Source organism: Mixophyes fleayi, chromosome 3 (genome assembly GCF_038048845.1).
Source record: "Mixophyes fleayi isolate aMixFle1 chromosome 3, aMixFle1.hap1, whole genome shotgun sequence".
In the NCBI taxonomy this organism is placed as follows: Eukaryota; Metazoa; Chordata; class Amphibia; order Anura; family Limnodynastidae; genus Mixophyes; species Mixophyes fleayi.
This window is the reverse complement of record NC_134404.1, coordinates 39,198,135-39,259,082: the sequence shown is the minus strand read 5'-3', so window position 1 is coordinate 39,259,082 and position 60,948 is coordinate 39,198,135. Positions and strand designations below refer to the sequence as shown.

The following is a 60,948-nucleotide window of genomic DNA, read 5'->3' as shown; positions in this document are numbered from 1 at the left end:
ATCTTTTATGGATAAGACAGTTGCATTTATGATTTGCTTTAAATTTGCATACAAGAATGGAGTCCTTTTTATCACTTTTTTCTTAATGTTTTTGCTGGAGCCCCTAGATGAGTTCTAGCTACCTTACAAGATAAATATTGGTTGCACTGGCACTTGAAAGCAAGAATTTTACTTTGCTTCGGAAAGTGTTGATGTTTATATTGTAAAGGTAGCAGGCTGGGATTTCAGCTTGATTATACTGGTTTTCCTAAGAGCTGATGCCTAGCTCATAAAATATAACGCATATTGTATGCGTTAAGGGCTTTTTAGACAATAGGCTATAAAATGTCCTATGTTTTATTATGTTCACGGAATTCTAAAATTGTTTGGACAATTTCTCTTTATATTCTTTTTAAGTAAGGGGAGGGGGTGACATTGAGTCAAGAGTTAGGGAGATTGCTGTGTGGTTTGGGGTCTTTAAGCACAGAAGTATGGCGGTCCTTTTCTGTTTTTTTTTATAGGAGGTAGAGCAAAAGGCATGTGTGAAGGTATTGTTAGTAAATCCCAGATTAGTGTGTAAAATGTGAGTGTGTTATAATAATAAAATATCTGCATTGTGACATTTGAAAAATTGCATAGCTATATAACGTATTTCTGGGGAGAATTAAGGCCGTTTATATTTAGTGATATAATTTTAAGGCTCACGGAGGATATGTATAGAATGGTAATCTTAGAGATATGACTAGAAAATTAACTCCACCTCGGAGCAGAGAGAGAGAAGGAAGGAGGGGTGAGAGATTACGGGGAGATTAATATGGGCCACAAATACTTGATAGCTTATTTGTACACTGAAATTTAAAGTTGATATTTGTGTGCTACATGAAAAAACAGTCAGTATTTAATTTATGTGTAAAACAGAATACTAATTTGCACCCCTTGCATTCTAACATGGTTTTGTCCTGGAGACTGAAATAAGAAGTTTCTTAAGTTAAGATCCTTAATGAATCAGGCCCCAGAGATTTGAGAACTGTCTAGAATATGGACACATCCTCGTCCAAACAACAACAGATCCAGAAACATTAATTAATATGTCTAAGTTAAAGGAGAATATATTGATAATAATGGAGACACTGAGATAATAAACTAATACTAACACCTACCTTATAACTTTGTAGCCCCTTATTAAACAGGAAAAAATTCCAACTCTTCCCACCTAGTCTTTCCAATTACATTGAGGGGGGAAATTCAATTGCTGGAGATGTGGCGCGCAGACATTGTGCCGGCAATTACGGTAGAAATCTCCGCTCATTTTTCCTCACACCTCCACGGGAAGCGAAGAAAAATAAACGGAGACTTTGCATGAAATCTCCGCCACGTAGATCTCACTAATGTTCCAGAGACACTTCTAAATATTCGGCCCAGCCAACAGACCCTATAAAGTTGAGCCAGATTTGACGGATGACAAATTGGGCCCCATGGAGTAATTTATAAGATAAGGGGGAACAGCCAATCCATTAAAACAATTTAACAGGCCAAAATAAATGAAGCATTGTCTGTATTCCTTCTAGTAGCAAGATTTCTAATCTAGTAGAAGCATTATGAAGCCAACGGAGGAGAGAATAACACAAACAATATAACCTAACAGTCTGTAGGTAAATAAGAGTCCTTCTTCAAGGCGAGGAAGGGTCCTCTCACACAGAGGATTTATACTTTGGACCAGTCCGGCATAGGAGTGTGGCACTCTCTGGGGCCGATAGGAGAAATAGTCACCTATGGTGTACATGCGATGCCAAGTTTGTTGAGAAGGGCTTGTTCCAGAGTTTTTACTGAGTGGGTTTTTCCCTCAAGGGTAACAAAAAGCTGAAACATGAGTTCCCAATTATATATTAATACTATAGTTCTGAAAGATTCCGTTTTATTTATTAAACCCGCCTTTTCTTAAAAATGGTTAGCATCAAGTTTTGAAATAATTGAAGCAAGTTACATGAGTACATTCCTGGATGCAGACATTATTTTTCTTTAATTTCAAATCTCGTTAGTCGCTGGAATATTTTTTATGCAGATATTACTCCATCTAAATTGATTTTACAGATCCCCCATATGTTCTGTAACAGACTCTACTTACTATTTGAGGTTAGTGAGTTCTCTTTCTGCCACTTCCTGGTATTTGCATTTAGCATCTGTTTTCTGTTTGGAGGACCCATGTAAATAGTTGGTCAAGGGTCTATTAAAATCACTTAGCACCTTTTATGAAGTGAGCTAATGGTTAATGACGTTTTCTGGGCACAGGTAACACAATGTAATTGTCATGATGATTTCATCTCCCAAAGATGATCTAGCCTCTGGAGATGTGGGAGCAAAGTCCAAGAATTTCATTTCATAGCTCCCTGAGGATACTGTAGGCAATGGTTCTGGTAATTGGCTGTTTTGATGTTATTTCCCTAGCAGGAGCCGCCATACGGGAATATAGTAGATGGGTGTAATAAGCCGCAACGCTGCTCACAACGGCTTCTCTTCCGTCCTGGCTGCATAGTGATCATATAATTGCAAATTATCTATATGCTAGCAGGTGGATCGTTCTTAGGGAGTAGTCCTGATTAGCCCTCCATCCTTTAAATACAAGAGAGGGTTTAGCCTCCCTGCCGGTTATAGCGTTGTGCTTGCACCTCATTTGCCAGCTGTTGCTGACTCCATATTGATTAACTACCTGTGCCTGACCTTCTGCCTGTTCCTGGTGATTTTTTTGTCTGCTACTCGTCTCAACCCTCTGGTTTTGTTTACCGGACGTCTCTTGCTCGCTGCCTGCCACGGCTTTGGCTTGTCTCTGTCCTTCTATGCTGCCAGCCTCGACCATTGAATTCCCTCCAGTTACCTCTTGTCTGCCTCCTCGTGGTCCTCCTTAGTTTGCGAGTCCCCACACACCTTCGCTACCTGGCATCTGCAATAAATTCTTACTACTCTGAGCTCAAGTCCTAGGGGCATCTGAGTACTTGTGAGAATATCGATCTCTACTGGAAAGACAGCTTACTATAGGAGTAGATATCTCTTGCTTGGTTCTAAGAATGTATCCGGCATCAGTGGGGTCCCTCTTGATGGCATCCAATGGGTTGATATAATGTGGGGAAAAGCTTTAAAAATCAGTGATGCTGGTGGGTAGCAGTCGGAGATCACCTCACCAGCCAGATCACATCCTGCCTCTCTTCAATTCATGCATTTACCTGTCGTGATCTTAGAAGTCACCTTAACGAAACCCTTTCAACAACCCTTCATGAAGTGTCTACAGCTAATCCTGCCTCTCAGCACTGACCACTACCTCAGCTGTGGTACACTAAAGAAATGCGCCGCCTTCAAAAACTTAAGTAGAAAGAAACTGGCAAAAGTTTATTACTTTTCAAGTTTTCCTCAAACATATTGAGGGAACTAAAACATAACAAATTGAGGACTACTGAAACATGCTCCCAATTTCTCATTTGCACTCAGGCTTCTAACCCCATAGACTTTTTCAGCCCTCCCAAACTAATCGATCTGAGCACCATCAATGCGTCACACTTCAAGGACAATGGTATGCTCTTCCCCATAACAACAATCTGTTCAATTCCTCTCCTGCACCCTCTCATTTTTGATCCCACAAATTAAGGTGTAGTGGCTACTCTCTTCTTCTCCTACCATCTAGTACCTATCCACTTGATCCAATACCCTCTAGAATCAGGTGATATCTGTCTCCTGTGCACATCCCAGCCTTATCTAACATCTGCAAACTCACTCTCTCCACTGGTAGCTTTCCGCTATTAATAAAGCATGTGGTTATTACTCCTATTGTGAAAAAAAGCTAATTGTTACCCAATCTTTCTCTCAGATTACTGGCTCATCTCTCAACTCCCATGTCCATCCAAGCTTCTTTTGAGTCTTGCATACGCTTGCCTCATATGATTTCGTTGTTCAAACAACTTATCAGACTCTCTTCAGTTTGGCTTTCATTCCCAACACTCCACTTATTAAGGTAGTCAATGATTTGACTGCTGCAAAATCTAAACCCACTACTCGCTTTTAATTCTATTGGATCTCTCTGCTACATTTAACACGGTTGACAATTCACTTTTCATAAATACACTGCATTCTCTAGGTTTGCAGGACACTGTTCTATGCTGAGGATGATGGGTCATGAGCCGCGGCGGTGCCTAAAGCCACTGTGACTCACCGCATACTTACCAGCCGCGTCCCGGCTGTCGTCATGTGGAACAGGATGTCACTTCCTATGATGTCGTCCCGAACATCTCCTAGGCACTGGTCGGGACGCTCCATTATGTTAAATAGCGCTGCGTCACGGCAAGAGTGGCAGCCGGGTATGCGCGCATTAGTTATGTCCAATTAACCTTCCACTGGGCTAATTATTTCCAGGTTGGCTGCCTGTTTTCCCATTGGCCATCTTTTGTATTTAAGGCAGGGAGGGCTTAGCATTCTGTGTTCTGCACGATTTGCTGACGAGCTTTCTGTCCCTAGGATATTAGCTCTTTGTGACCCATTCTCCTGTTGTGACCTTGGCTTGTTCTCTGGACCCTGGTTGTATGATTGTGCCCTTTTGACCTTTGCCTGTTTTCTGGATTTTCCGTGTTTGCAAAGTACCTGACCTTTGGCCTATAGCTTGACCTCCCTGCTTTCTACGGACCCATGTCCCAAGCCTGTCCCGGGTTTCTGCCTCCAATATTCTGGTTTCTCTACCCTGCGGTTTTTCTGATAAGTTTCAACTACCATAGAGTGAAGTCCTGAGGGCATCTGAGTACAGGGCTGGACTGGCCATCTGACACTTCTGGCAAACGCCAGAAGGGCCGATGGTCAGATGGGCCGGGTCCCGGGCAGTCAGTGCACGGTGAGTGCACCGACACTGACAGCCTGTCAGTGACAGACTTCCTGGTGGCTGACTCCTCCCCAGGAACCAGCCACCAGATCACATGTTTCCGCGAGCAGCGCTGCACTTTCAAACTGGGCAGGTCCTGCAAGGCAGCTGTCAGAGGAGCGGAAAGGAGAAGAAGGCAGAAGACAGACACAAGAAGAGAAAAGAATATGAGGACATAAGTTCACCAAACGGGGGAGGGACGGGGGTATGGAAGAGAAGGGATGCCACACAGAAAAAAGGGGGGGAGAAAATGGATGCCACACATAAAATGGGGGAGGGGATGCCACACGGGGGGAGAGAAAAAGGATGCCAAACGGGGGGGGGGGGAGGAGTGAAAGGATGCCACATGGAGGGGGGGAAAGATAAAGTATGCCACACAGGGTGGGGGGGGGGAGAAGAGAAGGGATACCACACAGGGGGGGGTGGGAGCAGAGAAAAGATGCCACACAGGGGAGAGAGAGGATGCTACACAGGGGGGAGGAAAGAGAAAGAATGCCACACAGGGGGGGGAGGAAGGATGCCACACAGGGTGGGGGGAGAGGAGGAAGGATGCCACACAGGGAGGGAGATAAAGGATGCCACACGGGGGGGAGAAGAGAGAGGATACCACACAGGGAGGGGAAGAGAAGAGAAACGATGCCACACAGGGGGAGAAGAGAAAGGATGCCACACAGGGGGAGGAGAAGAGAAAGGGTTTCACACAGGGGGGGGGAGAAGAGAAAGGATGCCACACAGAAAATGATGGGGGGGAGGAAGGATGCTGTATAGTCCTAACTCAGTTTATGCAAATATAATTTAGTGGTGTTAATATGTTCACTCTGTGGCATAATATGATTTTGGGGCACATCTGTATGGCATAATATGATTTGAAGCACTACTGTATGGCATAATATGCTTTGGGGGCACTACTGTATGGGCAGCACAGTGGCTCAGTGGATAGCACTTCTGCCTCACAGCACTGGGGTCATGCGTTCGATTCCCGACCATGGTATTATCTGTGTGGAGTTTGTATGTTCTCCCTGTGTTTGCGTGGGTTTCCTCCGGGTGCTCTGGTTTCCTCCCACACTCCAAAAACATACTGGTAGGTTAATTGGCTGCTATCAAAATTGACCCTAGTCTCTCCCTCTCTGTCTGTCTGTCTGTGTGAGTGTGTGTCTATATTAGGGGATTTGGACTGTAAGCTCCAATGGGGCAGGGACTGATGTAAATGACGATGACGATGATGATGATAATATGATTTGGTGGCACTATTGTGGCATAATATAATTTGTGGCACTACTGTATGGCGTAATATGATTTTGGGGCACTATTGTGGCATAATATGAACTAGGGCACTACTGTATGGTATAATTTGATTTTGAGGCACTACTGTATGGTATAATATGATTTGAGGACACTATTGTATGAACTGGGGCACTATTGTTTCATAATATGATTTGGGAGCACTACTGTGGCATAATGTGAACTGGGGCACTATTATGGCATAATATGATTTGGGGGCACAACTGTATGGTATAATATGATTTGTGCGCTCTATGGTGGCTGAATATCAATTGGGGGCACGTACTCAGGCATGAGGGAAGGGGGAGTGTGTTAATATAATGTGGGAAGTAGGCTATTAATTTAATGGTGGAGTTTAGGTGGGGGCTAATTATTTAATTGGTGCTATTTTATTTGTGGGGTGATATGGGTCAGTTTAATTTAATACTGGGACCTAGAAATTTAAGAAGGGGTGATTAGACCTTTAATTTAATGCTGAGGTGGTTTGGGGGCTATTAATTGAAAATGGGGCTGTTTGGGGAAAAAAATAACGTCTATTTATTAAATGTGAATATGAATTATTTAATGGCAGTGATGGTTGTGGGAAATAAATATATTTCTTAAACTTAAATGCTATTTAATTTATTGCGTGGAGGGAGGGAAATAGGTTTATTTATCAAATGTGAATACTAGTATTTCAATGTTGAAGCTGGAGGGAGGCCTAATTATAAAACATGGGTTGTATTGATTAAACACCAGAGCTGGTTGGAGTTTTCTAAATTACATGTACCCATTTTTTTTCCAAATAGGGCCTCCAACATTCCAGTATCCAGACAAGCAGCAACTATAGACACCAGCAGCCACAGGTGGTGAAAGTGACAAGAACAAGTTGGAGAGAGCAGGACAGTTTGCCAACTGTCCTGAATCTGGTGGGGAAGTCCCGAATTTTGGTGACTGTCTCGTTTAGTGATATTTGGTCCGACTACAAGGACAGTTGGGAGGTATGTCCCATTTCACACTGTACTGCTTATGAAAACAGAGCTGCGTGCAACTAACAGTAGTGCACACAGTATTGCCTGTGCATTTGTCTAAAATGATAACCAAGTTACATAATATGGGCCCCCCGAGCAATTAATCCAGCTCTGGTTAGCAGGAGGGAGCGGATAGCTGCTCCCAGTCCCTGGATAGGACACAGACTGCAGAGCAAGCCGAGTAGCTCTAAGTCTCACAAGATTTGGTAATCTCGTAAGACTAAGAGCTTCCCTGCTCACTCTACAGGAAGTTCCCACCCTGATGGATGTCAGCAGCACCAGAAGTATAGATAAGTACAATGGGCTGGGGGTGTCATAATGTGCCTGGGGGGGGGGGGGTGTCGTGATGTGGCTCGGAGGGCGTGATAAATGTAATGTATTATTATAATGTATGTATCAATGCCCCATGTTGGCCACACCCACAACACAATGTGGTCATGCCCTTTTCGGCGCTGCACAGTTTCTTTCCTGCTGGAACTAAGGTGGGCCTGTGTACTTTAAATGCCAGGGCTGATTTTTTAGTCCCAGTCCGGCCCTGTCTGAGGTGAAGACCTCTACTAGTCCGGTTCTAAAAGCTTATCAAATAGCCACGGCCCTATGCTGAAATGTATTTACCCTCTCCGAATCTTACGCCATCTGAATTAGCCCATGTAACTGAATGTCTTTTTGAATTTCCTGGATGTCCTCTTACCCTCTCAAGCTCAGTCTTTCAAAAAACAATGAGCTAATAATATTTTCGCACTACTTTATTTTCAGAGACTGTTACTCAGTATTAGAATTATATATTATTTGTAAATAATTTCGGATATCATAGTTGAAGTCAGTATTCATTAATTATCAAATTGCTGAGGTGCTACTTAACAAACTAGATTAGCTATTGGATCAGAGAAAATTAATTTGTTTAATTTAGTGCCCTGACAGTCTCGTAATAGTATTCTTATGACTGATGATTGTAAATCACAGCTGATTTAAAAAATTATCTTTTATAACTTATATTTAAAATTAAAATTATTGAAAAAACAAAGTGAAATTGTGAATTAGTGATATTAAAATCCTCTGAGTATACATTTTAATCACTCTATTTTCTGTTTATGTAATTCCTAATAAATATATCTTAGGTTGAACTATATTGCTGTCTAACTGCTTATTACAATTAGTTTATATCACAACATTCCATTTAGAGATGCTCAGGCTCGGTTTTCTGAAAGCCGAGTCCACCTGAACTTAGGGGATCCGAGTAGGCTCGCGAGCCGGCACGTTACATTTGCGCGTCCTCGGACCTGAATCGAGGCAAAACGTCATTGCTGCGTTGTCGTATCTCGCGAGTTTTGGATTCCATAAGTACCTCCCTCCCCACGAGATCCAGTGCCTGTGCACACACAGAAACAGGGGTAGCAGTGTTCTTGTCACTCTCCAATCTCCAATGACATTGCTCAGTTCCATTGCTCACACAGAAACAGGGGCAGCAGTGTTCTTGCCACTTGACTGGAAATGACTGGAAATTAATGTTATTGAGGTTAATAATAATGTAGGAACAAAAAAAGAGCCAAATTATGTTATTTTAGGAAAAAATAGGGATCCAAAACCAAAACCAAAACACACAAGGGTGGTTTTGCCAAAACCAAAACACGAAGTTAGTGCAGATCTAAAACCAAAAGCAAAATACGGGGGTCAGTGAACTACTTCCATGGTGTTCGCTCAGATCTAGGTTAAGATGTTATCTAGAATGGTCCAAGGACGAGGTCCAAGCTTCGGCCAGACAGCAGCAGAAAAGCGACAATATTCTAAACCAGTTGAATCACCAAGAGGGATCAAAGGCAATAATGTCACCAAAAATCTAAAAAGCAAACAAACATTGGCTCTTGCAGGTGGCTTCTTCTAGCCAAAACCCCTGCGGACCAGCCACTGCCAAGATGGTGTTGAGGTCCGCTTTCACAACAAGCTTCATATAATGAGGAGACTATTGTGTGAACCTGCCTCAATTATTCTTAAGGAAACCAAAAAGGAAATAGCAAACTCCTTAGTTCTCACTATAACTGAAATACAAGTTCAAGTTAAAGACTTAGTAAATAGATTGGAGTGAGCACCTAGAAGCTATATTCCAGGACCTTATGTGATCAAATCAACAATTACATCTGAAAACAGTTGACCTGAAGGGTCTCTCCCGCAAAACAATTTGCTCATAAGGGTTATAACCGAAAGTAATTCACAACTGCAGGTATGAGACATACCTGCAAAGACATCTGCAAATCCTGCTACTAATATGGGATCCGAGATACCTAGAGAAAATTCACTTCTTTACAGTGTAAGAAAAAAACTAGTCCTCAAAAATTCCAATAAATATCATACTACTTATCCAGAACTACATTGACGAGAAGGAGGTCATGTTCTATAATTATCTGAGTTTTCTGGAACTATCTAAACTATTACAAATTAGGTTTTTCAGTTATTGCTACAAAGAATGGTGAGCAGAACCTCATCTCAAGCCCAGAAGATCTATTCAGGCTCCTCAAACAGGAATCTTCATCCAAACGACTTTGCTTCCCTCCAGTGTATGCAGCCGGAATGGTCAATCCCGGAACACTCTGGATCCAAAACAGCTGATACCTGAAGAGTACGTCCTTCCTGCCAGTGACCTCTTCTTCCAATATAATACGTTCCACTCAGGAACATTTTATTACCTCTACAGACTGATCCATAGTTTGTCTCCAATGCCCAAACTAGAATATTATTCTCTATAATTAAGCCAAATAATCAAACTTTTTAGTTTCATTTATTGGTTCTAAGTATTTTGTATCAAGAGTCCCAATTGTATGCCTGTACTGTATCTGTTTCTGCTAGTTCTGTAGTTTATTTGTGGCATATTACTGCTATTGTACAAAAGAAACAGCAGATTTCTACTGATGTGTTTGCATCAGTCTATGCTACCAATAAAGAATATTTTGATATACATGACCTCTTGTTGATAACATGTATCTATAATTTACATTAAAATGCATTTGTACGTTTAGAGAATCACTGCTTGTTCTCAAGGTCATATCATGCCTTCAGTTTGTATACCATTTGTGTGTATAGTCTGAGCACCTTACAGAGAGTGGTTTGATATATCAGGGTGTCAGCTGCTTGCATAGCATGATGTTTGGTGTCTAAAGCTGTGACCCAGTCTTTCAGCATAATCCTTGGGACTTGCTGTTTACCTAGATCACTTAATGGATTAATGGGTCATAGTATGTAATAATGTTATTATTCCAACGTAGACAAGATCATATGAAGCCTTTACACCATATAGTTGTCCATCTTTCTCACCAGTTTAGCAAAACTACTAAGTGGTAGTATATTAACATTTATTATGTTTAGTACTCCCAAATGTATGTCTTTCACTGATCATAGTCAATATACCTCATACTTGCTAACTTTTTCTTGTTGGCTTCAGGGAGATCCAGGGGGAGGCGGGGAGGCGGGCCTGCGGGGGTGGGGCTTGACGAATCGCATCATTTTGGCCCCATCCCCTAAACAATTGTTACAATTTTGGCCAATTATAGCAGGGTGTGTGGCTAAGATAACACAATATTTGCACCATTAAGCCCCACCCACATCACTTATTGATTGTGGGGGCAAGAACCAGAAGGTTGCCCTGCTCTCGCTGGAGCCTAGGAGGTCTCCCAGCAATGCCGGAGTCTCCCGGACATTCCCGGAGAGAAGGCAACTATGCATTAAAGAAAAGCAGCTAATGAATCTCTAAAGACTGAAGTGTCTTTTACATTACTGTCTCCATTACTGAAGTCATGTTGTCTTACCTGTCAGTCTTTGATTAAATCTTGGTCTCCATGAAAATGGCCACCTCCATAGGCATCAATACATGGACATAGGACACAATTTCTGGACTATGTCATCATGCCACAGATGGAGAAGCCAACCACGTCTTGTACTGGCTCAGCATCAGGGAGAATGCCAGACTCTTCAGGGAGTGAGGTAGATCACCCCTATTTCAGGGAGTCTACCTGACATTCAGGGAGAGTTGGCAAGTATGATATACCTCAGCTGAATGTTTGAGACAAAAAAAAGATACTACTACTTTTATTTATGGTACAAATATTTCATATTGGTTAAATGCTGTTAGATAGGCTTGGAATCACACAGAGACATTACCATCATGTATTTAGGTTTCCTTTATTTGTATTATGGTCCATCAGATAGATTGCTTTTTAGGCTCTTTGTTATGGGGTTAGAACTCAATTTGATCATGGCAGCTTTTTGTTAGATTTATCTAACTCACCACTTTATATCAACGCTATCTGCTGTTTTGCTGATTTGAAGCCTCTGTTAGATCTAAAATTCTGACCCAAGTCTGCCTGTGGTGTCAAGTATATCTGGAAGCGCTTCAATCAGCTGGAGAGAATTGACACAGACCAAGTTCTGTATACAAGGAATATTCTCTAGTTTATTGATACAAAGATACAAGTTTTTATAGCCTACTGAATAAATGAATCCTACGTCACATGCATACAAGTCTATACCACTAGTCTATGGAAAGCGCTACTAATTAACTTTCTCACGTATTCTTGAGATGTTTACTTTCTCCCCCTTCTAAGGACAGATGAGCCTATTATTTTTATCTCAAGGGGAGCTGGAGGTATGCTATGTCCAACATCAGGGGCCGGCTCCCATACTACGAGCTGGATATGAAAATGCTCATTGTTTTATATCTCGATACATTTATTTTGGTGTTCTCTATGTCAAATAGGCCATGGGCTCACATCTTGTAAGACTGCAAATCAGCAGAAAAATGAATAATCTCTTCTAGCAAATAATATTTCTATGCAAGTTACAATAAAATGGCTGAACAAAGGCTTTATAAGGCCTTAACAAAAAAAATCATATTTAACACCTCTGTCCACTTTTCTTCGCCTATAGGTCTCCTTGGGAGATGCAAGTCACATTCTGGCCCTTACAGACCTTGTGTATGGTTGACCCATCCAGTTTATTTAAAAGGATACAGGGACACTGGAGATGAACAGGGAAGATCTATACTTCTTGGGTTTATTTTACTTACATATTCAATCTTGGATATATACCATCCCAATTCTCAAATTCATTTAAAAAAAAAACCAAAAAAAAAAACTGAAAAAACCAAAGACTGTAACCTTATCATTCTGGGTGATTTTAATATAGTGCTCAATCCTTTGCCAAAATCTCATCTAACCAAATCACCTGTCAAGCACACGCAGTACCCAGCACATTTTCCAGCTTATTAAAATAATATGATTTGCATGACGACTAGAGAGTACATCATCCAACTGACAGGGATAATTAAAAAAAAATTCCAGTGCACACAGAGCCAAAAATAAGTAGTGTGCAAAGCTGGTACAGGCTTACCCCAAAATACGCAACGCTGCCATTGCTGCAGAAGATGGTTCTGCTAAATATCATATAATAATAGCATTCACTACTTATAAAAGCAGCATAACATAACGTGACCATATTGCTGCGTTAGGACACAGCTTTAAGGTGACAGTTACTGCTGTCAGTGAAGTGTTCTGTGTATGATGTACCACTGATTCAGGAGTACTATATATAAGTCTACTAGTGCATAGACTTATATATCTTTGTATTACACGTGTGCACCATATGATGTCCCCCCACTGTACAGTGAGAGCTACACCCAGGGCCGTTACAAGGGACCCGTTAGTTCAGACAGCTGTGATGCTCTAATGCCGAGTGCTCCCATCTGATAAGATCAAATGACCTTCACTGTTGCCCAAACCCAAAACCAAACCAGACTCCAAACGTTTTCTAGAAAGATTTATTAAAGCACAATCTCATCACAGGTAAAAGGTGGGTTACATAAAGATTAAAGACATGCTTCAATGACCGCAAGCAAGTCCTAAATATTTCTGCATATGTATTCATTTAGGATATCAGCATGCTATAAAATAAAAAAACCAAAACCATAATCTAAATCTTGTTTCTACTTTTATTTTACTTAAGAAATGTTTTTTCCATTCATTCCCTCACTGCTGGGTGGATCACCAATGCATTCTCTGCAACATGCTCTCCACAAGTGACAGTGCTAAGGCGTGAGAAGACAACGGACACAAGAAACAAAATATCACCACAACAACAAAAAAAAAAAAAAAAATTATAAAAAAAAAAAAGAAAGAAAGTACCACTAAAATCGTTTAATTCCCCACATCCATTTCCCACGTAAACTTTAATCAGTAAGAGATTGTCATAAAGTGTAAGTCATCCTTATTGAAAGGTTAAGGCAATACAAGCATCAGGTTACATAAAAATAATGATTTCTTTAGAATGTGTTATTCTGCAAGATGAACAGGGACAATGGTAACAGCAGTATGAAAATAGAAATAAGAGAGGTTATACATCTTTATCGGTTGGGATGTAAGGTGGCGGAGGGTCCTTCTTCTCGGGCATCTTAATGGCCATCTCGTATGTTGGCAGGATGTACTGCAAGAGAAGGAAGCAATTAGTGCAACAGTCGCACAACAGAAATGACTGGTCATCATGTATCACATGTTCCGTTCTGAGGTTCAAAACGTAAAAGTTGGCATAAGAGGCCGCGCTGTCCATTCAGCCCTAACGCCAGACCTTACATATTGGGCCATACATGTAAATACAAATTTGTGGCCACATCCATAAAATCTCAACATTTGGAGATCAGGCAGAACCTGACTATTATCTATAGTAATTAGAGATGTTCACTGACCCCTGTGAACTGGTTTTGGATCTGGATTAGCTTTGTGCTTTGGTAAAACCACCCTCGTTGTTTTGGTTTTGGATTTTTTTAGAAAAAATCCTAAAATATGTCAATCATAATTTTCCTCTTTTTTTTGTTCCTACATTATTCTTAACTTGAATAACACTAATTTAAAGTTATTTGCAGTCAATTTTGACTACCTCACAGATCACAATATTATTTTCATACACTTTCGGACAAAGTCTGCAGCGACCTGGCTGGATGGTAAGCGACAGAGCAATGACACAAATACATAGCAGTTCCTAGCACATCTAGGACACATTGGCACACAGCAGTGGCAGAAAAGAAAAATGGTGCAAGATTGAAGTGTCTTTGGGCCTAACCTCCCTCCCACCCACCGTTATGTTAGATCTTAGAAAGGTATCCAAAAATTACGAGATCAGACAACGTAACAATTAAGTTTTGCCTCGTTTTCAAATCTGAAAAAGCGCGAAGGTACCGAGCTGGCTCGGTACTCGGATCTGCTAAGTTCGGGTATATTCTGTTCTCAGGAAACCGAGCCTGAGCATCTCTAATCATAATAACTATTATCGTGGTCAATGAACGCTAATACAGTAAGGTGCAGTCATCGGATGGATCCCAATCAGGATTGGTGATCTATTGTGCCATAGATGGAAGAATTTGCTGCCAATTAGGTCTACTTGGCTTTAACAGTCAGAGTGTACGATGACACCAACAGTGTTCTCTATGGGGAACCTCAATTGTTCTAAATATACTACTTCTTTCTCTCTTCCTACTGAAGTGGGATGGTGGGGGAAGGCTGAAAGTTGTGTGTTGCTATTTAAACTATGCACCCATTATGGTTAAACAAAACAATAAGGTGGGAAGGAAGGGGCAAGAGCAATTTGTACATCTTTACCCTGTTATAAGAAGCCTCTTACTGCTAGCTCCGAAATAATTCAGATAATAAGGAGGTATGACTTAGAAAGTGAAATGAGCAGACTAGATGGAGCAACTGGTCTTCATCTGCCATCAAAATTCATAATTTCGAATACACATTTCATAGACTTATAGACTGTAAGCTTGTGAGCAGGGCCCACTTACCTCTGTCTGTATTACCCACTATTGTTTTATTGCTATGTTTGTCCCCAATTGTAAAGCGCTACGGAATTTGCTGGCGCTATATAAATAAATGTTGATGATGATGGACTAGCAAAATGATGGTCAATTGTTAGCGCCTCAATGTTTTCAAATGAAATGCAAAGATATCTCCAGCACAGAAGGACGTGTATGAAACAGGACATCCTGTTATGCTGCGTTACCTGTGGAGGGGTTTCAAATCCTGGGTACACAGCGATCTCGGGCAGATTTCTGTTGCCGATGTATTTGTAACAGTTCCACACACAATTGATCAGGTAGGCCTGGTAGTAGAGAAAAAGTAAAAAAACAAAACATCTTAAAAAACACGTAGGGATGAAACCTATGATGGTCTTGATATACTTTTCATACATAGGTTTGTGATCTAGTCAGGTTTATACAGAGATCATTGAGCTCCTCCTCTTTCCACTGTGAGGAGCACAGCTAAACAGTTTAATGAGGGGAATAGCAGGTGTGATACGTGGAGAGGAAGAAAGCATTTTTAAACATAGTTCAGTATATTTTAGGCATAACGTTTCCATTTACTGAAAACCCGTTATCTGGAAAACTGTAAGTCCCATCTCCTCCAGATAGTAGATGACAAAGGAGTACAGGGCAGGACTTTTATGAACTAGTGAAAGCGTTGGAGCACCAGGGCAGTCACAGCTCATCAGCCCTCTCTGAGTGACGATGATGGGATACGGAACAGATAAAGCACATATACTGCTGGGTGTTTAGTTCTGTTATCAACCGCATAAACAAATCTGTCTGCCAGGGAGGTTATTTACAAACCAGAAACAAATGCCGAGACACAAAGCAAATTTTTGTGTATAAATGCCCCTAGCTATCCACTGTGTGAGAACACTCTGGTTTCTGAACTTCATGCTGAAAAACAGCTGTGACCTTATGGTCCAGGACGGATGCCAGCAGCAGGACACACATCAAAAGGAGTCGCTAGTTGTTATTAACATAGAAGGAACAGGAGTGTATTCCTCAGATGAATCACATACAAAGTAACTGAAGGATCTATCATAAATTTGCAATGTGCGGCATGGTCTCTTACACTGCCACAGGTAGAAGGGCAGCCTTGGGTGGCAAAGGGGGTGGAACACTGCTGGCCATGATGGGTATCCTAATTCTCAAAGATAAACAGTCTAATGAGATCGCAAATAACACTCAAGGAAACAGGGAAAACATTAAGGAAAAGTAACACAAATTAGGGGGAATCTACTAAACACCGACTCAGTTCACTAGATTTACATTTATCAGTGTGTGCACGACTTGTAAAACTTCAATGAAACCAATGGACTAGTTTTGAGTGTAAAACCAGAGGGACTGAACCAGCAAATCATCAACGACTTCTACACTTATCCCTGCACATGTTGGCGATTCTGCATTGTCTGGTGTTTTTCCAGAGATTTGTAAAACTAGAGACTCAAGTTCACGACACTGGTAAAAACCAAACATTTTATGAAAATAGGAAACCTGAAATGTAAAACTATCCCGAGTATCTGTACATTACACAAGGATTCCGCACCTTTCTGGATAACATATGAACTTATAGTAAGTATTGTACACTAAAAACTGCCACGAAAACATTCCAGATGTGGTCTATAGGGAACGAGATTCCTCAGAGGGTCACCCACCCCCATCCAACCTTACTTATCTCTCTCAGCCGCACTTTTTTGTTATTAATCCTTCCCCCTATTTTTCTACTTCTACATTTTATTTTAGAATACTGTAAACACAACCTGTGTCACGAGATGGTACAGTGACTGCCTGAATACTGATACTATTATAAATGTACATTGTGGGCATGTTTTGTTTTCTAATCTCGAAATAGAAACTACGGTTTAAAAAAAAAAAGTTGCAAGCGTGCACATGTATCAACACTTACATGGGTTTGTGCTCACAAAACCACAAGCGTGCAAAATAGGCAAATTACACTAGTGACTCATTTAACTCTACAATTATCACCATAATTATTTGGAAATGTCATATACGTATGTACTTATACACAAAATGTGCTCTTTAAATTCAATCTATGCATGTGTGGGGACAGAAATTTAGTACATCATTCAGCATCCACGGGTTTTTTTTTGTTTGTTTGTTTAAAAACCTTTTTTTCTTTTCAGATTCATTTTTCTCCTTTATAATGGGGCCAACAGTTTCTTTGTTTTTTTAACTTTCAATGTCCTTTTTCGCACGGTCTATCACCCATTGGACAAGTGTATGCAACCTCTATTTGACTAATAGAATGATCAGATGACCTGAGGTTTTGTCTGTGGCACCTCAAGCGAAGCCGTTTCTAGGGCTAATTTGAACATTTGCCGTTTCGGGTCATTTACAAAATTGGATCGGTATCCTAGCCGCAGCTCAGCCAATATGTGTGACATCACTTCCAAACTATCTTTATAAAACCTCCATAGTTATAAGTGTATAAAAAAAATAGTTCTTAAAATCTTACTTTTTTGGGAAACTGACTACCTACTAAGTTTCTTTTTAATCAAACTGTTCTGTGCACTGGATCAAAGTCTTGTTAACAGTCATTAACAGGAGTTGTCCATTTTCAACTTATATGCAGCAAAAATCTATCAATGTTCCCCACCCACAACGGATTCCTCCCCTCTCACTGGCTATGACATTGCTAGTTTCTACATATCATTTTCACTATTCTCAGTAGCTGTCCCTCACTAGCGGTTATCATACAAACGTGGATCCCTGGTAGAGGTGCAAGTCCAGCAGCCGACATCATCGGGCTCTGCGGGACACATCCAAGAAGCACGGTGACCCACACGCTCTTGTGCCCATTTCCAAACGCAAAGCTTACATTTAACGTCCTGGAGGTGCTGTGATGTTAGAGTGACAACACATAGATCTATGATGCAACAGGTAAGGGTGGGCTCAGTACACGGCAGAGGAGCACTGGCAATGAAACTAAAGGCGCCTAAGGGAAAAACGGTTGACGGCCGCAGTACAGGTAACAGATAGGACAAGGCTAGCCTGGAGCACTAAATCTGACACTTGTATATAAGTGGACAATCTCTCTAACATATGGAATTCCTGCACCCTCACTCTACAGGTTAGTTTCTGTTACTACTATTTATTTATTATCTTATAGGATCTGTGCTCAGCCAGCTGCCTTAATGACCTTTTCTTTTTGGGCTGTAAACAGCCAGGCTTCTCTCTTCTTGTATGAGTGTAAAGCACTATATTGTGCATTGCTGCTTTATAAAACACTAAATCTGCTATTGCAGGCTTTTAAAAGAACAATACGGGCAGAAAAATTGCAGAAATACACAACAACCATTTAGTTCCTTGTATCCAAGTGTGTTATCCCTTCCCTGTGAGTGACTGGAAGCATTCTTCTAAGACACACTACAAAACGTGAGTTAACTGTATGAGCCTTACATCACTACTCTGTGCTGTTGGGGAACCTTGCTCCTTCCACTATCTAGCTTCCAGTCTGTGGCTTCCTGTTCCCCCACCCCTCCAACTCACATAACAGACACTGTACTGTGCCTGTTACATAGCCCAGCCCTCATATAATAACAGGAGTGCTCAGGTCACTGCCTTAAACTCATCTCCTAAACTTCTTCTGCTGTTATGAATATTCCGATAACCTGATTGGCTAAAAAAAAATACTAGGGACATTGAAAAAGACAGCATCTAACCGTACAAAAGGCATAAGGATCAGGGAAGAGCAAAAAGGCAATTCTTGAATTTAGTTAATCACTCATAAAATGTAAAAAAAGAATAAAAACACCAGTCACTAGATTATATATAATTTTCAGGCTGAAAGCTACTTCATTTTATTGAAATAACGTGCAGAACTTACCTTCAGGATGATGATGAATGCACCCACAACTAGGACAATGAACAGCAGGCAGCTGGAGTCCATTGCAAGCAAGTCATCTTTATAGGGGAAGTCAGGCTGGAAGAGCAAGAATCTATTAGAAAATGATCCTATCTAGCAATATACTACAGGAAGATATATAAGTCACTATGTCTAATGGAAACATTGCTTCGAATTGCTATTCTATTAGAATGTTCAATAGCATAAGTACCAGGTGCCATACTGTGGAAAGTTCTAGGAGAAAAACAATGCACAGCAAACATCATGTGACACATAACAACCAATCAGATATGTTTTTCCTCGTATGGCTTAGAAAATGAGAGCAAATATGGAATTGGTTGCTGTGGGTTACAGCGGCTTTTTGGATGTGCTCACAATTTTTGAAAAATCCCCCTAGCAGCCAGGAGGATGTTGCCCCTTTGTTATTTATAATGATGTATTCACCCCAAAATTATCACAAACTTAATCCTTTGTAACCGTCAATGTAAAATAATTCTGCTGCTCGGGCCGGGATAACACTAACTGAAGCCAGGCCTGAATGTTTACAGACCGTGCCTGACATTTGTCTCTCAGCTCTACAGGCCCTCTTCATACACGGGGCACTTTTGTGTTCATATCTTCCTATGTGCTGGTGAATTTTACAGACATTATTTGTGATAACATTGTTTTTATCACCCCACCTCCCAAATCTGCTTCTGACAATTTCCCCTATTTATATTCAGTAGACTAAAACTTAGGAAGGGTCTGTAGGGAATATTAGGGTGACCATAAGTTAGACATTGATGCAGGATTCCTAGAAGGTTTATATCTGGATGTGAGGAGGGAACAGGTAATTATTATGACAAGCTGAATGCTAGATCTGCCAGGGTGTGTCCTGCGTCCTAGATCATGTTTACGGCGGCCGTCTGAATGATAGAGGCACCTATCCTATACTTATCCCTGACAAGCTATTGTACTGTGTTCATAAAGAAAGGATCATTAACACATTGTAGTCAAAACAAAACATGTCACAATGATTATCTTACCAACTGCTCTAAATAATCCTTAATTCCTGGCAGGTATGTGATGGAGCTGATAGCCAGGAGGCACGTCAGGGCAAAGTCAAACAACTGGTAGCAGAGGAAGGGGATCAGCCAACCACCTCGGTGCTACGGGAACAGCAGAAGACAGCGGTTATCTCTAATCACATGGTGCTCGGACAGTATATTTAGTAGGCAGAGATTAATACGGAACACTGAAATGGAAACGAGTCCCCCCTTTCTTATTTTTGGGTAATATTAAAATTTGCACAGTGACAACAAAAGGATTATTTTGACGGGTGTTGAGGTGGAGATCAATACAATAATCCATTACCAAATGATCTATGTACAATGTGGCTACAATAAAGGTGTGATGTCACCTCTGTATTAATGTCTGCGCTCTGTGTTTATTACTTCACTTGTTTTATGGATTTCTTTAACCACTGTCTAATGTTTTATTTCTATCCCCAAATCAGCAGATATCATAACCACAAAGATGTTGCAGAGATGATATGTAATGACAGTCACAGTGATATAGAAAGTCTGCCCTCTCTTATACTCGTATTGGGAGTAGTGTGAAGCAGGCTACAGGATCGGTGTGGGAGCACCCCAGCAAAGTGCAAATAGAAATATATAAGTGTATATGAATAAAATGTTTTATCGACAATTATCCTTCATCTTTTATTCTTTAAATCAGCTCTCTTCCTATGCACAATAGGCCTAGTGCTCTCTCTTATAACCAGTATTGAACATTTTTGCAAAATTCAAAAATATATCAAATAAATGACACCACCAAGATCCAGTTTAAAAACGGTTCATAAAAACAAAATCCTATTTGTTAGGCATAGATGGTCCCTCATGAACCATGTTGACTTATGTAATTATACTCTACAATATACAGGTAACGGACAAAAACAATGGCAACAACTGGGAAAATGAGGGGCACCAAGCATATTGAAAGCAGCAGCTTTCACAAAGGTTTGGTTAATTAAGGAAAGATCCTATGTATAAAACCGCTGGACCTCCCTAGATGTCTATAATTATGACTAGTATGGCTGCAGGAGGAGACCCGACTATGTTGGGGTGTGTATGGCAGAAACTTCAGTAACCAATACTGCTCCACTTGCTAATGTTTCACAAGTCACCGAACCAAAGGTGATGCCAGCATGGAACTCTGAAGAAAAAGCATCATCAGCCAAGATCAACAGTGGGCATAGTCCAGAAAGTGATATGATCAGATAAATCATCCTTCACCATGTTCTCGACAAATGGACAAGTGACGCCAACCTGAAGTATTCAACAGTCGAGTCCAACAGTGAAGGATTCTGGTGGCTCCATAATGCATTGGGGCACGTTTTCCTGGCAGTCATTCCCTTACAAGACAAGGTCAATGATAATTCCTACTGCGATAATGTTCACCCCCTGATGAAGATTGGGATTGCACTGAGCATATGACAACAATGGTATGCAAGAAGACTGATGTAATACATACGGCATTGTCTTCTCAGTCACCAGATCTGAACCCAATCAAGCACTTATGGCGATAGTCTGGAAAAAAGCTAGAGACAACATTTTCCACCACCTTCAACCAGGTGTCAGTTGAGTGGCAGAATGGTGCAGATCTCTCCTCAACAATTTCAGACTTTGGTAGGCTTAATGCCATGGTGCGTACTAGCCACACTGTTTGCCAGTGGTGGCCCGGCTCTCTATAAAGTGACTTTATATTAGTGTTTGTATTTTTTCTGTCCGCTACCTTTATTTCGGAATTGCATCCATCAGAATCCCTTCACCCACAACAGAAGTCAGGCTCACAGGTCTAGTTTCCCATTTAAAAGGTTTGGTACCACATCCGCTTTCCTCCAACCTTGCGGCACCGACCCAGTTTAGAGCGAGTCCATAAATAAAAGAAACAGTGGTCCATCAATTACTGAACGGAGTTCCTTTAGAACCCATAGGTGCACGTCTTCTGCTTTTTTGGTCTCAATCTTAGACATAACTGTCTAACACAGGAGTCAGGTTCAGGTAACATTTATTGGTGTGCATAGGTTACTGCATGGGAATTGCTGTAATGAACCTTGCTTGGCTCAGTAGAATTGCTTTATAGATGAACAATCCCCCACAGTTAACACACAGTCCAGACACAAGGAGCTTTGGGTGTGCTGTACTCACTGTGATTGCGCCGTAGACCATCATTGCACTCATGGTGAACATTAGCAGGGAGATGGCAAACAGGACACAGGCGTTTTCTGCAAAACAACAAAACCAGCACGAGATTTAACAAACATTCTCACCGCTTCATATCACAAGTATCAAGGTTTTAGCACTATGATTACACATGCCACCACATCTGCTCTTCAAGAGAAAACAGAAGGCCACTACGGTGGGGTTTCACTATGAGCTACCTCTACCCGCAGCTGCTTCATGTTGCCTGTAAGTAAGGGGAAACTTACCTCCCCCCAAAAACAAAAACGGATATTAAAAAGGTGATTCAAGAGTTCTCTATTCATGCATGTGAAGCGGACAAACACTTATACCACCTCTATCATTTTACTGACGTGAGGGCAGCCATGGCGAGTTATATGGAAGTGCTATAATGTTCTACATACCATGGCAAAGGTATAATTAATGATAACAAAGCTTTGATAGAGACGTTTAATACTATAGTATGCATGCTATGTAAACAGATAAAGGCAATCTAAAACCTAAATAATAAATAAACAGCTTAATAGAGAATAAGAACAAATAGGAATATTGGTTAGTCTAAATTCCGAAAGCAGTTAATCCAGAATTATCCTGAGAATGAGTAATTCATATAGCTCATCTTTACAATGCTTGAGGCACTACAGCCCATTCATAAAAATGTTACCACCCACAGACAGAGTGTGTTATACCAAGACTCTTATTGTAGTCCTATCGAATGATGAGCACTTCATCCCTGACAAAGCTCTAAGACGTCAGCGAAATGTTTAAGCTGTGAAATTATTGGCCAGTATTTCCCACATGTGGATCGGAGACCTGTTGTATATGCAGCATCCCCAACGATGTACCATTGTGGCCTATTCTACTGAAACAGGCCCTTTAAGAAATGTAATTTCGTGGGTGGACTAGAATATATGCGTAGAATATATATATATTGAACTCAACTGTATAATACTGGCTGCATTTCTATAAATGTGTATATTTTATATTGGGGTTTATGGAACATTACCTCCTGGCTATTCTTACCATATTATTCAATTGGATTTACTTTGTTGACAGTGCTTAAATGAATGTAACTGTTATGCCAGATCGCTATGCATTGTACAATCACTTAATTTATCACTCCCGATTCCTTAGCTGGTATCAGCATTTGTTTTTGCTGCACTTAATCTGACCACTTTTGAGACTTTAAAAAATAAAATAAAATAGTTTGGTACTATCCGTGACTTACCACATATTACATTTGATTAGATTTATTGTATATTTAGTAACTTGGTGATTATTTTTGAGTCCTATATCCATTTTCATGTATTTGAACATATCTAGTTTATTTATAGATGTCATGGAACCGAATAAATATTGTGGGACAGGATTTCAGTTAAATATTGCAGAATCTAGTGAGTAACTTCTGAATCATATTCAGAATTCCCACATCAGAAAGACTTTTATTTTTAAAGTCTCTATTAAAAAAATATACCTTATCAATTGATACATATAGGATTCAAAAGGATTCAGTAAATTAGTCTATTTTGTTTTTCTAAACACTAATTAATTCAACACTGGAAACTACAGCAGCAAATGAAGTGGGAGGTTCAGGAGCAGCGCGTTATGTATCAGGGTGGGAGAGGTCACACTAACTGGGCTGTCACTAATGACCAACATGCAACTTCCATCCAACAGTCAATCTGTCTAGTAGAAGTCCCAACTACATCATCAATAAAGTTTTTATTGCTCTGAAATAAATGGAATGTGTTGGATGCAACAATCTGAATTCTATACTGAAAAGAGAGAACGGAGACATTGTCGGGCAGCGGCTACCTTTCTTGGCTAGCAGATGGAAAAACTTGCACACACGGCCAGTAACCAGTCTAAAGCACATTTTACTGAAGTCTCTGCAGATTGCACTTGATATCATATCGGAGACTTACCAGCCACCTTCTCTGAAGCATAGTAGTTTCCAATAACTTCATACTGGATGTCAACGGTCGGCACAGTGTCAGGATGGGTGACTTTCACCGTCAGGAGAATGCCCATTAGCAAGTTCACCACCTGGGGGAGAATACAGTTAATAAACACATGGGATACAACAGGACAAGGAGATGCGCTATACTGTGCCATTTGGATATTCTACCTCGAGCTGTGGCAATGTGAGGAGTAAGGGATAAAGCCAGACTGGAGGAATTGGGTGAAGCCAAAAGGCCAAGTTAAACTGTTATGCCTGGTATTTACTAATCCACTTCCCAGGGTTGAGTACAAGTGAGGCAGCCACATTGCCTAAAAGGAAAAGGTTCTTACAAGTGTTCCAGTGTTTACCTATGGAAAGGTTTATTCTCTGCCATGAATGGGCTAACAGGAATAGTGGGAAGAGCCCATTATCTGACTCACAAGAAGTCCTGCTTATTCCAGAGAGATAATCAGGACAGAACCATACGATTGACATAATTATTTATACAGCGCCTTTCTCCCAAAGCATTTACATGGCGGCAGAGGGCGAGGCGGCCATCCTGGTAGCGCTTAGCTTCTATTCTATGGAATCATTCACATCAGTCTCAGCCCCACTGGAGCTAATTAACCTGCCAGTATGTTTTGTAGGGTGGGAGTAAGCCCACGCAAACAAACATACAAACTCCACATATATAAGGCCAGGGTAGGAATTGAAACCAATGACCCCAGTGCTGTGAGGCAGCAATGCTAACCACTGTGCTGCCCCCTTCATGCTAAAATAAGTACACCATAGCTCCTTTTACACACGTATTTGATCTATGAGCTGCAATGCTTGGAACCTGGGGTTTTCTGGATAAGAGTTATTTCTGTCATTTGGAGCAGTATGCTGAAAATCTATTAAAAGACATTTAGGAATTACCCTTGTGTCTCCTCACACCTCACCTGGTATTCCCCTCCTCAATAAATTGTTTAACAAGAGCTCCTGATAGGAACTGTAGGAAGAAACGTTGGGTAATCACGTCTGTGTGACAAAATCACCCAACAGCATCATTTTACTTTTGCTCCATCTCTGGTTTTCAGGGCTTTCTGGATAACAGATTTCCAGATAAGAGATCCCATGACTGTATTCTTTTTATACTTGTTTCCAAGCAGTGATCTCTTATCAGTAACAAAACAAATCTCATACAAGATGGGAAACAGGTTCACAACTCATTCCACAGCAACAAAACCCAAAATACAATAATACAGAACTTTTTCTATCCCACATTGCAAAGAACCCGATATAAACCAACGCTCCTCCTCAGACAGGGATTACTGAAATATGGGTGTTTAGTATCTGAACATAACGTCCCTTTATAGTGACCCCTGTAATGCCAGGAGTCTGATATATAAGGGGTTTTCTACCCTATGACTAATTGGCTTATACACAACATCTTATACGCTACTAAAATACATATCCTATTCTTTCTGGCTCCATGTTGTGCTTTTAAGTCATGTATTTATATCATTGGGCAGCATTATTCTTGTTTTGTTGCACTGCAGGCAAATGTACCCATAGACCAGCTTTGTGTCCCTGGGCAGGAAATATAAACAACTCCGATGATGGAAAGATTTGGCCGAAAAGCAAGCTAGAAAGAAAAAGCTATGTACTTCATTAAAGTAGCAAGAGAGCAAGTAGACACCAATAAGAAAGGATGATTCCACCTTTACATTGAACATTTGAGAAGCCCCAACCCCTTTGCCTGATATATGGGGGGGTGGGGAGTCACTCCTCTTGGGACCCTCTCCTCTGCACTGCTGAGGACCATGCTCACATGCAGACGTTCAAGGCCCAGTAGCCAACAGCTCTCACACTGGGACAAGTGAAACGGAGATGGTAAGAGCAGAGTAGAGCTTGTGGTCTAGTAGGGAATTGGGCCCTACAATATAGTCAGACTCCAACAGATGGGTGTCTCAGGGGAGAGAGAAACATAATTCAGGTAAGGGGGACAAGAGGGTGTGAGGCTACCCTTGCTCTGTACACAAACATAGAAAAGTCTTCTTGGGCAGACAGAATGACAAGGTTACAAACACCTTGGCTGTACTGGGTTTTATAAAGAGACTCCACTGCAGAGTGGAGATGTCATCACATTGGTAACACTGCAGCATTCAATATACTTTCATGTAAATGAACAGTGTCAAAGTGCAAGGCCAGTCTGTCAATGTAGCGGTCTGTGGCCAGATCAGATTATTTATACACAGCCGCAGCGATCATAAAGGGCACTGCAGGCAGTCAACAAAAGAAGGTCTAACTGCTGTACATGCATTCACTAACCTAACTCTTTGTTAGCAAATAGTTATAAATGGCAGACAATGTAGTGGCCTAATGTACAGGCCATGCATTTTTGATAAATCTAAAAGTACAGACTGAATAAGAACTTAACTGCGATGTGCAGAGTTCTTTATCGAAATACCAAAATGTGTCATTCTTCATGGTGAGTGCTACAAGTCAACTAAGAAACAGCTTCAGAGAAATCTGGTAATGCTCTATAGGAAGCATATTATACACTCATCTTTATTTCCATTAGACAAAGATGGCAAAATACAGGGTTAGAGTACCCTTTATGAATTCATGCAGGCAGAGGTTAGACAAGCTCAATAGGGGTGTGTGTGTGTGTGTGTGTGTGTGTGTGTGTGTGTGTGTGTGTGTGTGTGTGTGTGTGTGTGTGTGTGTGTGTGTGTGTGTGTGTGTGTGTGTGTGTTAGGACTCGTACACAAGGCTGTTTCCTTCTTACAAATAGGATTCGGTGAATACTACTAATAAAGAAAGCTGAAATATATGGATGCAGCTTGTCTTACTGCCACACGTCCACGTTCTATACAGCGTCCGCAGTCAATGCCAGGGTGTGCGGTCAGTGCTTGAACCCTATTCGCGGTTTCCAGTTGAGCCGCTTTTACCCGGCAAACATACCACAGGGGCAGGGAAAGCACCCATGTGTACAAGTCTTAGTGGATGGATGAGCATTGATGTGAAACGGTTTCTCGGTTGCTTATTCTGGATTTTATTTAATTTTTACAAATTGGTTTCATGCTCCTTGGCAGTTGTAAAACGCGCTCTTGATCACTCAAACAATGAATTTTCTGTTTTGTTTTGAAAGTCTGAGGCTATGATGCCCATAAGTAGAAGTATATATCGGTCTCCCTGCCCATTTTCAAAAGCACCAGATTAGTGTCTATTATAGCTGTTATTTATATTGCATGTTTTCATACAATAGCAGTTAATTGGCAATGTTATGATAACGTATGGTGTGGGATACAGAGGCCAGTCGGCTTGAAACTTGTAGAGAGGTCATTGCTGAGGCAGAGTCTTCCCCCATAAATCCCAGTACAGCCATCTACTGCTGGAGTTATCCATGACCTGTTCACTTGTAGGAGACGCTGAGCAGATGATTAACCTTATCTCCTATTTTTACATTGTATGTGTGATGCCTTTTTCTTTTCCTCATGAAGACACTGCTCTAGTTTCATCAAGTCACTGGTTAAATATTATAACAAGTAACACAATGATGGTATATTGACAGAGCAGTTCTGCTTGAGAACCGGTTCTCCCGGATGTCCTTGCAATGCATTTTATTTTAGAGAAACAAACTAGTCTAATGTTTCATAACTCACAGAGAAAATCAATCGTATCTATATAAAAAGATAAATGGGTCTAATTATTAAAGTCCCTGTAGCCTCAGATCCCCTGGAAATGGCAGTTTTGGGGGGAGAACCGCTTTTTTTTTTTTAAGTATGGTAGTTAATTAGAACTATAGGATGCCACTATTATCGTACGCTAAAGCAATCCTCATGAGGACTGCTATTTTGTGCGATTTAAGATTTTCGGAACTTGTCTGCAATAACCAATGCATTAGCCATTGAAGCCTAAAGGGAGATCATTGTGGTAGAAGGGTCCTTGATCCCTCACCAAAGCTTTCCTGCTCTTCCCTCTGGTCCCTATCACAAGTATGCGTCTGTGCACGCGTAACCGGAGAGGAGAGCCAGACAACGGGACTTTTAAGGTAAGGACAGCCTCCTATTGGATGCACTGTCCCAAGATGATTTTTTAATAAATGGGTCATTGTTGCAATGACATTAACAGGGTTTTGCCCCATTATCATCTATGCCCCAAAGAATCCACAGTATCTACATGATCACAAAACACTATATGGAACAACTCAATTTCACAAGTCAACAGCTGCCCATACGTACAATGATATGGATGTCCAATTTGCTCATTTTAGACAATATGTGTAATAAATTGTGGAGGTGTGCCTTTGACCTATGACTGATATCTTCCAGTGTGTGCAGACATCCTTCACTAACTGGGCAGCAATGTAATCCAATCACACGGCTCCTTGTCGAGAGACCGTCCATGTCCAATTTTGTCACACGTGGGTGAACAGATTGTTACACCACTTTGGTCACTAGGTGCTCAGACGGAGCAACAGCATGTGCCTGTGCAAAATGGTCCCTAAAGCGTCTACTTTGCATATACAACCATTATCCTTATCCTATGTGCTATTGTTTTCTAAGCACACTCTATAATGTATCCAGCACTCATCATTCCTGCAGACTCTGAGTGATCATTTAGACACTGGTGCATCACAAACCCAACATTAACAGCTTTTTAAAAGTATATATTCTTAGAAAATTTAGGTGCATCTAACAGAAAATACATGTTTTCCTTTTTACATAAGAAAACTATCTGCTGAGAAGCACTTGTGTAAGAAGAACGGTCCAGATTCCATGTATTAGTGATATCAGTACGCGGCATTGCTTGGCTGATGTGAATGAGTTCTCTGTACAGCGCTGCGGAATTAGTGGCGCTATATAAATAAATGATGATGATGATGGGTAACAGGATGCATGTGGGTGTACATTCCGCTTTACAACACTTGCTCAGAAAACCAGAGTTAAAGAGAAAAAAAAACAAAAAACACACTGACAATTTATGCTGAAATCAACATATCTGGCAATTGCTGTTATCTGCAAGTGCAGAGACTGTAGTAAGTAACTGTGAGGAGCCATTTGCTTGGTATTTGTAAAGTTATGTATGAATTGGTAACATATGTCCCAGAGTAAAATACAAAAGCAGCCAAATTATTTAAATGGTACACAGCAAACAAACGGTAGGTTTAACAAGTCTCACTAAAAACAAAAACCTGTGTCTGTGTAATTGGTGGGTCATGGCCCAATATCGCTACGTGTGCTCCCGAAATTAGCCAAATGCTCGATAATAAAATCATAATCGATCAAATCATAGTTTCCCATGTCTGTAACTCACATTGGTAGCTGACCTCTATCTGCCAGCCCACAGTATGATTCACATGCTCTACCTCGGCACAGGACAGTACAATATGACCAATATTAACTTGTGTGGCCACAATTGGAGAGTGATCCTGTTGCTCGATGCACCGACCAAGGGGGAATCAACCCGTAGTGTGCGGATTACAAACATGGCTTTGAAAAAAGAAAAGAAAAAAAAAAGAAAGAAAAGAAAAGCAAAATAGAGTTGCACAAGAGTTGCAGAATTGCTCACAAAAAATAAATATCAATACTATTTTGCACACAAAGAAAGCACAATGTTCATAATATGACTGGAAACTAAGATGTGTCTTACTGACAATATTAAATAAATGACCTTGTTATTAGAGAGCCATCTCTGAACTACATGAATGGCATCACAGCCTTGAGCCTTATCTCAAGCTCAAGGCTACTCACACGGGGGGAGCAAGCACACTCGGCTTGGTGCTTAGACCAGGGTAGATCGCAACCTCTGCAGCTTAGACTGGTTAATGTATCACATGATGCTGGGGAATTACTAACAACTTATATAATCACTGGCTGTAACCACTATATTCTTCTTCCAATCTGCTCTGAACATGAGTTATAAAGAGGGCTGTACATTCAGGAAACCTGTATTAGCTTACAGAATAACGTCATAGAATGTGTGTTGTGGATTGCACAATGTTAACTCAGTTAGAGGAAGTTCTTCCTTTCTGTGGTAATGACCATTAATGACTGCATGCATAGGTTTCAGAAACTAAGGATGCATTGCTGCAAACAACAACTTTGATGAGAAAAAGAAGTTATACACCAGCACCCCCTCCTCTGTGGAATTTATTTAATGATCAGAAGCAGGAACTCTTGTGACTGGTCTCATGTGATCATTTGGAGCCAATGAAGGTAAAGATGATGTCACAGAATGTTTCTCGAGAGCACAGTGAGCATGCTCCTGCCAGTACCTGGGCTGTCCTCACTTATTAATATTCATATCAGGACTGTCCCAGAAATAAGACAGGCCTGTTAAGAAGCTATGCATCTTCCCTTTATGATTCTAAGCTCTCATAAGCAGGGCGGATCTCTACTATTTATACTGTAAATGTAAGTTAGACTGTATGTGTGTCACCATCTGTAATCTCTATTGTACAGCAATGTGGAGTTGGATTTTATAAATAAATTCAGATAAGAAAAACTGAAGCCTGAGTTCAGGGGGAGGAAGATATATGTTTCTAAGCATACTAGGCTCTCTGTTAGGGGGAATTCTTTTAGTAAAGCTACAGTGGAACTAATCAGACTGGGAGTAAAAGCTGCTGACCATACTGACCTGTTGGCGGTCACTGACTGGTACATGGACCTCTCAGGATGTGTGTGTTTAACCTGCTCACCTGATCTGCCCAGCTTGGCTGTGTGACCAATGCTAGCTGTTCACACGACAGCCTTTGGTGGTCCGGTGAGAGAGAGCTCAGAGGCCAATATGATAATGATGAAGGGGAACATTGCCTGTGCAATGCTTATTGAAAACAGTATAAACAACTTAAATACCATGCATTCTGTCACTGTATGGGACCTTTTACATACCGTATAGGCTTATATACAGCTTAGAACACACAGCCTCAGTTAAATGACAATGCACTAAAACACATTTATAATGCCAAGCATAAAAATATAAAATATTCAGGATCTCCAGCTTTTACTGTAGCTTGGTAAAAAAAATGTAATGGATTACTCCCTCCCACTTCCATCATAACCCATTGAAAGACACAGCGATCACATAAAGGTCAAAAGGATGCCAATACTGACTAAAAAAACATAAGACTCGTGGTTTCCTCCTACTATCCAATGAATCTACCAATACGAATAGATCATTTTGGCTACTAACTATATAACTGCAATCACATCACTTACACCCCGCAGTGTCCCAGAGAGAGACACCCCGCAGTGTCCCAGAGAGAGACACCCCGCAGTGTCCCAGAGAGAGACACCCCGCAGTGTCCCAGAGAGAGACACCCCGCAGTGTCCCAGAGAGAGACACCCCGCAGTGTCCCAGAGAGAGACACCCCAGAGCTTTTAAACATTTCACTTGCGGAAAGTGATGAAACAGATAGCTATAATCACTTCATATAATACATACATAAAGTAATTTTTCCTATGTGATATTGGTACCCTCAACACATCTTACTTTTTCTTTCGCTGCTCTACTTCTGACTTCGTCCCCTACAGAATACAGTTCAAACACCTCACCTACACAGCCACTCCTCTCCATTAACCATCTCCAAAATCATTTCCATCCATACTCCTCACCCACTGTGCCAACGACTGCGCCGTATCTTCCCACTGATGGCATCTTCCCATTCCCACCTCCAAAACTTCTCCTGCACTGCTCCCCCCACCTGTTGGGAGCACTGCTTGACCTAATAAACCTATCAACTAGTCTCCAAGGCTTCAAATGCCCCCTTATCACCCCTGCTACTCACTCAGTGTCACCATCTTTGTGTCTGCCCCTCCCCTCTAGATTGTAAGTGTTCCCACCTACTCTTCCCTTTTTACTTCTGCACCATTGAGACGCACTTTTAGCCCCTCTCTAAGGCTAAGAGCGTCTCTGGCCTGGCTTCTTGCGCACACATTCTCGGCACTGGCTGGCTCCTGGCTTGGTCGTCTTTCCTTCTCTGCACTAAATTCCCCCATAAGTCGGCTTCTCATTGTCATTCAGCCAATTGTCTAATATGTACCCATCCTCCACAACTTTTAATTTTGTTTCCCTTTGCTTATTACAAACACCTTGTGGCGCCTTATAAATATTAATAACATGCTATTAATGGCCAATAGTAAATGTACTTGCTGCTTTCTCTTCTGAACGTGAATTTGTGTATACTAATTCTCCCATTTCTAGCTTGTACAATAGCAAACAATGCACTGCATGTGAACTAATGAAGACAAATAGAAAGTTGTAAGAGAAACATTGTTCTAACTTCCTGTGGGCTTGCGTAAACAGGCTATTTTTAGTCAAAGATCTCAAGAGATTAATCTCATAAGAGATTGCTCATTTTGCAACAAATTGTTTCCTTTTTCCTATGTGCGTTATTTTTTTTATCAAGTGCTTTGGACACTTGTTTTCAGCAGTTTAAAAACTGTTCAAGTGCTCAGTTGACGTCCTTTTCTCCGTTTTACTCATAAAAATGAATGATTTCTATCGGGAGCAAAACAATCCGCCACAGTGCTCTAAACCTGTAGTGAAAAGCACATGTAACAGCCTCCTAAGGCCACATATCTACTGGCCTTTAGATATGATTATAAATGCTAGGGAAAACTGTTCTCAAACTCAAAACTCATTAGCTGCACATTTGATGCATTTTTCTTAGTGTTTGTAAGATTCCCAATCTGTAGAAACGCAAAGATGGAAGAAGCAGCTTTCTGGAAAACAAAGCAGAAGGCAACACAAGTAAAAACGCCAATGGGTATGGCAACACCAGAAACAAGGATTTCTAACATCAGACTCGTTTACATGATTTTTTTAAAACATTAAAAATGCACTTAAATGCATTTAAAAAGTACCAGAGGGTACATGGAAATAAGATTTACTGTCAGTGACATACAGATAAATTCAGTAAAGGGTTACATTTGATTCTTTGTTGTTAACATTCCCGGCTTGCTTACAGCTCACATAAAAGCAATCTGCATGCTAAACCCTGTTGATATGAGTAATCAGTGTGCATCAGTTTATTTCAATGATTAGCTATAGCCTCAGGAAGGCATCATAGCTTGTAATTAACACACACAGTAATTGAAGCACGTGAAGCAATTGCTCTAAACTGGAGCCAGTTACATCAATCAGAACAGGCTCTAATGAGAGTAAACGAGCATTTGACTCTATTTTAGTGTCGAGCAGTAAGTGGCATGAACCTACAAATCTCAACAATGTGCCAAATACCATCAGTGAATAAGGTCAAAGAGCCTTTTTGTAGTCAATCATCTCCTGCTTGTCCGCATGTACCCAGTTTTGAAGTGGGCGAGGGAAAGAACAACCCGCAGCCAATCAGATTGTCAGAATATTGCAGGAGATGCATGTGCAGATCTTGTGGGAAGCAGCGACCTGGTCACTGGTGTGATTATGTTGGTGAGACAGAGGGGCTTAAAGTGACGGGTAGTGGTGGAAACCCACAGGCATCCCAAACTGGTGTGGGAAGTCTGCAGTGTCAGACGCACCTGTGTATAAAATGAACTTCATACATCCAATTTGCTCTTGTTATCAGCTGACTGTGAAAAGTCTACCTGCGACACCAACAGACGTTTTACTGATCAACTAAAATTTGTGAGTGATTGGAGCTACATTCCAGGCCTTTAGCTACCAGTATTTACCATAGCAAAATAAACAACGTTCACAAGCATTGCTTTCTACCAGTTTACAGACTGATGCAGATGTGTTCAAAAAAAGAGAAATAAAAGTTACATATGTCAGCTATAAGTCACTCCTAGTTACCACCTCTTTCTACTGCTTCAGAAAAATAAGGAACTGCTCAAATAACAGACTTGGTGAAAAGAACTGTAAAAGAAATTTTAGCATGAAATAAAATATATAAATAGCCTTTTATAGAACACTGTAGGAAAATTACAAGCATTAAAAAAAAAAAAAAGTTGCTTTAAAAAGGCCCATTAAACCTAAAATGTAAGTAGCATTACATATAAGGAGAATTCATAATAATCACACATATATATGGACATGTTGCCTTTAGTTGACATAATAGGAGATAATTCACATTGTATTTACATTTGCTGTGTAACAGAGTGCAGGCTGTTATCAGCCTGATAACAGAGAAAACATCTGCTTGGACTACAGGGAGGAGGCAACTTAGAAAAATTGTTCGCTAGGCAACTTTAAGTTAAATCTGCTATGAAATTGTACAACGCAGTTTCATTAATTAGCTATTGGTATTCCTGTGACACAGATCACAACTCATCCAGATCATGGAGAATATCATGGGATGTAAAAAGAAAACTACATAGCTATAACACAATATATGTATGTTTAGTTATACCTGACAGGCTTTCTATAAAGGACACAATGAGGAGTACAAGAATCTTTAGCAAATAAAAATAACATTTACAAATAAAGTATGGGACAACTGAATGTATTGGAGATAAAGGTGTGCCAGACTGAGTGATTAAAGAACTGCCTTGGTACTATGCAAAACACTTTAAATATAAATCATTTTAATCCTTCAATGATATGGTGCCAACTGTACAGTCTGAGACTGTTTAATCATTCACATAAATCCCTGCTCCAGGGAAACTTACAATTTTATTTCCCTACAACAGGCACACGAACTAGAGCCAATTTGACATATGAGCTATTTAAATCATCATTATTAGACTGTGGAAGGAACCCACATGAACACTGGGAGGAAAAACTTTTAAGCAAATAGGGCCTTGGGTTTGATTGCAATTGGTGCTAACACCGCAAAACAGTAATGCTAACCACACTGTGCCACTATACCACATCATATCAGGAAATTATTAACAGTGCACATGGGAAACCCATTAACAGCTGCTAGAATACACCTCTTTTGGTAGTGGGGATAAAAAATAATAAAAAAAAAACATCCATAAGGAACAATAAATAGCTCCATATTTAATCACAGGCTATAAACCACTTATTGATATAAGAATACTCAGCTCTAGATCATCAGATCAGGGTCATGGGAAATCTCCATAATCAATTATTTACAGCGGTAAGTCACAGCCAATGTAACCATGGCAATAGGCACAGGTAACTATGCAAAAAAGCGGATTTTCAGGGTAATCCAGAAATGTGAAATCTCTGAGCAAAAGTCTACAGTCATCTCCTACATTGTATTGTCATATATCATCATCATCATCATTTATTTATATAGCGCCAACATATTCCGTAGCGCTTTACAATTGGGGACAAACGTAATAAACTAATAAACAAACTGGGTAAAACAGACAAAGAGGTGAGAAGGCCCTGCTCGCAAGCTTACAATCTATGGGACAATGGGAGATTGACACATGAGGTTAAGTATACATTTTGCATCTTGGCCCAGCCAGACTGCAAAGGTAAAAGTGACTCATAAGCTAAATGATCCCGTCACACAACAATGTTGGTCCGGGGGTAGTTGTCTTGTGTGAAATTGTGTAACAGGCTAAAGGTAGTGAGGTTAAGATGGTGGTTGAGGAATATTATAAGCTTGTCTGAATAGGTAGGTTTTCAGAGAACGCTTGAAAGTTTGTAGAACAGAGGAGAGTCTTATTGTGCGAGGGAGAGAGTTCCATAGAGTGGGTGCAGCCCGAAAAAAGTCCTGTAACCGGGAATGGGAGGATGTAATGAGGGTGGATGAGAGACGCAGATCTTTTGCAGAACGGAGTTGCCGAGTTGGGAGATATTTTGAGACAAGAGAGGAGATGTATGTTGGTGCAGCTTTGTTGATGGCCTTGTAGGTTAGTAAAAGTATTTTATATTGGATTCGGTAGAAGACAGGCAGCCAGTGTAGAGACATACAGAGTGATTCAACAGAGGAATAGCTATTTGCAAGGAAAATCAGTCTTGCCGAAGCATGCAAAATAGATTTTAGGGGTTTGAGTCTGTTTTTGGGAAGACCAGTAAGGAGGGAATTGCAATAGTCAATGCGGGAGATGATTAGTGCATGAATTAAGGTTTTAGCAGTGTCTTGTGTGAGATATGTGCGGATTCTGGAAATGTTCTTTAGATGTATGTAACATGATTTAGATATAGAGTCAATGTGGGGAACAAAGGATAGGCGTGAATCAAGGATTACACCTAGGCAGCGAGCTTGTGGGGTGGGATTTATGGTCATGTTATCAACAGAGATAGAAATGTCAGGTATGCTCTTGTTGGCGGGTGGGAATATTATTAACTCTGTTTTAGAAAGATTAAGTTTGAGTTGACGAGAGGACATCCAAGATGAAATGGCAGAAAGACAGTCAGTTACACGGGACAACACAGATGTCGAGATATCAGGAGAGGATAGATAGATTTGGGTATCATCCGCATAGAGATGATGCTGAAAGCCAAAGGAACTTATTAGATTTCCAAGAGAAGCGGTATAGATAGAGAACAGCAGAGGACCTAGCACCGAGCCTTGTGGTACTCCAACTGATAGGGGAAGCGGAGCAGATGTGGCTCCAGAGAAATTAACAGTGAAAGAGCGATTAGAGAGGTAAGATGAGAACCAGGATAGAACTGTGTCTTGAAGACCTAGGGATTGCAGCGTTTGTATGAGAAGAGAGTGGTCAACGGTGTCAAATGCAGCCGAGAGATCAAGGAGAATTAGGAGAGAGTAATGGCGTTCAGTCTTAGCAGTGATCAGATCATTAACAACCTTGGTCAGCGCAGTCTCTGTGGAGTGTTGAGAACGAAAGCCAGACTGAAGAGGATCCAACAGGTTGTTTGCGGAAAGAAAGCGTGTGAGGCGAGTGTAGGCAAGTCTCTCTAGAAGCTTGGAGGGGCAAGGGAGCTGAGAGATGGGACGGTAATTTGAGAGAGAGTTTGGGTCGGAGTTTTGTTTTTTTAGAATAGGAGTAATCACTGCATGCTTGTATAGTGATGGAAAGATGCCAGTAGAGAGTGAGAGATTACAGATTTGAGTTAGAGGTGAAATGAGCACAGAAGACAGGGATCTACCAATTTGCGAGGGAATAGGATCAAGAGGACAGGAGGTAGAGTAGGAAGATAAGAAGAGCGTAGAAATTTCCTATATCAATGAAGGATATTGTTTTGAAAGGTAAGAGTGACCAGATGGCGGCCATGTGACCATCGTAGAGCCCCTCAAACCGCATAAACTTATAGTATTGGCAGGAAATCCCTAGTTTCTATTTTAGAAGATCAAGTCAGCAGGTGACTTACTGACACATTCCCAGAAGACAAGTCTATCTAACTAGATAAACCTGCCACAGACTTACAGTGAACATATTACAGCAATGTAACTGAAGTCTACGCCTGGTATATCACCATGTGCGCCCTCATGCAGTTTTATCCTTCAAAACAGAACCTGCGCATTATCAATAACGTCTACTCTGCAGTAAGTGTTCCTCAATACTTTGTAGCACCCACCAACTTGGCAGGACCATGTAGTAACTGTCTCTCTCACACCACACTCGTTATAGTGCTCATTTTCCAACCATCACACAAACACCCATTTCCGGAGCCCCCCCCAGACCCTCTAGTATCCACCTGCATACCCCTCCATGCACCCTCTAGTGCCCCTCTCCAGCAACCCCCTTCACCCGGCTGGCAGTACCCCTCTCCAGCAACCCCCTTCACCCGGCTGGCAGTGCCCCTCTCCAGCAACCCCCTTCACCCGGCTGGCAGTGCCCTTCTCCAGCAACCCCCTTCACCCGGCTGGCAGTGCCCCCTCCACCCGGATGGCAGTGCCCCTGACACACACACACACACACCTGGCAGTGCCCCTCACACACACCTGGCAGTGCCAATCACACACACACACCTGGCAGTGCCCCTCACACACACACACCTGGCAGTGCCCCTCACACACACACCTGGCAGTGCACCCCACACACACCTGGCAGTGCCCCACACACACACACACCTGGCAGTGCCCCTCACACAGACACACACCTGGCAGTGCCCCTCACACAGACACACACCTGGCAGTGCCCCACACACACACACCTGGCAGTGCCCCTCACACACACACCTGGCAGTGCCCCTCACACACACACACACACACAGACCTGGCAGTGCCCCACACACACACCTGGCAGTGCCCCACACACACACACACACCTGGCAGTGCCCCACACACACACACACACACCTGGCAGTGCCCCACACACACACACCTGGCAGTGCCCCTCACACACACACACACCTGGCAGAGCCCCACACACACACACCTGGCAGAGCCCCACACACACACACCTGGCAGTGCCCCTCACACACACCTGGCAGTGCCCCCCACACACACACACACACACACACCTGGCAGTGCCCCACACACACACCTGGCAGTGCCCCTCACACACACACACACCTGGCAGTGCCCCTCACACACACACACCTGGCAGTGCCCCTCACACACACACCTGGCAGTGCCCCTATCCTGCCTCTATACCACAGGCATGTAGTCCCCATTCCATACCCGCCTCCAGGACCGGACAGACTTGGTGTACTATGAATACGTCCCTCAGTTTCTCCCCCTGTCACCTCACTGCCCCAACTGTCACCCGTCACCCCGCACTCACCATGTACTTAGTGCCCAGGATGATGGTACCGGTACGGACATGGCAGCAGCCGCAGCAGCGAGTGCTGTACAGCCGGTCACGGCTCCGCTTCAAGTTCATGGTGAGACTGTCACTGCGGCGGCCTCGTCCTGTCCTCTTCTCCGCTTCTTCGTCACCGACCACAATGACGTCACACGTAGCGAGCGGCGCCACAGCTGTGAGGGCGGGGCCTGTGGACGTCGGCCTCATCTGCGAAGATGGCAAATAATACGTTAGAAGCACCAGCAGCCATTTTGGAGAAGGGCAGAATAACGACACTCTCTCTCCCTTTATCGAGTCTGAGATTTATTTATTTATGATGACCATACTTGCCAACTCTCCCGGAATGTCCGGGAGACTCCCGCATTTTGCGAGAGTCTCCCGGACTCCCGGGCGAGTGTGGCAATCTCCCGAATTCTGCCCACTTCACTAGGAAGTGCCCACTTCCTAGTGAAGTGGGCAGAATTAGATCCCAAACGCCGCGATTCCCGATGAATCGCGGCGTTTAGCCCCGCCCCCCGCTGTCAAATGACGCAATTTGCGTCATGACGTCACAGGGGGCGGGGCCGAAATGACGCGATTTTGGCCGCCCCGCCCCCTCACGCCCCCCTCCACTGGCTGGCTCCCGGAAGAGAGCTGAAGAAAGTAGGTAAGTATGATGATGACTTTGCTCCCTATCTACAAATACATCATAAATGAAGTATTATAAAGTATATATAAAGAAAGGTCATTCACTGGAAGATACATTGGCAAGTACTGCTTAACATATTACTGGCTTAGACCTTACATTTGATTGAAGGTCTTTGAGCCTGTGAAGAGGAAAGAAGTAACAGCATACTTTGCAACTCTCCCTGAATGTCAGGGAGACTCCCTGAAATAGGGGTGATCTCCCTCACTCCCTGAAGAGTCTGGAATTGTCCCTGATGCTGAGCCAGTACAAGACGTGGTTGGCTTCACCATCTGTAGTATGATGACACACTGCAGAAATTGTGTCCTATGTCCATGTATTGACATAGGACTCTGTTTTGTAGCTCTAGATAGAGTGGTGATGAGGAATGCCTATAAACAGTCTTGTGTGTTTATATGGTAGGTGATTGACGCGTTTCGTCCTTAGACTTCCTCAGCACGCGTTGGAACCGATAACACCCCACAGAGACACTCTTGGAAAACTCAGCCGAACTCCCAAGTTACTGAACGCCACAGAAAACACCACCGAACACTGCCACAAAAAGAAGGCAGCGGAGAGGGAAGAGATTCAGCCACTCTGCAGTGGAACGCACACACGCTGTGCGCTCCACCAACCCCGGAAGTTCGGGACCGACACACGCAGGCGCAGAAGGTGACGTCAAGAGTACCCGGCCAGCCAGAGGTAGCGGACCGCTCGGCAAAAGCTACAAACAATCCCACCAACCACCGCTACCCAACTATTAGCCTCTGCGGCTAAATACAAGGAAGAGCACCGTCCAGACATAACTGCTCTTCTAAGAGCATTTTGAGCAAAAGCAATTTGCACGCACCTGTACATCTACACGCAACTACACCAGTACTAAACACAAGACACACACACATCTGCTAAATACACATAGCCAACAGACAGAGAGCTATAAACCACCACGAAGAGACCATTAATACAGGTCAATCACCTACCACATAAACACACAAGACTGTTTATAGGCAGTCCTCATCACCACTCTAGAGCTACAAAACAGAGGTAACAAAGAGCTATAGACACCCCTGCCCACATATTATAGCATTGCTATAAACCAGGGCTATAAACATTACCCATACTTGCCAACATTTTTTTTTTTTCTTCCGGGAGATGCCGGCTGGGACGTGGGCGTGCAGGGGGCGGGGCTGCGAAATCGCGTCATTTTGGCCCCGCCCCCGTGACGGAATGACGCAAATCGCGTCATTTTACAGTGGGGGCGGGGCTAAACGCCGCGATTCCGGGTGAATCGCGGCGTTTAAACTAAATTTTTCCCCCTTCCTATCAGGGAGATTGCCACACTCGTCCGGGAGACTCTCGCAAAATGCGGGAGTCTCCCGGACAATGCGGGAGAGTTGGCAAGTATGACATTACCCACACACAGACGGTACCACCACACCAATATACACTGCATTAGAGCTGTGAACAGGGCAAAAGAGCTATAGACCAACAACAGCAAAAAGAGCTATAATCTACTGCTTACACCAATAAGCATCCACGTATATTGCAGGTACCACTGTGTCTGTGTTCTCCTATCTACCCTCCCTACCCCTCTTTTTCCCACCCCAGGCTGCGCCACGGCAAAGAAAACAAAACAAGCAACGAGCGCGGGAACTGGAACACCCGAAAATTCCGTAACGGCAGCACCAACCACAAAAACACTCCCTCCAAGCGCAGACGTCCAAGGTAAGCTCCCTCAAAAGAGCCCCTACCACCCACTCCAATGTTAAAGTATAGGCTGGATGCGAACCCTCAGCTGAAAAAGCTATTCAATTGTTTTTTAACGCTGTGGGTGAAACAGGCAAATCTGCTGTTTTCATCTTGCACCTCCTTGGTCTGCTCAAAGAAAAAAAAATTTTTTAAGTTAAGAAAAATATAAATTAAACTGAAAAAATAATTGTAAAAGTTCATTAAAATAACCTGAAAACTGAAAAGTACTATTTTTTTTAAAAAAATAACAGTGTAATAATTAATAATTTTTTTCAAAGTTCCCCATTTAAAAAAATCCATTAATGGTGCATGTATTTAAACTTTTGTGCCTGACCTCAGTCAGCTCTCAAAATTGTGAAAAGTAGCATGTTATTTATTTATTTATTAAAACCAAAAGCGTTTGCTCCCCACTCTATACTTTAGTCTTAACCCTAGTGCTGGCAGACTATTGCTGTGTGTGTTTAAATCTTTGAAAATTTTTGCGTAGGGTTCCCCCTATTTTAATTGTACCAGCACTAGGCAAACCATCCAGGGTGATAGGCACTATAGCAGGGGGGGGGGGGGAGAGACGCAGTTTGGGTCCCACGGCCATAATGACTAAACACCCACAGACTGTTCAGCGCTGGCCTGGATTCCCTAGGGAGTGTGGTCCGCTGAAAAATGTAAGTGGGCCACCCCCCTAGGGACACCCAGCCCAGTGCCGATAGCACTAGGGCTCTTCCTACTATCCCTGGGCTGTGGGTAGTAGGGTAATAAATGGGGATTTTGTATGAAAAAAAAACACAATTTTAATTTGTGGAACTACATGTCCCAGCCAGCCATGTTGGCCTAAATAGTGTGGGCATGCTGCTACTTGTCTAACTACAAGCACCAGCGTACCCATGGCACCCAGGGCATGTTGGCACTTGTAGAACCACAAGTGCCAACATGCTCTTACACCCACGGCTGGCTGTGATCTGTAGTTCCACAAAGCAAAATGTTAAATAAAAGCACAACACCCTCATTCCAACCACAAATCTTTATTAAAAATACTAAAACCCCAAGAAATACAGTAAACACCCTCATGTACACCATAGATTTTTATTAAAAACAAAAAAAACAAAAATACTCACCATAGACGAAATCCTCAGTTTTCTGATGCTTTACCTACACACACTCATTTACGCAAAGTCCCAACAAATATTTGTACCTTCCAAATGTCCAGCTTGCCCACTGTCCCATAAATATTTGTTCCTTCCAAATGTCCGGCTTGCCCACTGTCCCACAAATATTTGTACCTTCCAAATGTCCGGCTTGCCCACTGTCCCACAAATATTTGTACCTTCCAAATGTCCATGCTTGGCCAGTGTTCAAGAAATGTTTGTAAATGGAAATTTTTTTCCTGCTTGTAAAACATTTAAATCTGCTGTCCAGGGGGGAGGGGGGGGGGGCATTGTTGCTTGCAGTGCTGGGGCCCTTCTTGATTGCAGTGTAGGGGCCCAATCTCCTTTGCAGTGCTGGGGCCCTTCTTGATTGCAGTGTGGGGGCCCATTCTCTTGTGCAGTGCCGGGGCCCTTCTTGATTGCAGTGTAGGGGCCCAATCTCATTTGCAGTGCTGGGGCCCTTCTTGATTGCATTAATTTGCATTCATTTTTTATACTAAAATGACTGCCTTAACCACTCCTCATTTCAAACTCGCTAGGACCAATAGTAGAGCGCGAGGGGGTGGATGCAATGTTAACAATTGAATTGAGCGTTTTTTTTTTAAAACGAGCGCTCGAACAGGAAAAAACAAGCGCAGGATTTTTTTTTTTTTCGAGCGCTGGATTTTCACCCGTCTCGCTAACAATTGAATATGCCCCTTGATATCTGTTTCCCCATCTGCCAATTGTGAATTGTGTCTGTAAACTAGTGCACCACACCTAGTGGTAGTAATGTTATAGCTTCTGATCACATAGTTAGTTGTTAGGATCAGAGCGCTGCTTTGTTGTTACTATAGATATCGGTAGTGTGGGAGAAACATCGTAGATGGTAGATAGCTCTGGGGGGTGGTTGTGGTTTGTCGCCCTATTCCTAGGTGCCATCAAGAGGAGGCGACCATTCCTCGGTGAGTACCACGTTTCAGTTTCGCCTCCCTGTCGGTGGGGCCCTCACCCGTTCAACCGTGAGTAAGATATTCGGGCGGGATTCTTCCCTGTCCTAAACATCCGTAGTCCCACGCCCCGGCAATTGGGGTAGAGTGAATTATCTCTGCTCCCTGCCGTCGCCTCAGACACCCCCTCTCCTCCCATCCAGTATTCCTGCCCTTCAGTAATCTGTTTTTTTTTCCTGGACTGGTGTACAGTGGGGTCCGTCCGACGAGTTTGGACCAAGAAGCTCTTAGTGAGGTACATACTGTCTTTCCCATAGTCATCCAAAAGGTTGGGGTAAGTACCTGGGGTGCAGGGGAGGGATTTTCCGGTAGTCTTGTCCTTTTCCCAACAGCACTCATTACAGCATAATACACAGATATTACATTATGCAAAGAAGTCTCTGACCCCCAACTTCTGTCCACTGCAACGTTTCAGTCTCCTCTTTTTCTCAGCCCTCTTCTGATTCTCTCTCCCTTTCCCCTCGCCGGTTCTCTCTCGCTCCCCCTTCTCTGTACCCTGCGGTGATGTCTGCTACCTTCCATTCTCCTGCAGATCATCTCTCTTATCTTTATTGCATCACGTGACAACCACAATGGCAGTATAGTGCATACTCATGTACCACAAACTGACTATCACCTTACTGCCTCGGTCCTTTTTGCAACAAAAAACTATGTTATTAGCCCTTTAATAACTACACTTGGAGTATTCGTGGGAATAGTGCTTAACATACAGATGGCAATGAGATCCAGTACTTATAACCTCTATTTTCAGAAAGCCATGCATGCTCCCAATGTACATTTTTTTTTCATGTTTTGAAGATATATAAATGAGTCATACTGCTAACCGCAACATTCTGTTTGAAGTTCCTTTTTTTTTCTGGCCTAATTTCCTCTGCCACCTGATGCTGGTTTGGGCTTACCACTTCATTTATACTCTGAAAAGAACAGCAATGAATCTCACCCAGGTTTCATTTTTCCAAGAGGTCATCTGCAGCGTTATAAATCAGCAGACCTCTATTCTCCTGAGTGACATCAGCGCAATAAATTCCTCAAGACCAGAGCTGAGAAAAAAAGGAGCCGAGAGTACAGATGCCCCAATAAGGAAACCAAGAGATTAATGTCTAGATCTGCACGGCCTGAAACGTTAGGTTCTAATTACAGTTCTCGAGGCGGAGAAGCCAAGGAAAATACATATAAAGGGATGTTAGAAAGGAAGTTAGGGGAGACCTCTCACCTGTTCCTTATTATACAACGCACTAGACATTTTACAGCCATCTTTACTGCCCCGTTCAATGTTCCTAAAAGCTGACTTATTTCTCAATATAACAAGAAATGTGCTTTTCATTTTCTGCCTGTCAGGCCCACCTCGCCTCCAGTCAACTTCTGAGCCTGGGAATAGGAAGCAGGCGGCAATAAGGCAAGGGTTGTCTTGAGCCCACTCATTGCCACTCAGCACCCTTTTAGCCTGCCATGGCCACCATGAATATATAGGGTATAAATTACAAAATAGGTACCCGGTAGGCTCAGCAGGTCATATATCTTATGTCCCCTGCTGGGTTTTTTGGTAAATGATAAAAGATAATGAGAAAACAAGTTCTGCTGAACTCTAAACGATTTACTCTTTCTAAAACCTTTTATTATTAATTTTTTTTTTTTTGTTAGTAGGGTCATTAAGTGTCAGTGAGCTATTGTTCTGTTACCACAATAGAATGTATTGCAGAATGTACTGCATATGTCACAGTCATGGGACCCCAAAAACAGATTATTGGACCTCACTTGGGGTCCCAGGACACAGGTTGCGCAGCTCTGCTCTAACCAGCATTTACGTAGGATGGGGCTACATGATGCCCTTCGACTGCTGTGGTTTTCCAGACAGAAAAACTGCCCATTCTGAAGTTTGACATGTTAAGGATATGTATGGGAAAATGTAATACTCAATCATACCCCGAAATTCTACTGTATGTTACAAAACAAAGTGAAAAGATTCATCCTCGAGTCAGTAGAACTGATAAAGCGCTAACAAATGTTACCTCGTTTAAGAAGCATATTACTATGCTGCAAAAGCACCAAAGACAGCTGATGGTCAAAGTAGAGGATCTTGAAAAGAGGTCCAAAAAATATCATCTGAACAGGTGTAGGTCTTTAGGTCTTCCATGACATTTGTTTCTATGGAATTACCAAGCCCTCTAAATACTGCAGAGGTTCTCTGGCTCATTATTGTGGAGAGACTGGATCCTCCACAAGATAAAGACAAAGACAGATCACTGGTAGTTGTATTTAGGTGCTTAAAGCTGTACTACCACCTAGGTAGGTAGGGAGCGGAGCATTGTAGCTTCTCTCCCGGGCCCATAGCTTGGGAAGCAGGCGCTTTTCCCTGCCTCCCTGGTTACTCTGATAGCCCCAGCTGAAAACTGCCCGTTTTCATAACCGCCAAAGGGTGTGGCCACACCAGGTTGTTGGCTCCACCCACTGTACAGGCAGGCCCCAGCCCCCGTACTTTGTACCTGCACCACCCCATCCCCCTCTCGAGACCCCTGCCCATTTCACAGGCCGATGAGTGGCCTTCAGAGAGAATTACCTGCTCCCCTGGTAGACCAGGAGATCTCCCAATAATCCAGGAGTCTCCTGGACATTTTATGGCCGAAGCCGGCTTGCAGGCCGACAGAGGGGCCATGACTTGTCATCTTTGTGGTGTATCCACACCACAATGTGCATGGGACACGTCCTCTGGGAGGTGTATCTAGCACTTCTGAAGTTCCAGGCCTCTCACAGCCCCTTGAAAACACCATTGTATTGTCTCGTGCACCAAGTGCAGTTTTCACCTAGCAGTACAGCTGTACATTCGGGTCGTAAAAGGTATCTTGTTTTGCTCATTATTTTGTAAATAAACCCAAAATAATTCTCTTGACGCTAATGGAAACTTCTGGCATTTAGGATACATTTCTCAGAGTTTGGCAGGTATTTGAGATAAGGCAGCATACCCCTCTTGATTCAGATGTAAAGTTATAAGGTATTCTTTGCATTGCGGTGGCTTAGTGGTTAGCACTTTTGCCTCTCAGCACTGGGGTCATGAGTTCGATTCCCGACCATGACCTTATCTGTGTGGAGTTTGTATGTTCTCCCCGTGTTTGCGTGGGTTTCCTCCAGGTGCTCCGGTTTCCTCCCACATTCCAAAAACATACTGGTAGGTTAGTTGGCTGCTATTAGATTGCTCTTTGTCTCTCTCAGTCTGTGTGTGTGTGTATGTTAGGAGATTTAGATTGTAAACTCTAATGGGGCAGACACTGATGTGAGTGAGTTCTCTGTACAGCGCTGCGGAATTAGTGGCGCTATATAAATAAATAGATGATGATGATTAATAGGATGCTCGGTCTGAAATCTACTCCATGGAATGTAGAAAGCATTCATTCACCAGCTAAACTGAAAACAATCATTTCATATCAACAAACTTAAGTCTGATGTGACCTTTTTTACAGGAAACTCATTTAATCCCTATAGAGCATGAGACATTATCTGTGCAAAACAAGTGAATGTGACTTATGCCTCTTATAGTTCTATGTCAGGAGTGGATGCAATTTTAGTCATAAAAAAATCTTATGTCACATGTTCATTCCAGAAAAGCTGATCAAACTGTCAGATATATAATTGTTGACCTAACTAAACATATATTCAGATTTTCACTATGTAACTTGTATGTGTAGAAAATCTACAATACGGATTTCTTACTTTTATTCATGCTAAATTGTATTCCATTGCCGACACCAAATGCCAATAAAAGATTGATTTCAAATATGGCTACTAAAGTTAGTGCAGCAAGTATAAAGCCTATAGTTACTTTCTGCCCGCCGCCTCTCCTCCACTCTGATCACCTCTTCCCATTCCAGAATCCAGGACTTTTCCCGTGCAGCCCCCCCTTCACTGGAATGACCTCCCTCGCTCCATCCGCCTCTCTCCTACTCTGTGCTCCTTCAAACGTGCACTCAAAACTCACCTCTTTCTCAAAGCCTACCAACCATCCACCTACCATCTCCTCCACTCATTCTCCCCTCTCTCCCACTCCCTCAACTGGCTCCTCTTGTGCCTGGTCTGTTTAACCCTCCCTTAGGATGTAAGCTCGCTTGAGCAGGGCCCTCTTCCCTCCTGTCTCCTTACCCGTTCTTCTGCTCCGTGTCTATTGCATCTGCCTGCCTGGAGTTTCTGAAGTATTGGTACTTTTGTTTATTGTTCTGTACTGTTATACCCTGTATAGTCTACTGTTTGTACTATGTGCGGCGCTGCGGAAACCTTGTGGAGCCTAACAAATAAATGATAATAATAATAATAATAATAATAATACTTTAGATCACGCCCTGGTTTGATGTTGAGAGGATGGAGGATGAGGGTTATAATCAATGAAGATTCCCTGCTTACTTCAAACTGCAAATTCACATTTCTTTCAGGATGTGCTAAACAATACTTTGCAGAGCTATGTGCTGAATAACCAAGAATACTTGGACTGCCTTTTAGTTTTTTTGGCAAGCAGCAAAAGCTATTATTAGAGATGAAGTAAACTCTTTTGTCAGTAAATAAAAAAACAAAACACAGTTCTAAAATCTGAAAATTTGTTGGAATTTCTCAATTTTTTTGGTCGGTTATTGAGAAAGTTGAACATGTTGGCGTCTGTTCGAGCTGGTTCGCAACCATTCTAGTTAAATTTGAATAATTTGAATAATTTTAGTGGTTTTCTTAATGCGCACCTGGAACGAAAACTACAAACACAGAAGTGCTTGCAGTACAATTTAAGTTAACATGTTACTTTATAGCAATTATACTAATTTATTTGTGTTTAAAATGAATAAAAACACAAATTTTAATGCAAATAGGCAATGTGTGCTGTGGGCTCTGTGGGTATCAGGGTAATAACCTTGATACCTTTTTGGATCAATGTATCCATTTGGATTTCCAGATAGATGTGTGCAAAATCTAACGGTCTATTCTACACCCAGTGTCAGTCAGACTGGGACAATGCAATGGTAGGGGCCCATGAAAAAGCGTGCGGTGGCCGATGCTATGTGACGGCGCACCACTAATGGAGCATGGCCAGCCACCAGAGACAAGCAGCTAAAGGGGGGGGGATTAAAGTTTCTTTTGGAACACTGTAACTCCTCTGCGCTGCGCTCCTTCTACTTGAACCGTTTTTCCAAATCCTCTGTTGCAACCTCAAGTCAGTGAGTAAGTCATCGCGTCAGCCAGGCAGTGGAAGGTTTGAAAACAGCAGCTCTAGTGTAAGTAGCGGCAAAGCGCTGGCCAACTACAGTGGTGTTCATATAGTTAATAACTGCCCCCAAAAATAAAATTTACTTTATTCAATTAAATATTTTAAAAAAGATGTTTTTATATATTATCGATATTTTAAATATTTTGCACCTGAAAAGCTATTTAATCCTCCAAAAACAACTATATATATATATATATATATATATATATATATATATATATGCATGCACTTACCAAGATCAAAGTGTGGCAGATGGGGTGCCTGGAAGCAGGGAAGGGAAGTGTGGCAGATGGGATGCCTGGAAGCAGGGAAGGGAAGTGTGGCAGATGGGGTGCCTGGAAGCAGGGAAGGGAAGTGTGGCAGATGGGATGCCTGGAAGCAGGGAAGGGAAGTGTGGCAGATGGGGTGCCTGGAAGCAGGGAGGGGGAGTGTGGCAGATGGGGTGCCTGGAAGCAGGGAAGGGAAGTGTGGCAGATGGGGTGCCTGGAAGCAGGGAAGGGAAGTGTGGCAGATGGGGTGCCTGGAAGCAGGGAAGGGAAGTGTGGCAGATGGGGTGCCTGGAAGCAGGGAAGGGGAGTGTGACAGATGGGGTGCCTGGAAGCAGGGAGGGGGAGTGTGACAGATGGGGTGCCTGGAAGCAGGGAAGAGGGAGTGTGACAGATGGGGTGCCTGGAAGCAGGGAAGGGAAGTGTGGCAGATGGGGTGCCTGGAAGCAGGGAGGGGGAGTGTGACAGATGGGGTGCCTGGAAGCAGGGAAGAGGGAGTGTGACAGATGGGGTGCCTGGAAGCAGGGAAGAGGGAGTGTGACAGATGGGGTGCCTGGAAGCAGGGAAGAGGGAGCGTGGCGGATGGGGTGCCCAGATGCATGGAAGGAAAGTGTGGTAAATGGGGTGCCTGGGCGCAGGGATGGAGGAGTGTGGCAGACGAAGCTCCGCCCCCTCCTACAGGAACATGGAAGAGGAGTAATTTCCTCTTTCTTTAAGGCCTGCCCTGGAAGTCCATTACAGGACCAGCCTGAGAAGGAATACACCTCACCCCCTGGTGCACAGTCATGGCCATGCCCCCGTACAGAAAGGAGGCGGGGCCTTCCACCCTGATATCCCGGTGGGCCAGTCCGACACTGTCTACACCCATGTTAATAACTAGCAGCTTCTTACAAATGGGTAAAGGTACAAGACCGGGATGTCCAATGTCATCAATGCTTTTTGCTCCTGCTCTGGAATCTTACTCTCTCCTTACCAGAAAAATGAGATGCTATAGAGCTCTTAAGTTAATTTTCTGGATACAAAATGAATCTTAGTGAGTTGGAGCTTCTGTCACTTACTGATTCAGGGTTCATATCCAGAAGCTCCAATCTAACCTCTGTCTTTAAATTGGCTACAAGTAAAATAACATTTTTGGAAATGTATGTTTCGACTTCCCGAAGAGACGTATACGACATTCATTTTATCACAGTATTAGGGAGCATCTAAAAACTCTTGAAATATGGAGCTTGTTAAACCTTTGTGGGGTCTAGGTTCATATGAAAATGATGGAAAAGTTATCCTATTACTTAGGGCCTTAAGCCATAATCAGAAACTAAGCTAATCAGAAATAAAGTTTTAAGCTACTATCAAATATAATGCTGTGTATGCTTCAATACACACAATGTTTTTGTCAGATCAATTTAAAATGGTTTATTTCTTTAAATCTAATTCAGATATTTTGTGTTGATATCCTGTCTGGAATAAAGTAGACAACTGTAAAACATCTGCTACAGCGAAATTTTGCATAATCAAGAAGTATGCCAGCCTCAAGAAATCCGAATTAAAGAATTAATAAGGAACTTGACGAATATTTAGCAATCTCAAAAAGTACCAAGATTAACTGCTACCCGGTTCTCATACCTATTCTTATGATACAGAAACTTGCAACATGTTTGATAATATTTACACTGATGTAATTCATTTTTTCCACTGACGTGATTGATTATGACGTGATTCTGTTATAAAATATGAGCTATTTCAATTAGTAAAGCTAGTTCAATTTGGACACCAGACACTTCGTGTGATATCTTATTTCTGAGCTCTGATCGATCAATACATCAACACTGCTAATACAGCATCTGATATATACTAACATTGACTTGTCAGTTGCAGGTAAATATACATCTGTATAGCAATACAGGAGGTAACCCTAACACCTTTCACTGCTAGGCTGTAACTGAGGTCTTAAATCAATTATATTTCTTAAACGTTCTTATTCTATTACCCATCCAGCTTAGGAAATGATATACCCAGGAATGCTATTAAATATTTTTACGATAAAGTGGAGAAAAAAATCTAGTAACTGACTGGCTGGCAAACCAAGGAAATTATATAAAGCACATGAATATCAACTATTTTATCAATATTGTTTGGCAGCCTTGTGACGCTCAGCATAATCTGATATCTCAACCCCCTCTCGATAGGCTATCTAATATATAAATGCTTAGTGGCGTCTGTGTGTGTGTGGAAAAAAAAACCCAAGTTGCAGCGCCACCTGCTGGGCAGAGTTATACACTGACCTACTAAATTCTTAGTGTGTGTGGGAAAAAAATTTCAAAAAGGGCTGAAATTTGGTAGGGCTCAAACTCATTTTCGTGAGGTAATTTTACCTCATGAACACACATGTGTAGAGGCGTGCGTTAGTGTGTGTGTGTGGAAAAAACTATTTTCTCAGAAAGGGCTCATCCAATTGACCTGAAATTTGGTATACTGACATTATTTGACAAAAAAATTAGAATAGTCAAGTCAGTTAACTTCCATCACCCCCCCTTCCCCCGTGGGAGGGGTAGTAAAGGCTAAATTTACGAGTAGAGGGCTCAAACTCATTTTCGTGAGATAATTTTACCTCATGAACACACATTAAAAAGGGCGCTTGCGTCGGGAAGTAACGCTCTTCCCCTGAGGCTAGGCCCAAATGCATGACAAGAACCTTTTTAAGACCTTAAGTAGCTTGATTTGACTAGAATGCATGAGTATCATGCACGGGTTAACTTGTCTAATATATTACTTAAAGTCACCTAAAAAATGTGGGTTTATATATCAAAAAGGTTTAAAAAAGACTCATCATCATCATTTATCTATATAGCGCCAGAAAATTCTGTAGCACTTTACAATTGGGGACAAACATTAATAAGACAATACTGGGTAATACATACAGACAGAGAGGTAAGAGAACCCTGCTCACAAGCTTACAATCGATAGGACAATGGGAGTTAGAAACACAAGGGCATGTGCTACATCATATTGCACACTGGACCAGCTAGAATGCAAAGGTAAAAGTATTGAGTGGACTGTGTGTATGACAATGTTGATCAAAGGGTTGTTGTCTTGTGTTAGCTGTGTAGAGGGTGGTAATAGGGTAACCTAGCGAGATTAAGATGGTGGTTGAGGAATATCATAAGCTTGTCTGAATAGGAGGGTTTTCAGAGAACGCTTGAAGGTTTGAAGACTAGAGGAAAGTCTTACTGTATATATAAATACATTGCATCTTGTGGTAACCCTAATTTTATTCCAGGTCCTCTCAACCAGTAGTTCATAAATTGGCTATCCAAGATATTTTAATCTTTAAGACAGATATTGAGGTAGATTTATCCAACCTTCTAAAAAGGAAAGATGGAGATGTTGCCCACAGCAGCCAATCAGATTCTAGCTTTGCAGGTATCTATCATTTATCTAGAATGTACTAGATAAATGAAAGCTAGAATCCGATTGGTTGCTATGGACAACACCTCCACTTTGCTTTTTATAAGGTTTGAAAACTTAACGGTGATGGATGTAGAGAGCCAACGTCTCCCGCTTTATGTGGAGCTCTTGAAAAACTAAACAACATTCTGGGATAAGTGTCTTATGTTCATAAATATTTATTTTAAAGCTCAGTTACAAAAGGACCACTTATCCCTCCTTTTCTGCACGTTTGACAGTTGTAAAGCTGTCTTATTATTTTAAGATATTAGACCGCCTTTGATGTTGTATTGACCAAACATGTATTGTGAGAAAAAAACTCCCTCACAAGTCTTACTTGTAAGATGATATTTTTGAAATCATATATTTTGACGGAGGAACAGCTGTCTCAGTTATAGAAAAATATCTTGTTATATTTAGCTCAAAATAGGATCTATACCTTGAAGCGTGGGAAGAACAGTGATTCAATTCTCTATTCAGATTCATTGAGTGAGTCCATGACAATAGTTTAAGCAGAGGTTTACACTAATTGTGATCCTATAATCTCTATAATTCCTATATCTTGCAGTAACTATAGAGATTATATTTAATTAACACTGGTTCTTTGTCATTTTTCCACATTGTACATTTTGTTTATAATAAAAAATGAGACCCTCCTATATAATTATATAAAAGTCTGTTGACAATATCAGATTGATCAATTATGGTATCGATGGATATTGAGTGATGTTTTTGTTCTTATTAGTGAAGATGTTAGTAAAGCAATCTGAATACGATCAAGAGGAAGAGAATATTGCCGATTATTTCTACCTTTGGCAATAGAACAATTCAAGTGTGTGCTTTATATATGTTTTATATTTATTTTACTCAAGTTTATTGTAATGTAATGTGGTGTATACATCAGTGCACTGATTTAAGATGTAGAATATGCTTTAATTTACTAAATAAAATCTATGTTGATTAATATCAACATAGTAGTGTTTCAATACTCTAGGGCTGCCACTATCGTTTACTCCTATATAATTGTTGTAAATTATTTTTAAATGCAAAAAAATTACAGTAATGAGTTAAAAAAAACAACCAACTAGTTGGGTTAAAAAGTTCAAACACCAAAGAAGAATATTCTGTATCAAAAATAAGCAGTGAAATCATTCAATGTGCACCTGCGTGTGAATCCACCAAAGTGCACCAATTATTATTGACCCTTAGAAAACTGTAGGCAAGTGTGTATATATTTAGGCTTCTGCACACTCTCACAATCCACATCTACTTTATAGTTTTTAGAGGTGTGTCTGAGGATCAGAGCACCTTTTTGTATTCAGTCCTCAAGTGCTTGTCTGTGTGTTCCCAGTTTTGATGTGGGCGAGGACAGAAAAACCTGTATCCAATCAGATACTGGGAATGTTTAGAGCAGGAGATGAGCTAATTGTGTCGGAGGCAGTGACCTGTTCATTTGTGTGATTGCTTGAGGACAGGCCTGCATGTGTCAGGGGCAGTGCCATGATGTGAGGAGGGGAATGAGGCAAGCAGGAAGCCACAGACTGAAAGTTATATAGTGGAAGGAGCAGGGTCCCCCAGTAGCACAGAGTATATCAGGAGACGAGTGATGTGTTAGTGAGGACAGGGCTGCATGTGTTAGGGGCAGGGACATGATTATAGGAGGGGGGGAATGGAGGCAGCAGGAAGCCACAGACTGAGAGTTATATAGTGGAAGGAGCAGGGTACCTCAGCAGCACAGAGTATATCAGGAGATGAGTGATGTGTTAGTGAGGACAGGGCTGCATGTGTTAGGGGCAGTGACATGATGTGAGGAGGGGAATGAAGGCAGCAGGATGCCACAGACTGAGAGTTAAACAGTGAAATAAGATAGTTACTTCCACAACACAGTAATGCAGCCCCTCTATCATGTTCTACTCTCTAACTTTCCACTAATTTACTCTTTTGTTTAAAAAAAATATTTTTATTTACGGATTTTACAAGGTACAAGAGGAAAGTGAATTACAAGACTTGCGGTAACAAAGTCAGGCAATTGCAATGCAAATCTATTTGCAAAAGTTGCATAGAGTTGTAATGATTGTTCACTAATTTACTTTTGCAGCTCCCTGTGTTAGATAAATTAATATATTTCTCTCCTACCCTATTTCTTTCCTTCACTTTGCTTCCAAACTACTTGAGCAGCTTGTCTACAACAGCCTGACCCACTGTCTTTCTACTCACTCTCTTCTCAACCCTCTGCAATAGGACTTCAATGCTCTATACTCCATCAAGACTGCCCTCACTGAAGTGACAAATGGTTTACTCATGGCTAAGTCATAAGGTCACTTCTCCCTACTCATAGACCTTGACCTCTCTGCAGCATTCGATACAGTCGACCACCCTCTTCTCCTCAACACTCTTTTCAGCACTGTTCTCTGCTGGATCACCTCCTATCTTTCTGATCGTTCCTTCAGTGTCTCTTCTACTGACATATGTTCCCCTCTACTTCCTGTGTCTGATGGGATCCCTCAAGTCTTTGTTTTAAGCACCTGTTCTCCCAGACTCCTTCGCCTTTTACTACCATCTCTATGCAGATGACACACAAATCTATATTTTCTCTGTTGACCTCTCTCCTTCTCTTTTATCCTGTGTGTCCAACTGCCTCTCTGCTATCTCCACCTGGATGTCCCAACGATACCTAATGTTCAACATTTCCAATATGGAGCTAATCTTTTACCCCCTCTTAGTGTCACTACCCTTCCTCTAGTTTCCCTCACAGTTGACAACATCACTCTCTTTCCTGTTCCCCCAACCCACTGCCTTGGTGTCATCCTTGACTTTGCCCTTAGCTTCACTCCACACATCCATCCGCTCTGCCTTGTCGACTCCACCTAGAAACCTTATCCGTTCTCTCATTATCTCCCATCTTGACTACTGCAACCTCCAGCTATCTGACCCTCCCCTCTCCCATCTTTCCCCTCTACAATACATCCTAAATGCAGCGGCGGGACTGATCTCCTTCATTTGATGCTCCACATGTAAATGCCTAATTTTCCTCCCCATTACTTCCAGAATTTAATTTATGTTACTCAGTTTCACCTTCAACGCCCTTACCTACTCTTACCTTCATACATATCTTACCTCATCACGAGATACACTCCCGCTCTCCCTCTTCGATCTGCATCTGACCTTCGTCTCTCCTCCTTTCTGATCACCACCTCTTACTCCTCAAAGACTTCTCCTGTGCTGCTCTCCACTTCCGGAACTCCCTAGCCTGCCTGACCAGACTTTCCCCCAACCTTCAATTTTTCAAGTGCTCTCTCAGAATCCACCTCTTCACTATAATCTATCCTACCCCCACCAGACATTACTCCCTCTGCATATTCTTCCAGCTAAAGTCTCACATCCACTCCTCGTCTCACTATCTCCTATTGTCTTTGCTTTGCCTTCCCCCTTTAGACTGTAAGCTCTCATGAGCAGGTCCCTCTCTAGGCTCATATCTGCATCTTCTTCGTCAACCTCGTATGTACCTGTTCTTGTTCTATTTATGTGCGATTTGTAATTTCTATGAAATGTAATCCTGACTGTGTGACCCTACAGAGGTTTGTGGTACCTTACAAATAAACAAAGATAATGATGATGTATATTAAATCCTTCTCATCAGTTACTAATTCAGCACCGGTAGTTGCAAATAGTAAATAAGTGGTCAGTTTAGATGTAGAGCCTTTTGTACTTAGCGGAAGGGATCATGCTGTAGGGTCTGGTGATGTGAAGCTCCTCTCAGACTGATGCGGAAATAATGTGGTGTCAAATGGAGTTCAATATAAAACAAAGCTAATAAATCCAATTTATTATTCATGTCAGTTATAAGTCAGGGATCGGAATAGACAGTCTAGCATGCTGGTCAACCTTCTTATCGTACTAAAACTACATTTATATCAGTTACAGTCCACTAGTCAACTTAAACATATACTCACTATAGGAATATGTACCTGCTCTATCACAATGGTGCTATGTTTTAAAACTCACTAACTGTCAAAACTGCTGGTCATAGTTTTCTGTTCTTATGCAAAGCAAAAGCTGTCTAACTGGTTTGTGCATTTATTAGAGTGTGTTCATTGTTTTCAGCTGCTGATTTCAGTTTCTGCTTTGTAAAAAATGCTGAATTGAAAGCTTACAAGAAGTGCAGATTCGAAACTCCAGGCAAAGAGGTCAGATCATATCTCCTGTGCTTTCAAATGGGAGGATCTATGTGATGTTGAATACTTTTGTGTCAAAAAAGACAAAAGTATTATAGGAGTGATACCTTTACTGGCTAACCAACAGAAAAGTTTATATTTGCTATCTTTCAGAGCACAGAGGCCCCTTCATCAGGCAAGTTTACAAATGAATGACTGAGAAAAGGGCACAATATTTCAGAGATGCTACATCAAGAAATTTGTAGGGGGGGGGGAATACATCATAAAGATAAGCTAAAGTAATAAAACTGAGGTTTTCGTTAGGGATGGAAGAGTGAAAGTCCTAAGGGTTCAGAGATCTGGGGGTAAATGTATCATACTCCGGTTTCTTCAACTCGCGGGAGTTCGGCGAGATGACAGCTAAAATTTAAAGCGGCGTTGCCTTGTAAAGGCAAGTTTCCCTTTACAAGGCAGCGCCGCTTTAAATTTTAGCTGTCATCTCGCCGAACTCCCGCGAGTTGAAGAAACCAGAGTATGATACATTTACCCCCATGGAGTCACTCTGCTGTGGGGTGGGAAGTGTGTCCATGTAGTGGGTCATAAATCCAGGTGTTAGGTTGAGTCAAGGATGGGAGGATTAAAGGATTAAAAGGCTCTACTTTTACTGCAGATTTGTGTACACCCTACTTGCCTTCGCTCCTAATATGTCTGGGAGACCCCAACATTTTGGGGAATCCTCCTGGACTCCAGGAACAGTAGCCCACCCTCCAGGATCCTGCCTGGGTTACTAGCGAAGTAGGTGGGGCTGTGAAGAATCACAGCATTGCACATTGGGGGAGGGGATGTGATGACGCGAATCATGCTTTCTCGACCCCCTGCGCCCCCACCGTTGCCCCTTTGACCATCTCTCTGGGACTTTCAGGAAGGAAGTCGGGTGTACAGACAAATGTTTGTAAAGATATAAACAATATCAGAAAGCACTAAATCCACACTAATATACAGGGTGGGTTATTATATTGAATTGCAAAATGCGTAATTAGACACTGCATTGTGGAATATTGTTGCGACCGATAAATAAACAACATTAACAATTTAGAAGCCGGGCAGACACCTTTAATGGAGTTTATTCAAGAAAGACGTTCAAATCCTTAAGCATCTTGATAACGGAGGAGTGTGAATGTCACTGTATATGACTGTTATGATGAAATGGTTTACTTGGCTGAATCGCTTAAGGGGCAGAATGCGGTTGGCAGATGAACACTAAGGGCTACATCTTGATTCAAATGAAGTGTAGACTTGAGTATAAGAAGATACCTTGTGTTGAATTAGGAGGGAATAATGTGCTGGATTTTGGCCTGTGGAAGAGAAGCAGCCGTAGCCGGAGATCTCAGCTACACAGAATAACACTAAGCCTATGTCATCCCACAAATGTCTGGATAACACAAAGTGTATGTCATAGTCACAGTACATGCACAGGCCTCAAACAACTGACTCTTTCTTCACTTAACAGTAATATCCTGACCTTGGATGTGTGCATACAAGCGAGTATATAAAAATAGATGTGTTTTATGGTGCCATAGACTATGGGCAGAGCGATCACATTTATGCTATAACTCCTCATCCTCCTGATCTCTGCCTGTCACTAAATTACCATAACAAGTAGAATGTTTGCTCGTCCGTGCTAAGCAGGAACTTTTAAAGAAAACCCGTCTCACTAAAGAATAGTACTGATAAATTTGTCCTGGGGTGAGCAGGGGAAATACTCTGCCAGGATTAGCTACTAGTTATACCATAAGCAGCTAATAGAGAAAATGTGGTGGTAGCTATCCACGCTGGTTTAACAGCTTTGTCCTCCTCCTGGGTGGATATTACAACAGTGTATTTGCTCTTCCGTATCTTTGTTCATATGAGCCAGAGATATTCTGTAAACAGGTCCTTTGACAGGCCATGTAGGTGCTGTACGCAGTGACTGCACTGCTGAGCTTTCTCTGTGCGGCACAGTCTCTCAGTGCCAGGCCTGAGCTCTAAAATTCTATCTCTCCGCTTGGATTTTGATCATCACAGAGAGGAATACATAGGAAACGTAGTTGTTCCCCTTCATCTCGTTTAGAAGAGCTATGTTCTGTCTCCTTAGCTCTGTAGACAGTCCTGCCATACAGAATGGAGTGGTGTAAATGCATACTTGCCAACTCTCCGGGAATGTCCGGGAGACTCCCGAAATTCGGGTCGGTGTCACGGACTCCCGGGAGAGCAGGCAAGTCTCCCGCCTGGGCAAAATGACGTGAATCGCGCCATTTTGGCCCCGCCCCCGTGCCAGAAATGCTGTTTTCTCGTGGGGGCGGGGCCAAAATGGCGCGATTCACCGCCCCCGCCTTTTAATCACGCCCCTCTCCCGGAATTCACTTGACGAAAGTAGGCAAGTATGTGTAAGTGTCTTGCTGAAATGAAAGCTGGGTGCATGTAAATCAACATATTTTATTCTACACCATCTCCAGAAAGAACCTTTTTTTAATGTATCCAGTTAGTTAATGGGCTGAGACTGGTAATGTCAGGCAGGGGCGGACCCAGACATTTGCCCTACCCGGGGCGATTTTAGGGGGGCGATTTAGGCCCCGCCCCCTTCCTGTGTTCTAAGGCTGCCGGCGGCTGCACAGTATGTGCAGGTCCGTTCAGCAGTGAAAGTGTGCTGTCCCGCTGTTCTGATTGTGTTTAAAACACAATCAGAGCAGCCGGGCAGCACACTGTCACTGCTGAACGGACCTGCACAGTGTGCAGCCGCCGGCAGCAAGCCCCTGTTAGGGGAGGGGGGGGGGGGCGATCGCCCCGATCGCCCCCCCCCCCCTGGATCCGCAACTGATGTCAGGTGGTTTCCAGCTGCCTATTACCAGTCTGGTGATGGGTTTGTTGTTGTACCACTCTGCTAATCTGAGTGTGCTGCATGCACAGGGACTGTTGCTTCTAGTGTGAAAGGTTTTACATGGGTAAAACTACTCAGAGGGGGGAATTCAATTATCTGTGCGGTGCATTTTATCAGGTACTATGGTACAGCAAGATCTTTGCACCACTATGGGAGGGGGGGACAAAGAGACATTGCAGTAACGCGGAGTGCCTTAGCGACCGTTCTTCTGGCACTACGTGCATAATTGAATTCCCTCCATAAACGTATTTAGATTTCAGCATTGTTATCTCTGCTGATTACAGACGAAAACATATCTCAAATAAAGAGTAATTGTTTTACCCGCCAGTTCTTCCCTACAGCACTATTAAACAGAGTAATCCAATTCCTAACTAATGCAGGATTAGTCACTGACACAATAAATATCCAGAGAGCTCAACACTTCAAAGGAAATCCCCTTTTGTAAATCATCGAATTGCTTGATAAAATCCAGCATAGAGGCCTCATGGCCTAATAAAAATTCCCAATCAAGTTTCATTTTAAAGTGCCCCTATCGTGGAGGCGGCCATTTTGCAGGTTGAACTAATGTTCCAGAGAATAACAACCAGTGGTAGAATTATGAAACCTTCTAAAAGGGAAAAAGTGGAGGTGTTGTCCATAGCAACCAATCAGATTCTAGCTGTCATTTTCTAGAATGTACTAGATAGATACTAGCTAGTATCTGATTGGTTGCTACACTTTGATTTTTCCTTTTGAGATGGTTTGGTGAATCTTCCCCACAGTGTCACAACTGAGCAACAAACACACGTACATGTGTGATCTGCCAGTGAAGTCACCGGACTTGTTGAAAAATGTATTGTCCAGGAATTTCCCAATTTCGTATCATTATGCAGAGATTCAGCAATAGTCTTAAGCATTTGGGAAAAGGATGTAATCACCTTTTCATTACTGTATCCTCCCTATCTATGTAGCAATAAAGTTATTTTGTGTGGGGAGAGGGTAAGCTGGCCACGCTTGCTGCAATATCGTTAATGATGTTGTCAAATTTGAAATAACCAAATATATGGCCACAAAACTGATTTGTGAGTCGCTCAGACAAGCACATAGGGGAAGTCTTCTACTGCCAAGAACCCACCCTCCCCGCTTCACCAACCTGTAATCTGTGGGCACAGAATTATCTTGTAAATATGCTGTTCCAGCGGCCACTTGTCAGGATCTGCCTGTAAGCCCCTTGCAGTCAGGGCCGGATTAACCATAGGGCTAACTGGGGGCCCTTTTAAGTGCTCAGCAGCAGTATTGATCGGTCGGGGGCGGGGGCACCCCTGGCCCGATCAATGCTGCTGAGCACTTTCACCTTACTGAGGAGATCTTGTGAGTCTCACTCTCACGACATCTCCTCAGTAAAGAGCATACAGCGCGCCAGGGAAGGACTGCAATGCCAGGAGAAGGAGGTAAGTGCCTGGGGGGAGCTCGGCTCAACGGGGGGGGCAGCTCAGACCATGAGGGGGGCCCTCACGGGGGAATGGAGGCGCCCTTAGCCCAGGGGCCTCCATTCCCTTAATTCGGCCCTGCTTGCAGTGCATACTGCTTTGCCTGGCAGTTCGAGGGAGACAGACAGACAGTGAGACAGTGAGAGAGACTAGGGTCAATTTTGATAGCATCCAATTAACCTACCTGTATGTTTTTGGAGTGTGGGAGGAAACCGGAGCACCCGGAGGAGACCCACGCAAACACAGGGAGAACATACAAACTCCACACAGATAAGGCCATGGTCGGGAATTGAACTCATGACCCCAATGCTATGAGGCAGAAGTG

The 60,948-nt window shown here is 42.3% G+C and overlaps 1 protein-coding gene across 1 annotated transcript; it reads right to left on the bottom strand.

Moving 5' to 3' along the window:
* Nucleotides 1–12,953: 12,953 nt before the first annotated feature.
* On the bottom strand, nucleotides 12,954–38,749 carry LAPTM4A (lysosomal protein transmembrane 4 alpha). Its single transcript, XM_075201387.1, has 7 exons — nucleotides 38,576–38,749; nucleotides 24,019–24,139; nucleotides 22,061–22,137; nucleotides 19,898–20,020; nucleotides 18,855–18,950; nucleotides 15,202–15,300; nucleotides 12,954–13,629 (listed from the first exon to the last, which is right to left on the bottom strand). Exons 1-7 carry the CDS (start codon nucleotides 38,672–38,674, stop codon nucleotides 13,540–13,542), a joined length of 705 nt encoding a protein of 234 aa, XP_075057488.1. The 5' UTR covers nucleotides 38,675–38,749; the 3' UTR covers nucleotides 12,954–13,539.
* Between the last annotated feature and the right edge of the window lie 22,199 nt (nucleotides 38,750–60,948).

What these genes read in the sequence shown, in the direction of transcription:
- LAPTM4A (XM_075201387.1), bottom strand. Translation starts at nt 38,674, where the DNA reads ATGAACTTGAAGCGGAGCCGTGACCGGCTGTACAGCACTCGCTGCTGC. An exon ending in CATTCATCATCATCCTGAAG is followed by an intron (nt 15,301 to 18,854) that starts GTAAGTTCTGCA and finishes CTCTACTACCAG; the next exon opens with GCCTACCTGATCAATTGTGT. An exon ending in GATTTGAAACCCCTCCACAG is followed by an intron (nt 13,630 to 15,201) that starts GTAACGCAGCAT and finishes CTTCTCTTGCAG; the next exon opens with TACATCCTGCCAACATACGA.